At 41.7% G+C, this 68281-nt stretch overlaps 1 protein-coding gene across 1 annotated transcript; it reads left to right on the plus strand.

Moving 5' to 3' along the window:
- Nucleotides 1–28228: 28228 nt before the first annotated feature.
- On the plus strand, nucleotides 28229–50874 carry ndnf (neuron-derived neurotrophic factor). The gene is made up of 4 exons (XM_067447350.1): nucleotides 28229–28512; nucleotides 39042–39230; nucleotides 43079–43203; nucleotides 48672–50874. The coding sequence occupies exons 2-4, from the start codon at nucleotides 39043–39045 to the stop codon at nucleotides 50081–50083; spliced, it is 1725 nt and encodes a 574-aa protein (XP_067303451.1). The 5' UTR covers nucleotides 28229–28512; nucleotide 39042; the 3' UTR covers nucleotides 50084–50874.
- Nucleotides 50875–68281: the final 17407 nt, after the last annotated feature.

Consider the following 68281-nt stretch of genomic DNA (forward strand, 5'->3'; position numbering starts at 1 on the left):
TTCATATTAAACCCTACAGATTAAGAATGGCATGTCCTTAAAATTCATGTTCATGTAAAGGCAAGCGTCCCAAAACTTTTGGCAACATGACATCAGAGCACATTCTGTCAAGCATTTGACACATTTCTCATCAAGCATTCAGCAGTGATCACAGATTTTGCTCATCTCAAATTGGCTTAATGACTTTGCAGGCAATGTTTTCACACAAAGTTGCCTCACAAAACAAGATTTCTGAAGCAGCATAGCATTTTAAAGGAACTGTATGTAAGAAATGTATTTCAATGAATCCTAAAATGTGTCACTATGTGCCCTGATGTGTCACTAGACATTAAGAAATCATGTTCATTTCAAATACTTATCACTGGCAACATTAGTCCGGCCAGGATATTGTCATTTAAAAGTTGTTGTTGCAGCTCAACTGATGTTGATGTTGACATGTTGTGTATTGGCCTGAAGCTCCGCCCTCCACCTTTCGACCAATCACAAAGTCAGTAGTGTTTCTGCCTCCGGGTTGCCAGATCTGCTCTAGTTACCACAGCTGAAGATCTACAAATGTTCCTGCCGATCCTGCAGCCAATCTGACAACCTCGAATCAGGGGGAGGGGGAGGGGGAGGGGGAGGGGGATACACCGCTCTACAGTCATTTGAAAGTGATTTCAGAACCAGATTTGTCCACAATCTTACATATACTTTCTTTAATAATCTATAACAAAAAAGTAGAAAGAGCTTTGATGATAACTAAGTGAATATTTAATTATTGCAACACTATTTTATCTCTAGAATTGAAATCAAAACACCAGTCTGCTTTTTATTTTTTAGCTCAACTACAATAGAATCAAATTAACAGGATTGTGAGATATTATAGACAGCGAAGGATAGGCTACACCTGCCTTCAGAAATTGATGGTATCTCGGCAGACAGGATGTGATACGGTCAATGGATTGTACCTCAGTATGCTGGCTATGGAGGGAGCATTTTCCGCTTCTTTCGGACGCCGCTGAGATTGTTCTCCACGCGGTCAAACTAAAAACACAAACCTGGTGTTAATCATGTTGCTGAGAGTCCATCATGTTCTGATTAGCAGGTAAAAGTGGCCCATGTGTTCTCCCTCTCCTTCTAAACATCACAAATCAACAGCAGAAGAGGTTGTTGCTCAAATGCACACACTTACATTAAAAACATGCCCAAACAGTGTCACTGACATCGACAACGAACAGATCTCTAGGTTGTCCTCTGGGAAAAAATGCTGGTATGTATAGTGTACAATTTTAGAGACGAATAAAATAGTTTCAATTATTTTAACAATTGCAGTGTGTCTTGTTACTATAGCTTATGTGGCAATACAGTGTAAGTAGGCCTATACATTTATATGACAAGTGTTTAAATTTCTCTTCCCATGGGCACAGTTCCTGTTTGTTTACAATCTGTAAACTGTGTCACTGGCTACATGTAAAAGATGTTTACTCTCTTCTACAGAAGTGCAGATGTGTGTATGTTCAATTGATCGTAGTGTGTTACGCCTTTTTGCACACATCTGTTTTTGGGAGAGAAAAAAAACACACACAGAAAACACAAAGTTCTTTGGAAACAGACGGGGAGGCTACACTCTGTTCCAAACATTAGTGAACCTAATGAACTTGAGTCAGCATTTTTAAGCAAAGAACTGAGCTCCAATGCAACATCTCAGTTATTTGTTAAATACTCTGAATTGTGAATTAAATATTTACATCTGAAGCAAAGAGTAAAAGTAAAGATATTCAACATGTTCAATCGAGAAAAAATAAGCTCCGACAGACACCAGCATCAGGGAAAATACACTGATCCGACAAAACCCCGAGAAGTGTCTGTTGCCATCTGTCGGCCTAAATTTAAGACATTGATCAATAGATCCTAGAACAACATTGCTGTCTGAAAATGTTGTCCTAACCCTAACCCTATCCCTACTCCTAAACCTTCTCCCTAATATCTGATGTATCCCTAATAGCACTGATGTAGAAGCCCCTAACCCTGGTTGTAAGCCTAAACTTGACATTAACTGTAAACTTGTTCCTCAAACCTGTCCCTCACGTTCACCTTATGTCATTGTGAATGACGGAGAAAGGCTGTTATATAAAGTTGTTCACTAGAGGAAGTCACAGGATAAGACATTCTTTCCACATACTGTAGTTAGGCATCATTATAAAAGGTTCAATAGTTTCACACAATAAAACAATTTAAGGAAATTAATGTCATTTCATTCACCATCAGTTGCCAGACATGACTGAATTTTTAGACAACAGACAATATCATTTTTTTCTGTCATTCTGACCCTCTCTCACGGACATCCCAATGCCAGACGAATGAGTCTCGCACATTAACAGAAAACAGATAACTTCCACCTTGTAGGGTGGATAAGCCATTTTATTTTAACTAATAGACTTACATCTTCTGAATGTAAAGTTCAAACCTAACAGAACTTGACATACATTGCAAGTCATGTCAATCTCAGCTCAATCTCTGCTCTTGCAATATGATGCTCGATTAGCTTTTCATCCCTATGTAAATGACCAATGTGGGGCTGTAAGCTTACCACAATAAATCCTTTAGGTCTAATATTCTCCCATCCGTTTAAATGTTTTCATATATTTAGAAGTCAGTTGTCTTTTTTGTAGTCTCAGCCTCAGACATCACACCCAGAGGCCGTTGACTGAATGTCTGATGAATATGGCACACTTGTCTTGAAACCCTTCAAGAGTTTGAAGTCATCATCTGATTGGTTGAATTCTACACTCTTAGAAGAAAGGGTTCTATCGGCATTACATATTTGGAACCCCTAAAAGGTTCTATATAGAACCCTTTTTAAGTATCAAAAGTATCCTTCAGCTTTTCCACTTCAATGTATTTTGAGAATTAATCCACCAGTTGAACATAATGGTTTCCTTCAAGCTCAAACAAGTCAGAGGCTACTTTTTCGAATGGAAGATCGGGTGTTTCTGTTGGTTTGAGTGGTTTTCTCTGTAACCAGTTCTGAATGTCTGCACACTTGCTGCAGTTCTTCACCATTTGCTTGATTTCAAAACTCATGCCTGGCCAGTATAGGACTTTGCAAGCTCTCTGCTCGCTCTTCACTATTCCTAAGTGAGATTAATGGATAAGCTTCAGTATATGTTATCGCATGGAATGGGGTACAACTATATGCAGACCTTCATAGACAACACCATCTGCAACGACAAGTTGTCTAATTGAGTCCCAAAATGGCTGTACTGCATTAGGCACATCCTGCCTTTGGTCTGGCCAGCTTTGACGGAGCGTTTGTTGAAGACAGCTGAGCTCCTTGTTTGTTGAGTCCTGAAGCGCCGAATAATTCACTGACTGAAACAAAGTTGAGCATGGAGACACACTCCAAGCCTTCCATCTCTGGCTTGTTTTCTGGTAACTGAGGTCTATAGTGTGTCAGGGAGTTCCATATCCTTTCCTCGTCTGTACTAAAAGGGTTACTTCAGCGATTAGCATATAGCTTTGTATCAGTAGAAACCCTGGAGTATATTCGAATGATTGTGCTCCCTCATATCCCCCTGAGACAAGAGATTTATGCATTTTATTTCTGGAAAAAATCCTCAATCATCAATTTGCGTCATCTGAGAAATTTTGACCAGAGGCTAAAGACTACAGCCAGCAGAGGGAGCTTTTTAGGAAGCTATTTCCGCATGTTTTCAACCCTTGCATGGGGAGTGGGATCGCACTCATAGCTCAGCTCTGGCAGCCACGGGCGTTCATGTAAACATGGGTGTTTCAACTTCTCAAATTAATTCCTATGAAAGTTAAAGGGCAACTCCGGTGAGAAATGACCCTAGGGGTAGTTAACAGATGGTTGCCGAGTAGATCGTTCTCTGGGATGAGGTATACCTCTTCAATTGTGTGCATTAGGTAATTTTCCTTATTCCTTATATTTTCCTTATTTAAGTCGCTTGGGTCAATGCAGCTATAGGCTTCAGCTTGTGCCTGATAACTAGTTAAAGTCAATGTGTTATATTTTGCACAATTCTGAACCTTCTGAGTCTGCTGTCCATTTATCATCACCGTGGTCATCTGTTTGTGTGACGTTTATGCTCAGCATCTCCTCATCTTCAGATTCTGATTGCAACTGCACACTGACTGCGTTTACTGATCTTACTGCCTGTTTGGTTTATGACAGTATTTACAGAGCCTTTTGCTGGACATTTTCCTTAATTCCACTTATGTTGCGAGTCCTTGCCGCAACTTGGACAGTTTTTTAGTCAGGTTGCATGCATTTCTTTATGTTTGATTTTTCTGAGAGGTTTTCTTGTTTGCAGTTTGGTACTTTTCTCTGTTACCTTTACTGCTTGCTCTTGAGATTCTTCTTCTTTGACTATTTTAATTTGCTTCTGTGACAGTTCAAACTGCTGGGCAATTTCAATTGCTTTTGGCAGCGTCAAATCTCCCCCTTTGTCTAACAGTCTCGTGCTTTTGGGCGTGCTTTTCTCTGACACCCACTATTATCGCATCAATCAACATATTATCTGGATCGCCATACTCACAATCCATAAGTAGGAGTCTCAAATCCTTCACAAAGGGATCAAAACCTTCCGTGACTCCTTGTTTTCTTTGTTTTTTGTGGTGTCTGGCTATTCTTTTTTCCCCCTTGGCCTTATATACTTGGAGAACTTCTACAGGACTTTAGAATGCTCTATGCTCCGATAGCGGGCCATCAAAAAACAAATGTGACGTGGCTCCAAAATCTTTCGAACTCTTGGTACGGATCTGGATCTCTGATGATGTCATACTTTGCTCATTGTCTGACAGACTTCTGACACCATGTCAAGCAATGGGACTGACACAGAACAAGCCAAGTTTACTTGGAACTGCAGTGCGTATCCAAAGTAGGAGAAGTCATAGCATCGACTACGGATGCCAGAGCGACACTTAAAGAAACATTATCTATTGACACACAACGTAACTGAATGACACACAACGTAACTGAATGAATAAATTATAGATGCACGGCGGTATGTTATTGCAGGGACATCGACTTTTTTCTTTTTTCGACTTATTTTCATGTCCCTAAACATGACGCGGAACAAAAAAAACTGTGATTGGTTGCGTTACATGTCAGTCAAACGTCTCTTGGTCAGTCCTTGACCAATGAAAGCTGATGTCAGTCTGAATCTCTTTTGGAACTATCATGCATTTTTGTAAACTGTTTCACCAAACGTTGAATATAAGTGACTTGCAGGGCAGAATTTTTGGAAAAATACATGGCAGTTGTGTCACCAAATCTTCCAGTTGTTGCGTGGACCCCGATGATTGCCGTTTGTGGCTGTATGTATGCATATCCAGAAGGAAGCAAGGCGGATAGATAGATAGATTCATCTTTGCCTTTACCACACACATTTGAGCAATAACGCTTTGCATATGTATGTGTGTTTTCAGTTAATGAGTCACAGAGACCAAGAGCTTCATTCATGTTTCAGATCGTTGCTCCCTGCAGAGATCAGACATCACAGACATGCAACTGTCTGATTGGATAATGAGATCAAACTCCGCTCTGATTGGATAATGGCATGAATAAGCCTTCGCTGTGCCATCTGGATCCAATCGTGGCTTCTTCTTCCACTTTAGTTCCCGTTCTGCCTCTTTTCATTCTCTTCCTCTCAGGAGAGAGTCAGTGAAGAGTTAAGCTAATTTTAGAAACAGTCCATTGATATCAACGAAGAAAGCAATGCCTTTTTGTTAATGCATATAATCATGTCTTTAACGTATATGAGTCACAGAGAGACAGTATGTTGTTGCTTCGCAAAAGCTTTTTGTTTTATGCAAATTCGGTGCCAGTACTGATGAAAAGATTTGCGATCAGTTATTAGACAATGTGCTTAACTCGAGATACATGAAAGACCTTTACTAGAAACGGATTTTACACTGGACGAAGCTGCTATGATAGCAAGCTAAAATGAATTTGCTGGCAATCAGGCTAAATTAATTTCAAATTTCTGCCAAGTTACCACCCCCTTACAAGTAAAACGCAGAACAATGGGGAAACCGTCACATGCATTTCTTAATTCTGCTCAGGTGGGGAAGAGGAAGTCATGCTTTCGCTTTGGATTGGAGGCACAATTATTTAACACAACATGCAGAAAAGATTGGACGTTATGCGAAACTGTGCAGATCTGCACAATCAAACACATGCGAGGTCCGTGAAAATGAATTACCAGAAGCCACTGTACTGTACATTAAATATTCAGCTCGTACTCCCAGCTTTACAAGCATAGTGACTGTACTTTATCTACTTCTGACTCACATTGTGTGGTGGATTTGGTGGTTGACAGTGGGTCTTCTGCATCTTTCCTGCCCTATAGCACTTATGCATGACATTTCAGTAATGTTGGGCTTCCGCGAATCGCAGACAGGCTTGTGAAATAGTCAAAAGCCCAAAGCGAATGTTTCCCTACATGACCACTCAGTTCAGGTTCTTCATTGTGGACAAATGGGGAGGGACCTAACGTCTGCACTGCTTGTGAGGATTGAAAACAATGAAGTACTGCATCATAATGCCTTTCCTGTGCCTGCTTCTCTGTGCCAGTCTTACAGTGCACCTCTGTTAAGTCAGTTGAGTTTGGATGTGCAAAAAACTGTGACCGTCACACCTGTGCACCACAAACGTTGCCGTCTCCCACTGTTTGTATATGTAAAAAATGAAAACGGAAAATTTTCAAAAGTTTTCTGCCAGTATATTATCCAGTAATTTTATGGAAATTTCCGTTAACCCATAAAACACAAACTAACGCAATGTGTAATTCCAAATACAGGTAAAACACCTGCAAAAAAACAATACAGAAAGTGCCTTCATATTTATACACTACATTGTGCCCTATTTTTACTGACTTTTTTTTACAGTGCAGTGTAGTGCAGTACACTCCTGAGGGCCTTAAGCAAAACTTTGTGAAGGGGTCCCTGTCAAGGCATTCTTAAAGCAAACTAAAGGTTTCAGGTTTCTACAGCTAATGGAATTAAAACATCAAGGAAACAAAGTGTAAGTTATGAAAAACGTATAAATATTTAAAGAGAAACCTGCTAAATTGGCAGTAAGAACAATTAAAGGGTAAGTTCACCCCAAAATTAAAATTCTGTCATTAGTTACTTATCCTCATGTCTTTCGACACCCTTAAGACCTCCGTTCATCTTTGGAACATAAATGAGATGGGCTTTGTAACGACGTCTTTAGTGCCTTTATGGGTCTTGAGAGAGGAAATGACATTGGTGTCAATGAAGGCCTTTCTGAGCCATCGGATTTCAACAAAAATATTTTCATTTGTGTTTTGAAGATGAACGGAGGTCTTACGGGTGTCGAACGACATGAGGGTGAGGAACAATGACAGATTTTTCATTTTTGGGAGAACTAACCCTTTAAGTGACATTAAAACCAGCTAAATAAATGCTTATTTAATCTAAGGTAATGCTTTGGCACAGTATATAGATGTAAGAAAAACTATAGCACACAGCCGAGTTGACATGATAAATAAAAAAGGCACGGTTGTCTCAACCCAAATGTGGGTCAAATATGGACAAACCCAACCTGTGACGAAGAGACTGAGGCGTTCGGATCCATCTGCAGTATTTTATTAACACAGGTGAGCCAGCAGAGGAAAGCAGACATACAGTTCAAACAGCATCAAATAAGGGCAATCCGAGAAACGTAGATCAAACAGGCATAGGTCAGAGGCAGGCGGCTTAGGTTCAAAAACGATAACAAGTCCAAGTCAGAAATACAAGAGCAAACACAAGAAGTGAGCTAGAGATAGCGTGCAGGTAAATCAAGACTTCACAACTGAACAAAGAACATAGTAGTCCATATAAAGGTGAGCTGAGGGTCCACAGGTGATAATGATACAGAGATAATGAGGTTAATAGGAGCATGCAGTCCTAATACGCAGGAGAGAGGGATCTGGTGAAACCAGGAGGAGGCGCAGTTGAGCGTTCTGTGACAGAGTCTGTGACAATTCTGGGCATACTCCGCCCAGGCCAGAAAGCGACTCCAGTCCTGCTGATTCTGATGGCAGTACGTCCTCAGAAAACGAATCAAATCCTGATTGAGACGTTCGACCTGCCCGTTGGCCTGGGGATGGTAACCAGACGTTAAACTGACGTTGATATTGAGCTTGCCACACAACGCTCTCCAGACACGGGAGGTAAACTGAGGCCCACGGTCTGAGACAATGTCCTCGGGCAGACCAAAGAGCCGGAACACCTGGTTGAAAAGAGCCTCCGCTGTCTGTAAGGCCGTGGGCAGACCGGTCAGGGGTATAAAACGGCAGGACTTAGAGAAGTGATCCACCACGGAGAGGATAGTGGTAAACCCCTGGGACGGAGGGAGATCAGTCACAAAATCCACTGCGATGTGCGACCAGGGACGCTGTGGTACCGGCAGAGGTTGTAATAGTCCAGCTGGTTTGAGATGAGAGGATTTCACAGTGTTACAGACAGAGCATTGATGAATGAACTTTATGACGTCCGACCGGAGAGAAGTCCACCAAAAGCGATTGGCACCTAATTGTAGGGTGGCCGCAATACCTGGATGACCAGCGCTGGGAGTGCAGTGAACCCATTGAAGCACACGGTGGCGGAGCCCAGGCGGAACAAAGAGCCGATCAGCGGGACATTCGGGCGGAGCGGGATGACGATTAAGGGATGTGTTAATCTCCGTGATAATGTCCCATTGCACAGGGGCCACGATAAGGGTTGTGGGAATGATAGGTTCGGGCTCGGATTCCTCACCAGGACCGTCAAACTGTCGGGACAGGGCGTCAGCTTTGCCGTTCTGAGAGCCTGGCCTGTAGGTGATCTTAAAGTCGAATCTGGAGAAAAATAGAGACCAACGAGCCTGACGAGCGTTAAGGCGCTTGGCTGACCTAATATATTCTAGATTTCTGTGATCAGTGAGTACCGTAAAAGGCTGATGAGCTCCCTCCAGCCAGTGCCTCCACTCAGGGCCGGCGTTTGCTATAGGCGAGCTAGGCGGTTGCCTAGGGTGACAATTGTGTTAGGGGCGCGAGCGCGCTCTAGTGCCACCCATTACTACCCATTGAATCGGAACAAGCGAAATACAACATAATGTTCATTAAACATGATCATCATAGGGCGCCCCCTCAGCCACACGTTTTATTACTAATCAACCTGATTATTAGATTGAATTGAAGGTGATTATTGATTATTAGTTCAGGCGTTAGGTCAGGCAAGTGCTCATCTTGCGCGTTCATCAAAAATGAGGCGTCTAAACCCCGCGGATGCACAGGGGCGGAAAAAGAGAAAAAGAGAAAAAAAGAAAGGAAGAAAATCGAAAGAGAGCCCAGTATAGAGGTTAGTCTTCTTATCTCAGCCAATAAGTTGTCAAACAAAATAAAATTACTTAGTATCAATCTTATCAACTAATATTTATTGTCTAAATATTATTAATATTGTCACTAAGCTATCACTTGCTAGTTTTCTACATAATTACTATACGTATTGCAAACATAACTTCACTGACAATAATCTACAATAACCTACATGGATGTCATTTAAATATCAAAAGGCCAGTTCGTTATGAATATGGATAACGTATGCATGTTATTTATGAAAAGTACAAACGCTCTCTACGTGGGCGTCGGAAGGAAATAAATACGGCCTCTCGTTTTTTTTTTTTTTTTTTTACTGGAGCAGCCTAATGAAAGATGCCATATTATTTACATTAAACACAAATATGCTGTGTTCACCTAATTCTTTACAGAGGCTGTAGTGTAGTGGTAAGACGCATGGCATCAAGATTTGATGCAGATCGATCAGAGGTTCGATCCTGCCTTTTGCCACACTCGCTCTATTCCCTTTTCCCATCACATATCAAATTGGAAAGGCATATATTTTTAATTAAAAGTGAGAAAATGTTTGAAAAGTGGAAATAAAGCGTCGAACGTGTTTAATAATAAGTGCTTCTCGGTTAGGGGTAGGCCTAGGAAAACAGACATGTGCTGAATTAGAGACGATAAAAGTGAGTGGAGTGGGGAGGGGAGGGGTGGGGGGCGCAAAACTCCATCTCGCCTAGGGCAACCAAAGAGCTAGAGCCAGCCCTGCCTCCACTCCTCAAAGGTGGTCTTCATGGCCAGCAGTTCGTGATCCCCCACATCATAGTTGCGTTCTGCATAGGTAAGCTTGCGAGAATAAAAGGCACATGGGAACATTTTTGCAGGTTTACCACACCGCTGCGACAGGACAGCCCCCCACTCCTGTGTTAGACGCATCCACTTCCACGATGAACTCCCTCTCAGGGTCCGGGTGACAGAGAATGGGACCAGAAGTGAATCTCTCCTTGAGCTGGGCAAAAGCCGCGGTGCAATCCGCTGTCCACTTAAAATATTTTCCCCCTCCACGAAGCAGAGAGGTGAGAGGCGCTACAATGACGCTGAAGTTGCGGATAAATCTGTGGTAAAAATTGGCAAAGCCCAAAAAGCGTTGCAGCTCTTTCACCGAGGTCGGTTGGGGCCAATTCCCCACGGCTTTGACCTTGCTGTCATCCATCAGGACGCCCTCCGCACTGATGATGTAGCCCAGGAAGGAGATACGTGTCTGGTGAAACTCACACTTGGAGAGCTTAGCATAAAGGTGGTTCTCAATCAGGCGCGTGAGGACCGCCCGGACATCCTGGATATGCTCCTCGAGGGAATCAGAAAAAATCAGAATATCATCAATTTAGACAATCACTTTCTGCTGTAACGTGTTCCGGAAAACCTCATTTATAAAAGCTTGAAAAACTGACGGACTATTGGAAAGGCCGAACGACATTACCCGATATTCGTAGTGCCCAGATGTAGTAGAGAACGCAGTTTTCCACTCATCACCCCTCCGTATGCGAATCAGGTTGTATGCGTTCCTTAAGTCCAGCTTGGTGAAGTAGCGGGCAGTGCGGAGCATCTCCAGGGCTGCAGGAACTAACGGGAGAGGATAGCAATATTTCACCGTCACTTCGTTCAGGCCACGATAATCAATACAAGGCCGAAGACCCCCATCCTTCTTCTTGACAAAAAAGAATCCGGTGGAGGCCGGAGATGTAGAGGGAGTAATGAAACCTTTAGCCAGCTGTTCGTCAATGTACGCCCTCATGGTCTCCGTTTCAGGTTGTGACAGCGGGTAAACCCTTCCGCGTGGAGGCACCGCTCCCGGCAAAAGCTCAATCGCACAGTCGCCAGCCCGGTGAGCGGGAAGGTGAGAAGCCTCAGTCTCACTGAAAGCCAGAGCTAGGTCATGATATTCGGGGGGAATTTTCTGAAACTCAACTCCCTTGAGGGAAGCGCTGTGGGGTTCAGTACCTGGGACAGCGACCATGCAGTGGCTCTTACAGCCTGTGGACCACCGGGAAATCCTCCCTTCAGACCAGGAGATTTGGGGGTTATGTCTCTCCAGCCATGGGAGCCCCAAGATAACAGGATGCATGGGTGAGTGAATCGTGAATAACTGGATGGTTTCAGAATGCTGCCTCCCGACGCTAAGCGTGAGAGGTTGCGTGGTGTATTGCACCTCTCCTGACCCCAGTGGGCGTCCATCGAGCACTTCCACGGTTACCCCAGAGTCACATGCGAGGAGAGAAACATGGTGAGTTTTTGCGAAGGCAAGATCGATGAAGTTTCCAGCAGCGCCAGAATCAATCAAAGCTTTTACGTTTAGACTTTGTCCGTTAAACTTCAAAGAACTATTCACTTCAAACAATCTAGAAGTGTACTTGGAACTCACCGCAGGAGAATTCTTGAGCGCTGGGTTGACCGGACAGGTGGCTCTCAGATGTCCCGCCTCTCCGCAATACATGCAGAGATGATTACGGCGTCTCCTCTCTCGCTCCGCCATGGAGAGATGTGTGTAACCAATCTGCATGGGCTCTGGCTCCGCGTTGGGGAAAGCACCCTCGACTGAGCTGGGTCTGAGAGATGTGCGTCGGGAGCGAATCAAGTTGTCGAGGCAGATGGCGAGCTCCATCAGTTGATTCAAGGATTTCCCGTCGTCGCGGCATGCCAGCTCTCCCTGGAGATCCGGGTTCAATCCCTTGCGGTACAGGAGTTTGAGAGGTCCCTCCTCCCATCGAGTCTGGGCTGCCAGGGTCCGAAACGAGAGTGTGTAGTCCGCTGCAGTAGAGTTTCCCTGACGCAACGTGAGCAATAGTTCTCCTGGATCCTTTCCTCCCGCAGAATGTTCAAACACCTCTCTAAATTGGGTTAAAAACTCATTATAAGAGGGAAAAGAGAGCTGACCTCCATACCAGAGTGCAGGAGCCCACTCCAGAGCCCGGCCGGTGAGCAGGGAACATATGAAGGAAATGCGGCTCGCATCTGTGGTGTAGGACTGTGTCTGCTGGTCAAAATACAAGCTGCACTGCAACAGAAATCCCTTACAGGCAGAATGTGAGCCATCAAATTTCTCGGGAAGGGATAATTTAGGGTGGTTGGAACTGTTACTCAAGGCCGGTGGAACGGAAGCTGGTGCGGTAGGATTCGGAGCCTGATCTTCGGCCGCGCTCGGCGAGGAGAGGGCTCGGACAGATCTCACAAGCTCCTCTGTGAGAGAGGTTAATTTCACCAGCTGTTGTTGATGGGTAGTCAGCACCTTAGCTTGAGCGGAAACCTCGGAGGCCAGGCGAAGGAAATCTGCTGGATCCTGTTTTGGTGAAGTCTTCTGTGACGAAGAGACTGAGGCGTTCGGATCCATCTGCAGTATTTTATTAACACAGGTGAGCCAGCAGAGGAAAGCAGACATACAGTTCAAACAGCATCAAATAAGGGCAATCCGAGAAACGTAGATCAAACAGGCATAGGTCAGAGGCAGGCGGTTTAGGTTCAAAAACGATAACAAGTCCAAGTCAGAAATACAAGAGCAAACACAAGAAGTGAGCTAGAGATAGCGTGCAGGTAAATCAAGACTTCACAACTGAACAAAGAATATAGTAGTCCATATAAAGGTGAGCTGAGGGTCCACAGGTGATAATGATACAGAGATAATGAGGTTAATAGGAGCATGCAGTCCTAATACGCAGGAGAGAGGGATCTGGTGAAACCAGGAGGAGGCGCAGTTGAGCGTTCTGTGACACAACCATTGGGTTACTTTATAAAATTGTATTATTATTATTATTATTATTATTATTATTATTATTATTATTATTATTATTATTATTATTATTATATTTTTGACCCAATGGTTGGGTTTGACTATGTGGGCCCAAATCTGGGTTGAAACACCCAACTTTTTTTTTTAGAGTGAAGAAGGCTTAGACTTGTCTTTTTTTAATACTGGCTACAATAAACCATGCAAAAGAGCGTTTTGATTATTGTTGTGCACCAACACAAACCGAAAGGTACATCTTATCAGACCAGGACTGGAGTTTTTGGTTTACAACTTGCTTATGAATGGATTGCTTTGTAAAACCTAAATAAGAAATGAAATGTTACAAAAATACATACATTTTTCCCCATTCTTGGCACTTTTTTTCTGTTTCAGAAGGACACTTTTCTTTTGAAGCCGTTGCCATGTCAAGACACAAATCTAAGGCTGGTGCATGTCTGTATACCATGGCTATATTGCAGGCATACCAGGACGTCCTGTTAAAAGACTTGGATGAAGGCGAGGGACCCACACCTGAGGATGTGGCTGAGCTCCGCAGAGTGACAGATTTGTCTCTCCGGGTCACCAAGGAGACGGCCCACGCTGTGGCCCGCTCCATGTCAGCTATGGTGGCCACGGAGAGGCATTTATGGCTAAATCTGTCGGGCATCAAGGAGAAGGAGAAGGTTTTCCTCCTTAATGCTTCTCTTTCGGCTTCTGGCCTGTTCGGTGACGCTGTCAATACAGTCGTCGGCAAGTATTAGGAGGCGAAGAGGCAATATGCGGCGTTCCAGCAGTTCATCCCTCGCCGCTCCAAGTCTAAAGGGGCTGGTCCTAAAACCGCCCAGCCCCAGCTGTCATTGAGCTCCTTGTACCGGCAGATACAGAAGGAGAATGTCGCCTCTAGAGCCCCTCCCCAGTGTAGTGATTTTTACTTTTGTCCACCCAAGGACACTAAGTAAGAGAGTGATTGGTACTCACGTCACCGCTGACGTTGTGAATTTGGATCACACGTCACTTAAGGTGTGGTTATGAGTACATCAGATGACCACCTTCCCCCCTCTTAGTTTGGGACACTAGTCAAGGCCTTTTACCTTGGCTGTATGAGAACACTCCGCACAGGAGGCTGCCCAGTCATTTATAATGAATGTAAAGGGGGAAGAGTTGGTCAGCTGATTTATCTGAAAGATTGGTGAGATTTCTAACTTGTAGAGCCTTTTCTGCCTTATCAGCACAAGGAAGACACAATTGTAATAAAATAGATTTTATTAACAAAAGATAAACAGAAAAATTAACACAACTACTAAATGAATACAATGAATGATAAAGGAATAAAGTGCGTAAAATGCATAAAATACATGTGAGTAAGTTAAGTGTGGCTATAGAAGAGTTACGTTATCTTATGGAAAGATAAACTGTTGTTTCTCTGAAACTAAGGTGAAGAACCTTATTATGCATTAAACAAATAAACGACAGATTATTTGTTATTAACTAGCATCAGTTATATTACCTCTAATGTAAATTAGAAAATCATATACTGATAATATACAACAATGCCAAGGTCTCTAGAAAGAGGTTTGGCTAAGTGATATTTACGTTCCACGTGGTTGAGTAAGCAGTCCGATGATGATGACTTCTTCCAATGGTTTTGCTGGGAGACAGTGCAGTGAAGAAAGGAGCTGGAATCTGTTTCAACAGCCTTGAACACGAAGATCTGTGGAATGCTGATCTCCTGGGGCACCAAAGGGTCCTAAAATCTGGAACACGCAGATGAGGCCCTGAAGTAGGTGCAGAAGGTCCTTAATCTGGAACACGCAGACGAAGGAACCTTGAAGTGAAGGTTTGCTCTCCTGAGCTTAACCTTGTTGCAAATGTCTCTGTGTGTCTTCTGCCTCTTTGGGCCAGACACTCAGAAGTTGGTCAATCTGCTCTGGTCTCTCTAGCATGGAGACTCGGGACGTGCTGTAGTCGTCTCGCTGGACTAAAACTCTGAACGTAGTGTTGGTTGTCTCTTTCCTCACAGGCTGGAGGCTCAGAACGTTGTCGTATCTGTCACTGCCTCACCAGCTGTAGATTCAGATCCTCGGATCTTGCGTTGTCTCTCTGGTTAAACCAGAGGCTCAGAACTTGGTTGCTCTGTCACAGTCTAATCCTCGGCGGACAGACTCAGAACTTGGTGAACTGTTTGTCTCTCGGATGTGGAGACTCAGAACCTGATTGCTCTGTCACAGTCTAATCCTCGGCAGACAGACTCAGAACTTGGTGAACTGTTTGTCTCTCACGTGGAGGAGACTCAGAACCTGATTGCTCTGTCACAGTCTAATCCTCAAGGGACAGACTCAGAACTTGGTGAACTGTTTGTCTCTCACATGGAGAAGACTCAGAACAAGGAGTGTCTATTGAAAGGGTACCTTTATCCTTTTCCGAATAGGAGGAGATTGCAATTTGGCGCTTCTCCATTCCAGTGTTGCTATTGGCTGCTGGCATCAGAGAGGGCACACAGTGTGGCCCACCCTTCTTTCCCCTGTGGAACTCATTTGCATACTGTACACAGTTAGAAGTCTTTAAATGGTCTTTAAAGTTCATCAATGCATTTCTCACTTTCCAAACCACCATCAGAATACCCTTGGCGATATACTAAACACATAGACACCAAACATGATGGAAAAAGATTGAACTGTCATGTGTTCATTCATTTGTTCATTAACAGCTGAATTTGTGGAAGATGTTGCATTACAAATAGCTGTCACTGAAAATACTTATTTCTCTGAATAAGTATGAGATGGATATGTGTAGTTTACATCAGTCTTAAGGTTTCCAAACATAGTTGTGAATGGATTTGGATGGATCAGTTTTGGTCTTTCTTTGTTTCACCCACTACTGCTGAAGTCCTGAGGAATGTTTATGGCCGTCACAAATCAGGTCATTAGGGATCCATCTTTAGATGGGTGAAGGGCAGAAACTGCATGTGGACCAATGAGAAATCCTGTCCTTCCTGGGCTTGGTACTAGAGGTCTTCTTCTTGCCCTCAAAGAGGTGTCTGGATGTTGTCCAAGCATCTTTATCTGATGGGTTGGACATCTTGTTTGTGCTAGTCCAACAAGATCCAATCAAAATGGAGCAAACCTTTGTCCACTGTTATGGGCAAAGAGGGGCCCGGCCATAAACTGGGCCCTGGAATTCTGGTGTCCACTACACCAGGGAGCTTGGCAACAGAGGTGGCGTTCTCGCCCAAAGCCAGCTCAGCAGAAGGGCAACCTGAGGGCCGTCCTTCAGGCTAAGAAGGCTTTGGGGAAGTGGTCCTAGCCAGAGTAGGACCTCTGAGGGCTGTCCCCTCTGGGGAGAAGCGGCTGAGGCCATTTTCTCTGCGGAGCCCTCTGGAAATCGATGTGGTAATCCCGGCGTCTATGACGCTTCGGGCCACATCGGTTTCCAGCTACCTTGTCCGCCCCGAGGGGTTTCGGACAGGCAGCGATGGCGTGCGCACCAAAAATCTTACATGACCTCTCCCTGCCAGGCAGCCGCTTCAGGGGGTTGAGAACGGTATTCAAAAAACACCCAAGGTCAGCATCGAGAGGCTAATTCCCTTAGATTTTTTTAGGTAGATTTTTTTCTGGGCGTGGCAACACCTGTCGACTGTGTCGGCATTGGTTCTGCATACTGTAGAAAAGGGGTACAGACTGCAGTTTGGCCACAGCCCACAAAGATTCAGTGGGGTGGTCTGGACTGCAGTGGTCCTGGAGCGGGCTCGGGTTATGGAGCAGGAAGTACACGCCCTGCTGGTAAAGGAGGCCATAGAACAGGTTCCTCCACCAGAAAGGGAGTCTGGGTTCTACAGCCGGTACTTTATAGTTCCCAAAAAGGACGGAGGACTACGTCCGATTTTAGATCTGACGTATTTGAACCGGTCTCTGAGGAGGTTCAGGTTCAAGATGCTAACAATACCTATTATCATGAATCAAATTCAGTCTGAGGACTGGTTTGTCATGATAGATCTGAAAGACGCATACTTCCACATTTCTATTAGTCCTTCTTACAGGAAGTTACTGAGGTTCGCTTTCGGGGGCGAAGCATTCCAATATCGGGTTCTTCCATTCGGCCTAGCTCTCTCCCCTCGCACGTTCACCAAGTGCATGGATGGAGTTCTGGCTCCACTGAGACTCCAGGGCATCTGTATGAACTATATCAATGACTGGCTCATTTTGGCCCAGTCTCGAGAGATGGCAGTTCGGCATCGAGATGTCGTCCTTGGCCATATTCAGAGCTTGGGGTTGAGACTCAACACGAAGAAGAGTGTGTTGACGCCCTCCCAGAGGACCACCCTCCTGGGAGTGGTATGGGACTCTACGATGATGCGGGCACATATGTCCTCCATGCACATCGAGTCTACCTTTTGGCCTGCTGTACATAAGACCCCTGCAGCGGTGGCTGAAAGCCAAGGGGTTTTCCCCCGTAAGGGGAATCCATTCCATATGATCAGGGTTATGCACAGATGCCTTCGTTCCTTCGTTGGGGCGACAGTGCCTCAGTGGTTCATGTAGATTGTCTACAAACCGGAAGGTTGGTGGTTCTATCCCCGGTTCCACCTGACCAAGTGTCGAGGTGTCCATGAGCAAGACACCTAACCCCAACAGCTCCCGACGAGCTGGATGGCGCCTTACATGACAGACACCGCCGTCGGCGTATGAATGAGAGAGTGAATGGGTGAATGTGAGGCAAGATGTAAAGCGCTTTGGATGGCCATAGGGTCTGTTAAAAGCGCTATATAAATGCAGTCCATTTACCAGTTACCCTCTGTGCAGATTGGCGCATCAGCACACTTATGGTCCCAGGGGAAACTATCGTCTATCAGCGCAATGTACATTCCCAGGGACCAGAATCAGGGAGCAGATATCCTGTCGAGGCAGGGGCTGAGGCCCGGGGAATGGAGACTTCACCCAGAGGGGGTGAAGTCTATATGCGAGAGCTTTGGCCCAGTGGAAGTGGATCTTTTTGCATCTCAAGAGACGGCCCACTGTGGTTTTCCCTCACGCATCCAGCCCCGCTGGGGTTGGATGCCATGGTACATACGTGGCAGAGGCTGCCTCTGTATGCATTTCCCCGATAGCTCTGCCTCCGGGAGTTCTGGAGAGGGTCTGGCAGGATGGGATCAGTCTACTCCTAGTAGTCCCGTACTGGCGGGCCCGAGTATGGTTCTCAGACATCATAGCACTGCTGACAGGTCCTCCATGGCAGATCCCTTTGAGGAGGGACCTGCTGTGTCAGGCAGGGGGCACAATATTTTACCCCCAGCCAGAGCTGTGGAAGCTTTGGGTCTGGCCCCTGAGGGGGCTCAGTACTTAGAGGCTGGCCTGTCAGCAGGTGTAGTGGAGACCATACTCAGTTCCAGGGCTCCTTCCACAAGAAGGTTGTACGGCTTAAAGTGGAATGTATTTTCCACTTGGTGCAGGGAACGTGAGGTGGACCCAGTTAGCTGCCCAGTAGCTTCAGTGCTGGAGTTCCTCCAAGATCATTTCACTGCATGGCATACCCCGTCCACACTTAAGGTGTACGTGGCTGCCATTACGGCTTTCCACGCTCCTGTTAGTGATAGGCCTCTGGGGAGGCACCCTTTGGTCGTACGTTTCCTCCGTGGCAGGCCTGTGACTCGCCTCTGAGTTCCAACTTGGGATCTGGCGGTGGTGCTTGAAGAGCTGGCTAAGGCCCCCTTTAAACCACTCGAGTCTGCAACAGATTGAGTTCTGTCGTTTAAGGTGGCGCTGCTCCTTGTCATCACCTCGCTTAAGAGGGTGGGGCCCAACTTAACCAATGACGCCAACTTGCCTGGAGTTTGCCCCCGGCGGGGATAAGGCCATCTTGCATCCTATGCCGAGCTATGTGCCGAAGGTGCCATCTAATGTGGCACGGCCTACGGTCTTGCAGGCATTTCATCCTCCACCTCATGTGTCGGCTGAAGAGGGGAGACTTCATCCGCTCTGCCCAGTCAGAGCACTGCAAATCTATCTGTGGAAGTCTTCGCAGTGGAGAAGGTTGGACCAACTGTTAGTGTGTTTTGGGTCTCCTAAGAGGGGTCTGCCAGTGACCAAGCAGATGGTCAGTAACTGGATCGTCCAGGCTACTGCCTTGGCCTATCAGGTGCGCGGCTTGCCTTCACCTTTGGCCTTGCATTCCACTACGGCCATGGCCTCTTCTCTGGCCCTTCAAATGGGGGTCCCGCTTCAGGAGATCTGTGAGGCAGCCGGCTGGGCTACCCCACACACTTTCATTAGGTTCTATAGTCTGCATCTCCCTGCGACGCCAGGTGCTAGGGTGCTCTCGTCCTAAGTGTGCCTGGGCTCCAGTTTTACACTAGGACAGGCATGGGTCGTTGTGGTATAGTGGGTAATCGTTCCCCAAAGAGTCGTTTTATGACGCAGTGGGAGTTCCCCCGAAAACGGAACGTCTCTGGTTATGACTATAACCCTTGATCCCTGAGAAGAAACGAGACACTGCGTCCCTTTATATTTCCGGGGAATGCCGTCACTTACTACATCTTGACGTAGCACCAATCAGGATTGGTCTTAGTTTCATTAATGCTTCAGATGCGTCACGCTGTGGGCGTTCCCCAAAGAGTCGTTTTACGATGCAGTGTCTCGTTCCCTCTCAGGGAACAAGGGTTATAGTCATAACCCGAGACGATTCTTTGGTATTGGGCTAGTTTGATTGGCCATTGCATTGGGCTAGTTTTGGGCTAGGTTTGATTGGCCATTGGGCTGGTTTTGGGCATTTTTGATTGGCCATTGGGCTGGGTTTGATTGGCCATTGGGCTGGGTTTGATTGGCCATTGGGCTGGGTTTTGATTGGCCATTGGGCTAGGTTTGATTGGCCATTGGGCTGGGTTTGATTGGCCATTGGGCTGGTTTTGTTGCAAAAATCTGGCAACACTGGTGTTGGGTGTCCTCCATGACTAGGGTTGCACCAACCATTCGTATGTTATTACATAAAGTCCACACTAGAGCCTTAGTGAGTACTAGCTAGTTTGTAATTGACTCAGTACTCTATTCAGTTGCACCATTTGTTCTCAAGGCAGAACATAGCTAAAGTAATGCATTTTTGCATAATATGACGTTTACCCTCAATGATCCGATAGCAGCAGAAGTTGTGCTGAAATGCTAGCATGTTAGCATTGATTTTTAGCATGTGTTATGTGGTTGATAGGAGGTTGTTGAGGGTTGCTAGTTGATGCTAACTGCACCAAGTTCTTATAGATACGTTTCCATCAAAGTTGAGAATTAAATTTGTGGAAAAATTGTTGATATAGTTGTTAATAGGCAAAATTACATGACTTTTTTATGTGCATCTATGAATTTATTCTCCTCAACAACACATCATTTTAGGTATCATTCATGTCTGCAGCACAAACAGTTTAGGTAGTTAACAACCTCAATGCGGGTGGTAAGTAAAAGCCAGGGAGGCTGAGGTCAAAGGTCATGCATTGTGTTAGCCAGAAAAGGAAGAGGAAACTGTAAACATCCTGAACTGTTTGCTGAAGGGCTTGTTGTCATGGTGAAAGTGTCTATGAGGTTAATGACTAGAGAGAGAGAGAGAGAGAGTGTGTGTGTGTGTGTGTGTGTGTGTGTGTGTGTGTGTGTGTGTGTGTGTGTGTGTGTGTGTGTGTGTGTGTGTGTGTGTGTGTGTGTGTGTGTGTGCATGCGTGCGTGCGTGTGTGTGTGTGTTCATTCAAGACCAGCATTCCATAGCTAGAGAGAAGTGCTTCACGATAAGACTGTGTGTGTATATGTTATAACACTCTCTTCAACATGTCTCTGTTTTGTGTCTCCAGCATCTCACAAATCGATTCTGTTTGCCGTGAAATGCTTCTTCCACTTAGTGCAGAAACCTTGTCTTTCTACAGGATGCTCATATCTCCATAGGAGAGCAGATATCCCAGCCCACACTACTGTCACATGAAAGACTACACAGATTGATCTGGTTTAATAGTTATCAGTAGATATATGCATGCCTTTACATAGAGTTAATGGGATAAAGTTTCATCTTCATGGTCTGTTCAGAATCTGAAAGACACGGAGGCCTTTTAACTCTTTCCCTGCCAGCATTTTTGAAAAAAGTGCTTCTTTAAAATCATTTTGACTAAAGTTTCATGGCCTCGAAAAAATCTCTTTTTGCATGAATATCTGAATATGCAATACATCAAAATAAAGAACAGACCCTCTGCTTTAAAAAAAAAAAAAAAAGTGTTTTATTTTAGCTTTTTTATCAACATGTGAATGTTGGTATACGTTTCATAAAAAAGGCAAAAATCTATTTTTTTCCCCCCAAACACTACATCCAGATCAGATTCAGAACAATGATCAAAACACAGACGGAGTAAATGTAGTCCATCAACACCCCCAAAGTTTCACAGTCCTATAGCTCGTCCTGTGTTGACATTTCATTCAGTAATATTAGGCAGTTTTGATTTATATGCTGTTTAATGTTGACGATCACGTTTTTTTTTCATATGCATAATTACATATATCGCTTGTTTCTTCGCCTGTGTGTTTTGATCAGGAGATTCAGTACTCTTTCAGAAGTGTTGTCATAGCACCCATCGATAGAGGGGAAAGAGTTAAAAGCTCAAAAACATATTTGAAATAAGACTTCAAAGCTATAAGAAAAGTCTGTAAAATAGGGCACTGTGTACTGTGCTCTGCAGAACTCCAGTCATGTCTTAAGATGTCACAGAGACTGTCGTTTGGGATTTTTTTTTTGTCTTTTTGGCCAGTAAGCAACAACCTAGCAATGCCACTCTGACAACCAGCCACAATGTAATATGTAAATGTGAAAATATGCTTAGTTTTAATGTGTTTTTCTACAAATCCCTTGTGGAAATGAAGTAAACTTTAGTGTACTTAGAGCACTTATTACAGGCCACTTTATTAGGTACACCTCGCTAGTAGCGGGTTGGACCCTATTTTACCTTTAGAACTGATTTGATTCTCAACAGCACAGATTCAGGTGCTGGTAACATTCTTCTGAGATTATGGTCCATATTGTCATGATAGCATCATGCAGTTGCTGCAGATTTATCGACTGCTCATTCATGATGCAAATCTCCTGTCCCAGCACACCTCTGCTGCTCTATTGGCTTGAGAACTGGTGACTGTGGAGGCCATTTGAGTTTAGCGAACTCATTGTTATGTTCAAGAAAGCAATTTGAGAGTATTTTTTTTTTTTGATGTTTGAGATGTGTGTTATCCTGCAGCAAGTATCCATTAGAAGATGTGTATTCTGGGGTCATAAAGAGACATGGTCAGCAACAATACTCAGGTAGGCTGTGGCGTTTAAACAATGCTCAATTGGTACTAAGGTAACCAAAGTGTGCCAAGAAAATATTGTTCACACCATTACACCTTCAGCAGGTTGAACCGCTGATACAAGCCAAGATGGATCCATGCTTTCATGTTCTTTACACAAAATTCTGACCCGACCATCTGAATGTTGCCTTAGAATTTGAGACTCGACATCTTTCAAATCTTCCATTGTCGAGTTTTGGTGAGTCGTGTGAATTGTAGCCTTAGTTTGCTGTTCTCAGCTGACAGGAGTGTCACTGGTGTGTATTCCAGTCTGGTCATTCTCCTCTGACCTCTGGCATCAGCGAGGAATTTTTCACCCACAGAAATGATTTCGAGTTAAGACTGCTCTCGAAAGGCCAACGAGCGCTGAGAGCCCTCTGATCGACTGGATCTCACAACTCCAAAAACGTCAGATCTAATTTTCAAATAGACACTCTTTTTTATCAATTAAACACAGATTTGAGCTTTAAACAATGTCCGTCTCGCCTGAAAAACTAAATTTCGTGACACAATAACAGTAGTTTTAAATTACGCAGGGTTTCTCATCCACTATTGAAGCTTGTTGTTGCCATGTGATTGGCTGATTAGATATTTGCATCAACAAGCAGTTGAAAGGGTGAATAAAGCAGTGAGTGTATGTCTGCGTCCAAAAGCTGAAAAGGAAGGCAACAAGGCACGTTCAAATCCAATGTTAGCTTCACTTCCTGTCTCCTGAGATGCACTATATTGCCAAAGGTTTGAAACACCTGTCTTTACATGCACATTAACTTTGACATCCCATTCTTAATCCTTGGGTTTAATATGGAGATGGCCCACCCTTTGCCGCTATAACAGCTTCAACTCTTCTGAGAAGGCTTTCCACAAGGTTTAGGAGTGTGTTTATGGGAATTTTTGAATATTCTTCTAGAAGCACATCTGTGAAGTCAGGCACTGATGTTGGATGAGAAGGCCTGGCTCTCAGTCTCCGCTCTAATTAACCCTTCCATTGGATTGTCAGACAGAGAAGCGTGATTGGTTACTCCAGAGAACACGTCTCCACTGCTCTAGAGTCCAGTGGCGGGCTGCTTTACACCACTGCATTCGACACTTTGCATTGCACTTGGTGACGTAAGGCTTGGATGAGCTGTTCGGCCATTAACACCCATTCCCTTAAACTCTCTACACACTGTTCTTGAGCTAATCTGAAGGCCACATGAAGTGCACTGTGCGCCTCAGCATGCGCTGACTCCGCTCTATAATTTAAGTGGCCTACCACTTCGTGGCTGAGTTGCTGTTGTTCCCAATTGCTTCCACTTTGTTATAACACCACTAACAGTTGATTGTGGAATATTTAGTAGTGAGGGAATTTCACAAATGGACTTATTGCACAGGTGACAACCTATCACGGTACCACGCTTGAATTCACTGAGCTCCTGAGAGCGAACTATTCTTTCACAGATGTTTGTAGAAGCATATGCATGCCTAGGAGCTTAATTTTATACACCAGTGGCCATGGAAGTGATTGGAACACCTGAATTCAATAATTTGGAGGGGTGTCTCAATACTTTTGGCACTTTCATCCTGATTGAATTTTGAAGGCAGCATGTATCCTTCACTGCCTTTGATATCCCAATATTCTGTCCATTCCATTCTGCGACAGTTGAGCTAAAAAGGAAAGAAGGAATCTAAAAGTTGTGGTTGGTGGTCAGCCTGTGTGTAAATTTACGTTTTTTTAACCTAATTTTCACAGTTTTGATGTCATTTCTGGCAAGAAATTACTATTGCAGTAATCAAATATTTGCAAAGTTTTAACCAACGATCTCTCTGTTTACTTGTAGATCATTAAACTGTTACCCTGCCTCAGAAGTCTTTCCAAAATCAGAGCCTTCGTGCACAATCGCTGCCTGCAAAGTCATTGCCTCATAGATAAGACCAGCGAGAGTCACTGCCTAGCTTTCAGACACAGCCCAAATGTCATTGTTGTCCACAATAAGAGACTTGTGTACATTTGGGGTCAATCTAACCCCAGCAAAAACCTGCCCGGGTGAAAAAGTTTGCTTAATTGTATTGAATGTTCACTTGTTGTGCATTAAATCTTAAAAGTATTTTTTTTTTTAAAACTGTACTTGCAGATATATAATATTAATGGAAAAAGGCCAGTTAATTGTATTGAAAAATAACACACTTTCATGACTATAACACAGTTAAAAGGTTAGTTCACCCAAAAATGAAATTGATGTCAGTAATGATTCACCCTAATGTAGTGCCACACCCGTAAGACCTCCGTTCATCTTCAGAACACAGTTTAAGATATTTTAGATTTAGTCCGAGAGCGTATCTAAGTCTATGCACACTATACTGTCCATGTCCAGAAAGGGAATAAAAACATCATCAAGGTAGTCCATATGTGACATCAGTTAGAATCAGCGTATTGATTCATGATTTGGATCGCGTGTCAAACTGCTGAAATCACGTGACATTGGCGATCCAAATCATGAATCAATCCGCTGATTCATGACCGTTTGAATCTTTATTTGAGGTTTGAAAACAAACGGGGAAGAGAAGACAATGCTGAATAAAGTCGTAGTTTTTGTGATATTTGGACCAAAATGTATTTTCGATCCTTCAAGAGATTCTAACTAACTAACTGATGTCACATATGGACTACTCTGATGATGTTTTTATTCCCTTTCTGGACATCGACAGTATAATGTGCATATACTTAGATACGCTCTCTGACTAAATCTAAAATATCTTAAACTGTGTTCTGAAGATGAACGGAGGTCTTACGGGTGTGGAACGACACTAGGGTGATCAATTTCAATTTTGGGTGAACTAACCCTTTCAGAACACTTTAAAAATAGAAAACTAACATACTAAAACACATGTAAAGTACTTACAGTATGTGTGTGCATGTTTGTGAACAAATTCACAAAGGATTCACCAGAAAAGCTGCAAAACCACTAGATGGTGATATTGCACTGACGCTCACTAACACTAGTCTGCAGGTAATCATCTGAAGCAGAGCTCACACTCTCATTCAAAGTCAAATATTATCTTTTGAAAGCAATCTGAACACAGTTCGTTTTATCACACTGTATGAAAATGAAACAAGACAGACAAGTCACTCCAACAATGAAGGCCCTGATCTAATTTAACTAACATTAAGAGATGAGTTTTAATGCTGTCATTCCAGGTGATTGAAGCCCTCAGACCCTCGTTCGCTCATAAATGACCATTCATCGCTGAGAGCATTTGTTCAAGCTGCTGTTATCTTTCATAAATATTTACTTCCCCTGGTTAAAACCTCCCCTTCACACCTCCAATAGATGCGGGTCATCGAGACAGCAATGGAGAGAATGGCCCGCTGTAAACAACAAAAGAAAAGGAAACAAACCATGCCCACGCTTTTCAAACAAACCCAACAATTGCGTGTGTGTTGGTAATCACAAGCTATTTAAGTATGCAAATACTGCAAGTACAAAAAGAAGGATGGGAAGCATTGTGGGATGCTCCCCCCCGATGAAGTCTTCAGGAGTTGCGTGACTACCTGCAGGATGAGAGACAGATGCCCTACAGTAAACTATCATGTGTGTCTCCAGAAAGACAAACACATCAAACATGACTTCATCAGGCCTTTGGCGGTTTAGTGAGTTACTAGTGCACAGCACTTTTGAGCCACATAAGTGCTTTTAAATGTTTGAACATAATCTTAAAGGGCTTACATGAGAATTACTACACAACCTGAAAGCTAAAGCTTTATTTTGATGGTCTACTCTACTCCGTAACTCTGCAAATTATCAACAAGCAGTCATTTGAGTATTAGTAGATTTTCAGATTAATATCTGCTAACATATCCAAAATATCTGCTTTATTTTGATGGTCCCTCAACAGACATTCTAATGAAGACAAGTAACTCTGCAACTACATGTCAACTTATTAACCTGCACATATTAGCCCTAACAGTCTACTAATACTCAAATGAGAGTTAGTTGACGTATAGTTGCAAAGCTACTGATAGTCAGTAGAATGTCTAAAGTAGACCACCGAAATAAAGTGCAACCAAAAAAATAGGGGCTTTAGTTCATTTAAATTGAAAGATTCTTATATGTGTTGTCATTAGGACTGATTTAAATATGGTTTATACTCATAATTATTTTCTCATTCCTTTAGCACTTTGACCATGATATGATGCTGTAAGGCAGATCATAGGCTTTTATGCAAAAAGCCTAAATCACAACTTTTTTTTTCATGATTTTTTTTTTTTTTTCATTTTTTTTCCCTGCACAATCTGCATAACATTATTATCTTATTGCCAGGAAGCTTTTCCAACCCTGAGAGCAACCAAATTATATCACACTTTCAAAACTTTAAAAAAGTCCATATGCATTTTTAAACCAAGTTTTTTGTTGTTCATTTGAGCTCTGTCAGGTCATCCATTTATTGTGTTCATACATATTTTCAGATGTACACCTGTAAATAAACTGTATTCAGATTTACACATAAAAATATTTCAGGATTTATAAATATATTCAAAGTTATTTGAATGTATACATTTAGAGTTAGGCTATATATTTATATAATAAATATAATCTAATAAGATTTAAAGCTTTTTATTCAGATATCTATTTGGATTTAAAATTATATATTAAACACAAATAATTAATTGGTTTGAGTAGGACAAACTTAAAATAAAAAAAAAATGATTTCAGTTAAATTAACTGTTATGAGTACGTATAACTTTCATTTTCTTTTGAGTTCACAAAACTGACACATTTTAAGTCATCTGCACTGTTTCATTGTTTTGAGTTTCCTTTCATTTAAACTTAAATTGAACTGAAACTGGGCTGTTTTTCCCCCATTATGCTTTGCCATGACGCTTAAAAGGGACGTGAAATTAAGTTAAATAATGTTTTTTTGTGCAAAATTATGTTGAGTTTGAGATTTTTAGTAGAAGCAGTTCTAGTTACTTAAACTTTGAATTTCTTAACTTAAAAAAGTTGATTTAACTGATTAACTCAAATGTTTTGAGTTTTGACAACTTATTCGGGTTTACATTTTATATATAGATGTCACTATGTTTGAATATAGTATTTAGGGTCTACATCAATATGATTAAGTTTATAGCTTTATATTTAGATTTTTATACATTTGCATTTTGAACTACACATGTATACACAGTACACACTAAAAAAATACTGGGTTAAAAACAACCCAAGTTAGGTTGAAGAATGGACAAACCCAGCGGGTAGTTTTATTTAACCGAACTATTTAAAAAAAAAATTTTTTTTTAATGCTATATGGCTTTCTTAAAATGAACCCATTTTAATTTAATTAAAAATCTGAAGCTACTAGAGGCAACAATCAAAAGGTGAACATCTATTTATAAACAATGTAATACATGTTTATTATTTGAATAATATTCATTAAACGTATTAATGAATGCTTATTTCCAAGATTAGGAAAACACTTAACCGCTGGGTTTGTACATTTTCAACCCAACTTGTTTTTAACCCAGCGTTTTTGTAAATGTATTATGCAGTGTGACTTGTAAGTTATTATACAAATATTTTTTTTGCATGTTCAGTTTTTAGCTTTTATATTCAGAATTATTATATACAAGTTGATTTAAAATGTACTTTACAAAAATGTGCCTCTATATTCTCGGATTTCTAGCTCCGGGCTTTGGCGATGTGAGGCGTTTGAAGTTTGTTGACTGTGACTCTTGTAGGACAGTGTGTTTGTGCGCTGTGTCAGATGAGTGGGCTGGTCTTCAGAGAGAGAGACACTTCACAGCAGTCTGACTCTCACTTCACTCTCAGTCTCTACAGAGGAGAACAGCAGGAGAACAACTCAGGATACCCACCAGGACAAGAGACTAACTTTGGGACGAGAGAAACTCCGCTCGAGCCGCGAGCGCGCAGACGGACCCGACTGCAGGAATCTAGCAGGGACAACTTTACCACACTTTCTCCTTGTATTTCCATCTAACACAAGTTTGCGGCCGCTGGAAGACATCAAAAAGGGCCAGATATCATTCATATCAAGACACTTTCACTCTGGAGTGATTTTACCCAAAAAGAACAAGGTAAGGAACTTCACATGACATGTTTTAGACGCGAGGGTTAGGTGTTAGTTTCCCATGCAGAGCAGCGTTAAAAATCCCTATGGATCATTGTAATATTTCGAGACATTGCTCAGATGTAGGCTACCTGCCTTTGCTTTTACCGAATGCTTCCAAGCCTCATAAAAGAGTTGAAACACTTGTGCAGTCACGGGGAAACGGAGCGGGACTCCCCGCGCTCTTTGAACCTTCTGCCAGAACAAGAGCGACGGGCTTTTGCGGTCTGCGAACTCCTGGAAGTTAAAGATTTCAAACACCTCTGCATCAAGCCCCAGCTCGCAGGCTCTTTTAATGTTCGTCTGGAACTCAGATGAGGTGTGCAGTGCTCTTTAGGATGGGAGTGTTTTTTTGGACATTGTGTTGGAGACGCGGTTCCCATGCGCTCCCATCCGCCAGACGCAATTCATCACAACTCGTCCTCGCCCTCTCAATTGTGCGTCTGTTATTCAGTCTTTCATAGTGTTAAATGTTCCTGTCTCCGCTGGAGGGAAGGCATATAGGGAGATTTTCTTTTTATAACTGCTTGCTAGGAACTTATCCAAACCTTAACGCATAAAAGCACCTGCAAGATGCGAAATTTTGGCTCATATCTCCACTGCTGCACGAATGAACTGTCCTGTTCTGTTTTGACAGGAACATTATTTATTACATAAGTCTGCGTATTATTTTTTTTGGTTTACGTAGTGAGATGATCAGTAGTTCACAAATACATAGTTTATTTTTTAATATCACAGTTTTAGGTTCAGTTTACAGTTTATGAACTAATAAGGGAAAGTGTATATTTTAGATTGGAGTGCTCAATTTAAGTTTCAAGAGGTCTAGTCTATATATTTTCTTCCTGAAAATCCAAACAGCCACAATTTACATTGTGCAGGAGTCAATATGTTGCATGAAATTAAATACGTTTCAGGAATATTTATTTTAAACGTTCAAGCTGGCATGCATGCCAACATAAATTCCATTGCACCATTGTAAAAATGTTTTTTTTTTTCAGTTCACCTAAATGTTTCGAATTAATTTTAAAATAAATTCAAATGCTCTGCGTATTCATCTACGCCTAAAACAATTGCATGGATAATTGTTATGAGAATAAAAAAATATGATAAAGATGAAAAGGTACGACATTTAAATAGCACATCAGATGCCCATCTGCGCCATGCAGTGAGATTTCGGTCCCATTTGCATCCTTTTCTTTTCTTTTTGAATAAACCGTGTGGATTTTTTAATCTCTCCGGTGGGATTGCGAGGATTAGTCTCCTATCAGACACAAACAACTATGAAGTGGATTGCTGGCTACCTGATGTGGTTCCTGGTGAGAGTGATATTTTTCTCTGGGCTGGGAGACGTAATGAAAAGGCAGTCTCAGAATGAGGGAATTTGAATAACTGTATTTAGCGGCGAGGCCAAGCTGCACTGCCTCCCATCCTCTCTCGGAAAGAATGAAACAGGAACAAAAGTCTAAGAACGGGAAGGTCTGTGTTGCATAGCGTATCTAAACCCTTATTTGCATATGAAAACTCTGGCAGTGAAAGAATTCCGCCACTGTTGCAATAGCCATTTGTGTGTCCGACGGAGTGACAGTCCGATGCGGAGATACAGTCGTCCTCACGCTGGTCTTTGTGGGGTCTGACGTGACTGTGTGTCATGTCCTGTTGAGGAGAACCAGGGATTTAATCGCAGCTTTTCGAACTTTTTCTGACCCCCCTGGTCTTTCATTTCCATATCTGTTTGTCCCTGAAGCTTCTGAACTCAACATCATTTTGAGATGGTTCATTCAGTGTGTCCCATCAGCGAAACAACGCTGCTCACATGAGATTATTTTCAATCTCGGTAGGTAGATGATAAATAAACGGCCGCCGCTTCTTTATTTCCTAGCATTCCTGTCTGTGCACTTCCTTCAATATGCTCATATGGGTGGGGTGGGAAGGACAAATTGTCCCTGGAGTCTGTGAATATCTGAGAGATCTCAACTTCATCTTAGAAAGGCAGCAATGAAGTGAGCATCAGTCAGGGGCCTTCCCATTCAATGGTGTTTGTGTGGCCCCAACACCCTCAGTTCAGCTGCCGATGAACATTCCCGAACGTAGTACTAATTGGGACTCTTGAGATAATAATTTATCTGGAATGGGACATCCCACTCTGGACACTCTTTAACTTTATTAATGATCTTAAAACAGCTTGGAGACATTACACTCCATGGCTTCTCTGTGTGTAGCAGCTACGCACATTCACACCCTCTCAAATGTGCCTCAAACACACAAATATCAAAGATTTTACTCTGTTCTAGGTCCTTGCCAAAGTAAACATGCAGCGGACAGCCAAGTGTCCACAGTGGAGTGCTGGACCTCAGCTCTTTAAATCGGCCTCTAACAATTAGTCTTTGTGCCATTTGGCTGTCCAAGAGCACCAGCGCATCTCAGGAACGGCATAAAGATACAGCCAAAGGAGATGTCAAGCGCCTCATCTTTAAAGTGCTGATCTCATTTATAAGAAATCATAACATTTAAGGTGGAAAGACATATTGCACAGTCATTCACTTATCAATACAAACCAAATACCACATAATGAGGGAATTGAGATAGAGCTGACACTATTGTGTATGTCCAATTCTGCTCCTGAAGGGCCAATGTCTTGCAGGGTTCAGATCCAACCTCCCCCAACACACTTGCCTGTGGTGTATCTGAAATCACCCCCATAACCTCATTCACTATTCCCTACATCAGTGGTTTTCAGTCCTAGTCCCGGGGACCCACTGCTCTGCACATTTTGTATGTCTCTGTGTTAAATAAGGAATACATACAAAATGTGCAGAGCGGTGGGTCCCCAGGACCAGGATTGAAAACCACTGCCCTGCATTGCTCCTCTAATATAGTCCACTGAATGAGTGAATGTAAACGAGTGAGTGTATTCAGACAGGAAGTGCTGTGACAGGAATTAATTTGGTGCGACTCTCACAGTTTTCTAGTGGGTTGCTGCTGATGTATATTGGTAGTTATTGTGTTGAATTATGGGATCGAATGTAGTCTTGAAGTAAAGACCACCTAATCCGAGACCAAGTCGAGACCAAGACCAATGTGTGTTGTGACCAAGACAGGAACATGGACCAAGGCAATGCGAGACCGAGTCAAGACCAAGACCAGTTCAGCACGCCTCAAATTCATAAAGATTCACATTATTGCCTGAGAAATATAATAATAAGAAACCCTATAGAGCTGTTACCAATCAAATTAAATCATCAACAACAAAATCCATCTTTGGTGGTACAAAAGATGCATCTGAATTGGTAAATTACGAATGCAAAAATAATGCTGAGAATAATGTTTTAGTAGATTTTTTTATAGAATGTTTGTATAAGAGCAATATCATGTTTGCAGTCATGCTTAAATTTGTGAACAGCTCTCTTGCTCTTGTAATATTGCGTAGTTATATCATGTTATAAGTAGATTTTTGCAACATAATCTTGAATTTTGTGAGGATTTGTATTCATTTTGCTGACATTTCTGACACAATCACTCGTTCATTTATGAACCGGCACAATAAATAAATCATATTAGAAATAAGTTGTTGATTGCATGTGAAGCAGTAAGTTTTACATCCAATCACATTAATCAATCAACATCTGTTTAAATAAATCAGACAATGCTCTGGCAACTTAATGATATTTCAGCAGTTGTGGTCTTGACCCGTCTTGAAACAAAATTGAAACGGAGTCCTCTAAAGCCGTGTGCACACTGTGCGATTTTGGCCACGATTTGGCCGTCTGAGACAAATTTTGCGAATCCTAAAAGATTCCTCTGAGCCTAGGCTAAAATCTGATGTCTTTGATCATTAGTTTGACATGTTCACCGGCAGCCGATTAATGACCGCTGCGATCAAATTTGACCTTGGATTAAATTCTGGCAGTGTCAGAAGATTTGGCGCACAATCCTGCAGTGTGACCTGCTACGAAGACAGTCAAATATCTCGGTTTTTCAAGACAAACTATGACCAAAATGAGAGCTAGAGATTTCTTTGTAGCCGGCATGTGTGTGTGTGTGTGTGTGTCCGTTTTTAACGCGCCTTAACTATCATACAGTCTGACATTAATGACAACTGAGATCCTACAGTGTGACATGGTTTACATCGGGGATCATGTTCGTACAGTCTGACAAGCATTTGCAAAGGATTTTAAAAAACCCTTAAGTCTGAGACTGAGACAAGACCAAGACCTTCAAAAAATGGTCTTAAGACTGGTTTTTAGACCAAGACCGGTCTTGAGTACTACAACACTAATCGAATGAGAGCAGTTAAAAATATCCGCTAGGTCAGTGTTTCCTGACCCTGTTCTTGGTGTCTCACCAATAGTGCACATTTTCAAACTCTTCCTAATCATACACACCTAAATACATTCATCAGCTCATTAGTAAAAACTCCAAGACCTGAAATGGAGGGTTCAGATAAGGGAATGTGCCATGTTGGTGTGCATCCAGCTATAGGGTTGGGAAATGATTTCAGTGGAATGATTACTACAGATGGTTGTACCCTCAAACAGTGCACTGTATAAGGCTATAATGGGTGATTTTGGAACTGTTTGGAAGTTTCTAGAAATCCTAAAACCCAGACTTTGATTAGCTTGTTAATGTGTGTTTAATAAAGATTGGAGCCAACTCTCCAGGAGCAGTTTTGGACACATCTGTTGTATGATTTTACACTATAGATATATAGAATCTTCTATCGAATAGACAAATAGTGATTAAATGAATGTGGTTTTGAGTCGGGTGCAGCAGGATGCTGAGATTGTCAGAATAGATGGACCAACCACGGAATAAAACTGCCCTACAAAATCTAACATTGTCCCCATTGTGTTCTACTGTTGAGGTTGGTTTCTTTCCCCCCTTTCTTCAGCTTTCCAACTCCGGCCTGGCTCCATATGCATGACAGGGCCGTGAGGAGCCCAGGGGACGAAACTCACAGTAAATGTCTGTTCAGAGGTTTCGGGAAGCGCTGACAGAAGCTGAGGGAAACTCACCCATTCTCCAGTTTCAGGGTGTCGTGCCTCTGTTGAAACAGAATCCGAAATGTTTCCCTTATCTCTGTGGAAATGAAAACGTTTGCACCTCTGGTGGAGAAAGTTCACATATGTAAGACTGAGCTCTACAGGGAGGAGAGGCCATATGGAAGCAGCATGCGTGTGTGTTGTGTGCAGTCATACATGTTTAAAAAGCAAGTGAGTAAGAAGTGACATCCCCACACAGGTTAGTGCGGTAATGATGGCTCTCCGCTGTTTGTGGCCCGGGCCGTTGCAGTTTGATTGACAGGTGGTAGCTGCTCTGGTGCGATGTGTGTTTTCACCCTGTCAGTAGTGCTGCTTTTCATGCACCGTACATGTGCTACTCATCTGTGTGTGTGTGTATGTGTGTGTGTGTGTGTTGTTATCCCGGCTGAGCCTGTTAGTCCCTGTCTCACCTTGTTGAATTGCATGTTAACACTTCCTGTGGCAATTAATCAGACTCAGTCTATTATTTGACTGATTGGACCATTTAAAGACAGGCTGATAGAATCATCTTCTCCTAATTGTTGATCAATCAGCCAGACTTTGCTGTTGTTGCACAAAGCCTAGTCTTCCAGTCGAGATGAATGTTCATTTTATCTGATTTGGATAGACATTATTTAAAAAAGAATGACATTTCTGTCTCCAGAGAGATAATTAGAAGAGTTGTACTGAAAGGAAATTGTGTTATCCAGAGTGGAATGCAGCCAGATGTTTCTGAAACACCTGACACAAGATTCTTATAATGCATTTGTGTTGGGGAATTATCTTTAATGACTCTTTAGATCATAGAACGATAATGAAGGGGGATAAAACGAGGTAAATTACTTAAAGTCAAAGAGTAAACTGTTTAAATAGCACCATTACTTTTCGATTTGTTGTAGTTTTACTTGCCAAGTGATTAGGCGCATTCTGAGGATGATAATTCAAACATTAGAGCTTGTTCTTTTCAAAGAGTTTAAGCTGTTTAACATTACGATCTTGACTCTACGACCTTCCCAAAACACACTCTCTCCAGAAACCACTTCAAGGACCAATTCATCGCACATCTCAGATTTGTACATGGCCCATAAGTGATCCAGGACCTGAAGAAACCCGTTCTTGTCACAGAAATGTTTGGTAAAAACAAATGAATGTAGGAAGAAGAAAAAAAAGAGCAAAACAAAGTTGACACGATTGCGGCCGACTCTGCCTTCAAATTATCCTCCCCCAAATTACGATCAGACATTCTCCTCAGCTCTAATTAAACATTAGCTTTTATTTGTTCCAGATGGGGCTTTGTTTTGAAGTTTTATTTTAGAAAGAAAACCCTTTCTGCTCTGGGAAACACAACTGCATCCAAACCTGGCAGAGATGGAGAGGAAATCGGAAATCCATGTTCTTGTGTTTCTTTGCTTTCTTCTCTTGGTTATATTCGAGGAAGTGCTCTACGTCCACATCCAAAGAGATATTACATTATGATTCCTTCCCATATATCATCTGCTCGTCTGTTGATCTTACAAGCTCTTTCCAGACCCAATGACCATCTACACTTTTAGCTAATCTGTTTCAAAGTTCTGCATTTCTGCGAGTAGATGTTTCGTTAGATCTGGAGTAGAAGATATCCTTGTGTATAGCAGTTCATGACTGAGTTAAGATGGATTCCTTTAATACCAGTTGCAAAACATACCAAATTTCACATACTCCCATATACCCCAGACCACTTTTTCAACCAAACGACTGGTGTGCACCACCATTTTACCACAGCCAAATGAACCAAAATGTCAAACAGACACTAAAAGCGTCCTAAAATTATCCAAGCATAATCCTCATATAAATATTTAGATGAGCCTTTAAGAGAGAGCATCTCTTTTCTGTTTGAGAATATCCTATTACACGATCACAGCCCAAGAGGAAGCTCTTGTACTCTTGTTGTGAGAGACAGAAAGGAGGAAATGTAATGCATGATAAAAGCAGGGCTTGTGTGCAAATGCAGTTAAGTAGATTTTGTGATTGACCAAAGCGAAAAGCCCAAGTGTAAAGGGGGGGGGGGGGTGCAACTTTAAAAGAAAGGCAAGAGGAAGGCACGTAAAGAAAGAGACAATGGATGAAAGTGGTGGAGGAGAAAGAGAGAGTACTATCTGAGACTGGCAAATAAAGAGGTCAAGGAAAGCGGGAATAAAGGCACCAGGAGGGGAGGGATTCCTGGAGAGGTCATTAAGAGGACAAGCACTCACTTGCTGTTAATGACAGTGGAGTATCACTCTAATCTGCCATCATTAGCCTGATTATATCAGGGGGAATTGGCCTTTGCCTTCAGCTCCAATCAATGGCACCAAATCAATAGAAAGAGGATATCATGTGATCCGGGCAAAGCCAAATCCAGCCTAGACTGTAGATCAGAACAGCCCAGCACAGATGAACCAAGTTCAGCTCTTCCTAACTAACCCCAGTATGGTCTACTTCAGCACAGCATACATAAACCTAGTCCAGCTTAGCCTGACAGATTTGACCGGTTTTACCGACCTCAGTGAGCAGACTGAGTCTGAGCTATTCTTTATACTGATGTACACTCGTACTTAAAAAAAGGAATACTTTTATTCAGCAAGGATGCATTACATTGACCAAACGTGACAGCAAACATTTATAATGTTACAAAAGATTTCTGTTTTAAATACATTAAGGTCTGTTTTTTGTTTTCTATCCATGAAAGATTCCTAAAAAATAAGTTTCCACACAAACGTTTCCCTGGACCACAAACAAATTGCTAAATAAATAATATTTCCATTGATGTATGGTTTGTTTGGATAGAACAATATTTGGCAGGGATACAACTATTTGAAAATCTGAGGGTGCAAAAAAAATAAAAAATCTAAATATCAAGAAAATCATCCAAATTAAGTCCTTAGCAACACATATTACAACTAATAATAAATTTTTTGATATATTTTCGGGAAACATTTACAAAATATCTTCATGGAACATGATATTTACTTATTTAATACCATATGATTTTTGGCATAAAAGAAAAATCAATAATTTTGACCCATACAATGTAGTATTGTTGGCGATTGCCAAAAAATATACCCGTGCGACTTATGACTGGTTTTGTGGTCCACGATCACAAATATGAAGCAGAACAACTGTTTTGAACACTGGTAATAATCATAAATGATTCTTGAGCATCAAATCATCATCATTAGAATGATTTCTGAAGGATGCTAAAAAAATCAGCTTTGTATCACAGGAATAAAATAATACATTTTTACCATATCTCCACACATATATATATATATATATATATATATATATATATATATATATATATATATATATATATATATATATATATATATATATATATATATATATATATATATATATATATATTTAAATTGTGATAATTTGGTTAAGTTTGTTTATCAAATAAATTCAGCCTTTGCGAAAAAAAAAAAAAAACATTTTGAATGCATTATTTTCACATTTGTATGTATATAGTTTTTTATAATCTCCTCTAAAGACTTTTCTACAAGTGTAAATAAAAACAAAATCCGTAGTCCGTAGGCCACTTACAAATGGCATGAAAAGTGCACAGGACATATGCAGGCGATCGCTGAGAGAGAATCTGTGAATAGTTATAAGCAGGTGTTTAACACCAAACAGACATAGAGCCTGGACACTCTGCACAAGCATTCAAACAGTGATTAGTGAGGGTCCGTGTGTGTGTGTGTGTGTGTGTGTGTGTGTGTGTGTGTGTGTGTGTGTGTGTGTGTGTGTGTGTGTGTGTGTGTGTGTGTGTGTGTGTGTGTGTGTGTGTGTGTGTGTGTGTGTGTGTGTGTGTGTGTGTGTGTGTGTGTTTCACTGAGCACACACATACAGCAGATGTATGCATCTGTGAGTGTCTCTGAGTGCCTGGATGTTCTCATGAGCTGTCTGAATGTTGTTTGCGTGCAGTATCAACCACTGCATGCCCGTCTTTTATCCCAGCTGTGAGTTTAAAAAGCAACAGAACTTCAAAGGTGGTCAGCAAAGACATTCATTTGAATTCTTCATCTCAAATCGGCTGTAGTTTGGTTTGTTTCTTGTAGTGTGATGGTGCCATCCGGTCATTTAATTAAATAGAAAGAAGAATTTTCTTTTCTTTTAGGAAAAGGACATCATACAATGATTTAATAATGTCTCCATTATAGTTTTTAAAGGGTACATAACACACACGCCAATCTCATGTTAATCTTGAGTACCTATAGAGCAGTACTGCATCTTCATTGGAGAGAAGTGACCATACAAGGAATTCCTCCCTTTATGACATCATAGAGGGCCATACTCAGGAAAAACTTCTCGAAAATATACGAATCCTGGAGTATATTTGGCAATGTCTAACAATTATTATCATTTTTTTAAATCATATTTGGCATGACAATCCAATCTCTAACAAAGACCCCCCCCCCCCCCCCACACACACACACACACACACACACACACCACCCAAGCTGGTGGTTTAACCGTCTTTAATCTGCTCCTTCAAAGATACACTTTATATATTTATGCAGCTTTAAATACTACATGAATTAAAAAAATGGGTTTAGTTGATTTTAGTTAATCTATGGTAGTCATGCATGCACTCCTAAACTACAATTTTTTTTAATTTTTTTTTTTTGCAGATTACATAGTAATTCAGTATGTTTTCCACTTTTAGAAAAACAGAGCAAGTACTGATGACTCATCCTGCATTACACAGATTTTTGTCCAATCAAATGCTCTCTATTATGCCCCTCCCCCAAGTATAAAATCATGTTTAGTTGCTGTGATGCAACTAAAGGACCATTCCCACCAAGAAGAACTATAAATAGTTTTAATAATTGTTCTAATTCAGTGAGAATTGTCCACACCCTAACAAAACCAAAACTACGACAACGTCAAAAAGGAACAATATATTTGGAGTCACATGATGTTTCATTTACAAAGTTCGGGAGGAGCACGTTCAAGTAAGCTATCAAATAAACACGTGATAGCTATCAAAAACAACATCCTATCAGCATGAGAGGAAGACTATATATACACAGTTGACTCCCTTACATTCCTCTACAGATTTCATCATCCCTCCACCACCCCGTCTCCTCACTCTCGGCTTGTACCACAGCCAGGAATACGGGTGGTGGGTACTCTGGGATTGGGCCAAATACCGAGCTCAGAGCACCCTCTCCTCTGACAGCGCGCCAAATACGCATACCATTTATTTGATCTGAATTATTTGTAAGTGTGAACTCGTTAATTTCAGAGTATTTTTTTGGTTTTGTTCACAGCTCATGTACGGTAAAAACACTGAGTTGCATTTGGTGTTGATTGACTTGTAACATAATTATCGTTACGATTATCCTTTTTGGTGTAAAAACAGGGGAAAGAAACCTGTTCATCAGGTTTTTAAAGAATGCAATCCCATTCTCTTGTTCAATCACTGTCAATGCCTCTCTCTCTTTCTCTTTAGGATGGCGTGGATGTGTGTATATTATGGTTTGGTGTTGCTGGTCTTGGGGGTGATGGGACAGAAATTGCCCACGCGTGATGAAGGACTCTTTCAGATGCAGATCAGGGATAAAGCTCTGTTTCATGACTCCTCCGTCATGCCAGATGGAGCCGAGATCAGCGGATACCTGTTCAGGGATACACCGAAAAGGTAGGGTCATACGTCACACACATGTAACAGACATACACACACCAACTTTTACTTAGCTATTTGCATTTCTATAAAATAGAGTACAATTACTATATTACTAAAGATTTAAACAATGATAGACTTAAACCCTAGCCTGACGTGGTCATACTCAATTTTAGTCAGTATATGAGTCTGAAACTGCTCCATTGGTCTGTGATTATGGGGTGTTTCAACCAAACCAGGAAAGACCTCAATTGGATAGACAACCAATCAGAGCAATGAAACGACGCATTATGTTAGTTGTCAAACGTCAACAGAACTCAACTGCACTGTGTTGCCGTTTCCCCCCCCCCCCACGGGTTGTTTTCAATGTCCGCGGGTTAAAGCGACCTCAATTATGTGATATATAGACCCAGGAATGCAAATGTTAGCAGGCAACCTTGCCAAAATAACACACATTTTACCCCCCAAATGGCATTTTTTTCTGGAGAACCCCCCCCCTCTCACTCCTCTATGGATCAAGTCCAGACCGAACCACCCGAGCTCAAATGTTGTGGGCGGGGCTGAGTTCGACTGGCATCCAGGCTACTTTAACCCTATAATATATATATATACATAACCAAGCCATTCGTGGACTCGCTAAATTAACATTAATGTGACGTATAATAACCTTGTAAGGTGTACTATACAGCTTACATGATATTGGTAATACCTATGTAAATATCTGTCTTTTATTTATTTGACGAACAGCGGTAATTTTCTTACAAATCCACGGATGATTCGGGGTAAGCAGATCCACAGCAGCTTTGGCGTCTGTGCTCTTTTGTAATGTGTTGTCATCATTGTCCCGCGTTCTCATTGGTTTGATGGTATATGTGGGATTTTGTGTGCGAATCATTCGCCCAAGAGGAAAAAAGTGATGGTACTGGCAGATCTCGATCAATGAAAATCACATTGTATTTAATACAAAAACAACTAGACTAAATCAAATGTTATTGATCAGTTATCGGCAGTTCAATTAAATTGGCATACTTTTAAATTGAAGCCTGCCATAGTGTTTCTTATTTATCATCTCTGATTTTGATGTGTGTCCTCAGCTAACCTTACCATTTAAAGCTGAAGCATATTTTGCGAATGCCTCTTGCGCACATTTGTGACATAATGCACACCCAGCATACCTGTTTAAAAAATCACCGCTCACCACTGATATATAATATGAATATTGTGGTGCAGATATGCTATGCTGCTGCCGTAGATCAAGTACTTGCTACTGCTAATAGATACAGAGACACACTGCTGTGATCATGTAAGATCTGCTGATGCTGCATGAATAGACAAATCTTGTATCAGATGTGGTGCTGGGGAGGTGGAGGGGTTCAGAGGAACTCTCATACTGCAGGACTAGCTTACAGAAAACACTGATCCAGACTGTTTAAATGTTGAGCAAGCGATCTCATTGGCCTGAAGAGCAGCAGAGGCCAATCAGCTTGTGCTTTTGATTGCATGTAAATCAGCCTCTAGAGTTTCATGGCTAAATTATATATTTTGAATTATTTTTATTTTTTTATACATATGAATCTTAAAATAATTACCTACTAAATTGCATAATTGATTTTAATTGGGACATCCCCATATGCCCCATATTTTTAAGTTTGAACATTCTGGGATGGAAGGGTTTTGTATGATAATGTGCATTTGTGGATTATGTCTGTGTGTGGGAAGAAAAAATATGGAATCTATTATAGCCACAATGCATTATATGAGGGTAAGACATGCATTATGAATAAGACGCTGGATATGAGTGAGTGTGTGTGGAAGTACTGTGTTTTGAGTAGCAGGTGGACTCAAATGGAAGAATATCAACCATGTCCACCACGTCTATCAAACTGGACCACATGCGAGGTCTTAGCAAAAGGCTACAGGGTTATTTTTGCTGAGGATCTTGGATAAATTAATCAGAATATACATACCACAGATGGTCGCATGTCGAGCTATTTGCAATTTAAAAACGCTTTAAAGTAATAATGAATCTCCCCGTTTCCATTTGAAGTCCATGCCAGTGAATCTGTCAATGTCGTGCTCTGCAAATGAATTACAGTGTTCTCAAATAGCTGATTACATTGAAGTCTACCATACATCTGTCAGAATTATTTTGCCGAGCATGGAGTTGTAAGGTGTTTCTGCTCACAGAATAATTTTTAAGATTGCTTTAATATTATATTAGAGTTTAAAGTTTTATTTCCTATAAATGGACAATCCCAATCTAACGAGAAAACTATTTTCAAAGATGGCGATTCTGTATCAATTTGTACGATGCAAATTGTATGGAAACTATGTTGGTCCACCCCTAAATGTAATCATCAGATTGTACGAAAAACGAATGAATAATATCGTACGAATGTGTGAGTGTGAATAATATCCACCAAATGGCAAGTAGTTACGAACTGCCATGAAAGTGAAATGGATACGTTCATAAAATTAACATACAAAATGTGGTCATGGAACTAATTTTAACGGAAATGTTTAATTGCAAGATGCATTCACATACGTTTTTTTTTTTTTTTTTTTTTTTTTAAGAAAAGAGTAGCCAGTGTTCAGTCTACAATCTTCACTTAGTAGTAGACTAATATTCCACTATGAAGGTGCACTCTTAAAAGAAAAGGTTCTAGAACCTTAAAAGGTTCTATCGGCGCTGCGTATTTGGAACCCCTAAAAGGTTCACTGCAAAAAAAAAGGCTTTTCTTACTTAGTATTTTTGTCTTGTTTCTAGTCCAAACATCTAAAAATTCTTAAAAAAGAAGTATTTACTAGACAAGCAAAAGTAATTGTCTTGTTTTGGGGGAAAATAACTCAAAATTAAGAGAGTTTTTGCTTAAAATAAGCAAACTAATCTGCCAGTAGGGTAAACGAAATAATCTTAAAACAACATTATTTTACTTACCCCACTGGCAGATTGTTTAGCTTATTTTAAGCAAAAAATCTCTTAATTTTTAGTTATTTTTCCCAAAACAAGACAATAATTTTTTTTAGATGTTTAGATGTTTAGACTAGAAACAAGTCAAAAATACTAAATAAGATTGCCGTGTTCTATATAGAACCCCTTTTAAGTGCCAAAAGGGTTCTTTCTTGTCATTATAGAACCTTTTTTGCATAAAAGGTTCTTTGGAGTATACTCAACTATACTTCTATAAAGAACCTTTTAGGGGTTCCAAATACGTAGCGCCGATAGAACCTTTTCTTCTAAGAGTGTGGCATTAGAAATAGTTCACAGCTGAAATACTCTAGCTGTGTTTGGTGTGCTTTTTATAAGACATCTCCCATGTGCAATGCATTGTCAAAAGCACGCTAACTCACTGGCAACACACTGCTGAAAACGCTAACAAAGATAGCGGAAATGTGTTGAGACAGCAAAGCCAGTGTAGCAGCGTTGTGTTTGGGGAATATGGTCCTAATTCAGTAGCAGTCTCTGAAAGGCCAGCTAGTTCTAATTTCAGTACATTGTGTCTTGGGACGGGTTTTAATATATCTCAAGTACTTTTAAAGACGAAACATGACTGCAATCAGACGGGCTAAATCAGCAACACCATTATGAATAACCTTGCTAAAATGGAAGTCTTATACTTAGGGAGTTTTTTTTTCTCTCCCAAGCCCTGATATGGAAAGTATTGTTGTATGCCTTTTATGCTAAAATTAGAATATAAATGCATACAGATGGCTAGTTTTCACGCAGTCATCAAAACTGATTTAGTCCAAACAAAAAGCACATCTGCTACAACATCCAATGAGTCATGTTTCATTTCCTGCACAATTCCTGTTGTTGTGTATGAGTTCCGATGTCGAGTGCATGCTAACTTTCCTCGCTCTTGCAGGTATTATTTTGTGGTGGAAGAAGACAACACTCCTCTGTTGGTGACGGTGACACCTTGCGATGCTCCTCTCGAGTGGAGATTGACGTTGCAGGAGCTCCCAGAGGACCGCAGTGGGGAAGGATCAGGTATCCAAATTAAATCTCCCAATCGATGTTGCAACTCTGCAGTAATTTAAGACTTGTTTTCCATGTAAACTATTATTAGAAAAACTGGCCTTAGATCTGTTGAACAAGTGAATGTCTCCCATAGCCATTCAACACAGTTTAAGGATTAAAGTAGGCATTGGTATCTCCTTCCATTTATCTCCATAGGATTGAACCTGATTAGGAAGGTCATTCCTAAATTAGGAATCATTTAAATCATAGCGGATTAGGAATTCCTTTCAGCTAAAATATAAGATAAACTGAAAGGATTAAAGAAAACTTTAAAATAAGAACTACTAAGTGCAGTGATATGAAATATCTTGGCTCTGTTCCAAAAACCTATGCATAGCCTTCATATGCAGCTTTTTAATCTCCAAGGGATAGTTCACCCAAAAATGAAAATTCTGCCATTAATTACTCGCCCTCATGTTGTTCCAAACCTGTAAGGCCTTCATTCATCTTCAGAACACAAGATATATTTGATGAAATCATAGAGTATGCAGTCCCGCCATTGGGAATTACACATTTAAAGTCCATAAAGATAAAAATATAATAATAATTTAAATAATACATGTGACTCTAGTGTTTTAACCTCAATTGTATGAAGTGAGGCAAGTATAAATTTACCTCTATATTTACAACAACAACAACAAAAAAAAAAAACGCATCCAAAGTGCATTCATGGAACAACCTCCGGTCTTGAGTCAACACAACACGTATGCAAACAAATCACTCACTGTAAAAAAAATATTGTTGGTTTAACTTAAAAAAGTAAGTAACCTGGTTGCCTTAAAATTGAGCTTAATGAAATAAAAAAAAATGAGTTGATATAATGAAGGAAATTAGTTTAACATAAAAAAAGATAAATCATGAAAATAACACAATTTAGCATGTTTCACTGCATCATCACAAATAAAACACACACAATTACCCAATATGCTTAACAAAATCTTTTAATAATCTTTTAATAATGTTTGTCGATTCTCAAAAATGTTCATTGTATTAACTCAATTTTTGTATTCCAATGAACTTAAAATTTTAAGGCAACCAGGTAACTTATTTTTGAAATATTTTTTTTACAGTGGCTTGCGTTACTTCATAAAATTTAGACCAATGGAGTCATATGTAGTACTACTATGAGTACTACTTTGAGATTCTTCGGAATGAAAAGTGCATTATAAATAAAATCTATAAATAAAATCTATTATAAATAAAATCTATTATTACTATGTATTACTAATAATGTCTTTCCTATCGTTCTTGACCTTGAATGTGTAAATTGCGTTGCTCCCAATGGCGGGACTGAATACTATATGATTTCATAAAAAATATCTTTAGTTGTGTTACAATTCTGAATTAAATTTCGGGAAATTCTAAATCTGGCAAAGAAAAACAACCCACAATGCACTCTGACAAAATATGAGCATAAGGCAAGAGAAATATACGTAGAATTGCAAAAAATAGTGATTTGAGTCTCCCATACGCTTCGTTTAAGGAGGACTATTTGTATTATGAGGTTGCATTTCAGTAGGGAATAAACAGCCAGCCAGTTCACTAAGTTTTGGAACAGACTATCAGTGTTTGCAAGTTTTCAGACTGATTTAACCAAACAACAAAAAAAAGTTAAAATGAGTGTCCTATAGATGCCCCATTGGAAAGTTTTTTTTAGCAGAAATAGCAAAGCAGCACGGCTGCAGGTAAATATGTGTTTTCTGTGAAGTACCGTGGAGCGTGTCCAGTGTTGGTCAGTGTTTTCCAACGTGGTCAATCGTTAGTCCTGTTACCGTACGCTTCTGTGTCAATGTGTGTTTGTGAGCATGTGTGTATTTACGTCCAGTGTGACTGCACCTGGTGCAGTGAATGAACTGCATCTGATGTCTGCAGTCTTAAAGCTAGAGAGCAAGAAGGAAAAAGAGAGATATCTTAGATATATCAGGGTGAATCTTACAAAACCTGTCAAGAATATCCTGGTGACCCCAAAATGAAAAGACAAAAAAACAATACTGCTAATAGATACACAGACTGCATGTAATATGAAATATACATACTGTACATACATCTCGTATCAGATTTAGGCAGGTGGAGCTGGGGGAGGTGGAGGATTTCAGAGGAACAAAACATCAAAGCATCATCAAGTTATGTTTACAGAGTGTCTATTCACACCAAGTGCAAATAGCACACCTTGTTGGCGATGGCTGTTCGCATTAGCTCCACCTAAAAATGCCTGGTTGGGCAAAACACGATTAAAAAAAAAACTTTTCAACATCTTCAGTGATGCAATCAGTAAAGCGTAAAGCTTAAGGATCTTGGTTTTGACGCGATCGACCTGGGTTCGAATCAGCTTTGCAGACCTCGCTCTTATCCCTTTTCCCATTACAAATCACATCGAAAAGGCATTTACTTTCAATAAAAATTAAGAAAATGTTCAAAAAGTGGAAATAAAGAGCTTAACGTAATAATAGTAGTAATAATAATAGCATTTATTGGGTAGGGTTAGGGGTAGGTGTAGGGAGGGTTTTTATTGTCCCTTTAAGACGCATCTATTATTAAAAAAAATATTAATAATTTCTTCAAAGCAAGATTCTCGTTTGCATTCTCGCTTGCGCACTCTCACTCACTCACTCTCTCTCTCTCTCTCTCTCTCTCTCTCTCTCTCTCTCTCTCTCTCTCTCTCTCTCTCTCTCTCTCTCTCTCTCTCTCTCTCAGCTGTACTCCCACTTCTTTTGCTTTCCCTCCTGGTACTTTTCTTGGGTCTACACTCTACATCTCTCTTTTCCCATCTGGACAGTATCCTAAAAAAGAAATCAATAAAGTTCCACAAAACACCCTTGTATTTCATTCCAGACACATGGAGCAGCGTAGCTGTTTCGGTTAGAGTCTGTGAAACCTATCGTGTAGGACCGAAATGAGGCAGAAGCCGCTGTGTCAGAAGCGTGTGCGCAGAGCATGTCCATGTGTGAGCTCACATAAAGACACGAGTGTCTACGTTTGAGACGACAAGCTTCTCTGATCATCTCTGACTTCTTTGTGCAGTAATAACTCCCAGGCCCTGGGTTTCCCCTCTTTCTCTCGGTCTGTGGCCCAACACAGTTGTCCTGGCTGATGAAATGCAGAAACCCCCATCATTCACTGCTGTACCTTTGGGTTTTATTCAAAGGATTTAGATTTATCTTTACAAAGCATGTGTAATGATCGTCTTGCTTCAGCTGACGCCGTGACTTGGATGTGATTGGGAGATCCTGAAAGACAAATCAGTCACAGTTGATGATATCTGCCTTCAGACTCATTTCCTCCTCCATGCATTCACTCATTCACAATTGCAATAAATCAAATACACATACATTAGCTCTGGCGGGGCTGAACCTTAAGAAAGAACATTTCGAATAAGATATCTTAATCTCGTTTGTTTCAAGACAGCAGTGAGATCAAATGGAAAGAAATAGAAATGTTCCCCATCATGGCAATGACTGGTAGTCTGTCTGTGTTTCTGAGACCACCTATATGCCTTTCCAAGGGTCTCCTGCTTTACAAATTTTTTTCCCCTTGAGAGTTTCAGAATAGATCGCAACAATTTCTCGAAATGTGTTATCCACTTACATGGCATGTAAAGTATACACACTTCTATCAGTGGCGGCTACTGGTCTGTCAGAGAGGGGAAGCTCATTTTCAGCCAATTTTCTTATTTATTTAAAAGTAAATTCTGCCCTATATTCCTTTTCAAGAAAATGGTTTGTTACCCTGTGAATGAATGAACGATCTAAAAAAAATATTAAACTCTGTAAAACTGAAACAAGGAATGTAGTGTATAATTGTGTGAAATGTATGATGAAAATCAAGCAAATATCAAAGAAATAGGTTGCAGCAGTTTTTATTTCGACTGAACTTGAGAAATCCGCGATCGCACTGAGCGCGAATAGCTTCAGTGATTCCTAGTATAGAATCGCTGTCAGTCAAAAGGAGATGCAGACCCTCCAATCATCACGCAGAAGCTCGGAGTCCGGGCCAGCCCACTCCCCATTCACTCCCAGAGACGCTGAGCGTCCGTGGGCGGGACATAATCGCAGCGTTTATCCAATGACCGTCTAGTTTCGAAGCGCTGAAAAAAAACGTTCAAAGCAGCCCCATTGAAGTCAATGGACGCTGGGCTTCAATAGGGAAATGCACTGACCCTGCGGGAATGTATGAGAAGGAAATCGAGTCAGCCGACCTGCTATATGTAACTGATTCTGAACGAACTCGTCTTTGAGATGAACGTTTTCTAACGCATTTTTAGTCAATACAATGTTAATATAATAGTACATATTTGACCATTAATTTTGTGACATTATAAGGGAAGCCGAGCTTCCCTTGCAGTCTTAAAGAAATCGCCACTGACTTCTATCAATCCTCATATTGACTAGGAATCGAACCAAATGACCTTGCAGGTGCCACGCTCCAAATTTTTGAGCTGCACAAATGGTTAATGAATAATTGTCCCCGTTTTTCCACAATCAAGTATATCAGTAGATACATCTGAGACAAAAACATTGACATTAAAACATAATTAAGAGCTCTATTTAGTCTCCTGAGCTTCGACAGAGCAACTTCTGTTCAATACACTTTTTCTCTGGGTGATTGCAGGACTACATTATAAATTAAATGCAAACAAGGACGTGGAAGCGTTTTATTTTTTGTTGTCTTTTTTTACAGTACAGCAGTCAGAGTAAACAAATACTCATACATGTCTTTTCCCATGTTTGTGGAATATATCCACTGGGAGCCGGTCTTTGAGTGCAACTCGTGTTCATTTAGTTCTCAGGTTGACAAACATAATATTATGCTTTCTTGCCCTGCTGAATGGAGGGGGCTTTGAAAGGAACGCAAGGAAAAGCAAGGCCACAAGGCATCTCTGTGTTGCTTCGAGTTCCCGGGGAAAGTATAAAGTGAAAGTCACCCTCTGATGTGCAGGGTTGTTTGGATACAAAACACAGCCGCCAGCAGACGAGTGTCTAACTGTCCGCCACATCAGGTAGCTCCCAATGACCTCACCAGGATTAACATATTAAATGATGCTCTTTCTGTTAAGATGGAAATTGCTGCTTCTTTTTCCAGTGGTGTTAATTGGGATGTGGGGAAGAAGTGGAAAGTAAACAACGAGAATAGAAGATTTTTGGAGTGGTGAGGGAAATGTGTCATTATGCGGCAGTTAACGTTAAATGTCCTAGGCATTGATGTTCACAGAGAGCTTAAGTGTGCACATCCGTTTGTTCGACAGTTTGTGTGGCTTGTGTTTGTGTGTGGTTTAAATAAGTCAAAATGTGCCTCTCTGAATCGCACCATGCACTTGTACCCCAACGACCATGTTTTTGATGTTTGTGGTTAGTTCAGGGGGAGACTCATTTCCCCATCCTCTCTTGTGCTTGTTTCCCAAGGTCTAATTTTGTGAATCTTTGTGTCTTTTTGTGTCTTAGGTGAGCCAGAACCTCTGGAACAGCAGAAACAGCAGGTTACGGCCAATGAGGGTACCGAACTCTTTACCTACAAAGGAAATGATGTTGAGTCCTTCATCTCTACCAGCTCCCCTTCAGGCTTATACCAGCTGGAAATCATCTCCACCGAAAAGGACAGCAACTTCAAGATTTACTCAACCACAACTCCCGAGTCCGATCAGCCATACCCCGAATTGCCTTACGACCCCAGGGTTGATGTTACCGCACTGGGTCGCACGACAGTCACACTAGCCTGGAAGCCCACTCCTACTGGCTCTGTAATGGGCCAGCCGATCCAGTACTGTGTGGTTATTAACAAGGAGCACAACTTCAAGAGCTTATGTGCAGCGGAGGCCAAGATGAGCTTGGATGATGCCTTCATGATCGCTCCAAAACCCGGCCGGGATTTCAGCCCCTTTGACTTTGCTCATTTTGGTTTCGTCCCATCTGAGAATGATTTCAATAAAGATCGTTCCCTCACCACCAACAGAGCTCTGAGCAACAAGATGAGTCGCACATATATCCCCAAGCCAAAAGTGGCAGACATCCAGAAAATCTGCATCGGCAACAAGAATATTTTTACCGTGACGGACCTAAAGCCAGACACGCAATTTTACTTTGATGTGTTCGCTGTCAACACAGGCTCCAACACCAGTACTGCCTACGTGGGCACTTTTGCCCGCACCAAGGAAGAGGCCAAGCAGAAGACAGTGGAGCTCAAGGATGGGAAAGTAACCGACATCTTCATTAAGAGGAAAGGCAGCAAGTTCCTTCGCTTTGCACCGGTCTCCTCTCACCAGCGTGTCACGCTCTTTGTGCATGCCTGTCTAGATGCAGTGCAAGTTCAGGTGCGGCGTGATGGGAAGCTTGTCCTCTCTCAGAACGTGGAGGGTGTCCGTCAGTTCCAGCTCCGCGGGAAGCCCAAAGCCAAGTACCTGATTCGTCTGCGGGGGTCCCGCAAGGGTGCCTCCACCTTGAAAGTACTGGCTAGCACACGTGCCGGAGGCAAGCAACCGTTCCCTGCCCTTCCTGAGGATACCCGTATCAAGGCTTTCGATAAGTTGCGTACCTGTGCTTCCGTCACCGTGGCTTGGCTTGGCACACAGGAGCGCAACAAGTACTGTGTTTACAGACGCGAAGTTTCCGAAAGTTACGGCGAAGAGCATCGGCGCCGAGAGCAGAACCAGTGCGCTGGACCAGAGAGCCGTCGCAAATCTGAGAAAGTGCTTTGCAAGTACTTCCACAGCGCCAACCTTCAGAAAGCAGTCACTACGGAGACCATAACGGGCCTCGAGGCGGGAAAGAGCTACCTCCTAGATGTTTATGTGGTGGGACACAGCGGGCACTCAGTCAAGTACCAGAGTAAACTGGTGAAAACAAGGAAGTACTGTTAAAAAAAAACAAAAAAACAACAGAGACTCCGAAGCACAGACTCTGCACAGAAGTAAATATATTATATATATAATGAGAAAAAAGAAGTTTATTTAACTCGAAGTGATATTCTACTAAGGAGAGTTTTGCAGACTGACTACTTGCGCACAATGCTAATGCTAACGCTGCATGTGTCGCAGTTACTGAACTGCCTGTAGAGTGAGATATCAACCTCTGTATTTATGTTTACATTACCGAGTCGAGTCGAGTCAGGCGCTCTCAGGCGACCTTAGGCACCTGAAGGTTTGTTCTCAGGGGGTGCCATCGCTGTTGCAATGCAAAGAGTCCCTGTACTGCATCCTCAAAGCCATGGAAATGGGAGTTTGGAGGAGTTGCAGTTCTCTTTTCGCCACTGCATGCACCATTTGTCCGCCTTATGTCTACGTTCTACTTGTTTGTTCATTACCCCAGCCATCGCAGAGGTAGCTCCATGACTCCTTATCCGCTCTCTTGCCCTGTATTAAAACATGGTTTAGAAGACTTTTTTTAAATTATTTCATACTTCTTAATGTTTTATTTTTTTAACTGTTATGTTTTTGTTATTGACAACAATTATTAGTGATGCAAATGTGTTTTAAATCTATATGAAAGTCAACGTTGTTGAAGCGTTTCCCCACTGTCAGTTTGTGTGTGTATAATCTCAGTTTGTGAATCTGGTGTGTGTAAATGTGTCTCATCTCTGTGTCACATGTACAGATTTTCTCTGCCAATATTCGTGTACATAAAACACTAAATATAGACATCTGTAATCCCAGCGGTTCTGTGTTTCTCTGCCAGTATGATATACATGCTGGAAAATACCCACATGAATGAGGTGTATGTTCTGCTATGAAGTAAAGGATCTTTCACATGACTCATCATAGATATGCATATATTAGGGCTGTGCAATATATCGAAATTATCGAAAAATCACAAATATACATATCACAATATGCATATCGCAACGGCATGCAATATCTGATTGCTTTTAATAGGCTACTTCAACATTGTGAATAGTGTATGTTTTAGGTCGACGCATAGAGCAGATAATAGACTTGGCACAAAACTACTGTTACTTATGGGACTTGCTTGATGTTAAAAAGAGTTATTAAACGCAATGATTTGCGAAAAACAATAACTTGCAGCCTTGCGCGGTCTGACACACACACACACACCGAAACGTGAATGATTTGTGACATAAATGTTTGCTTAAACACAGCTGGTCACTTTCAGAAGTTGTAGCAATGCTTTCTTTTCCCAGAAATAATGTGAAACACAAATGGTTTCATTCTCAGTTTTAAAATATTTTTTAAAAATATAATTTAAATAGATTTTACAAACTAATCGCAATATCGTATCGCATATTGAATACCACATTATTTAACAAGATATTGAAATCGCATTTTTCTTCAATGTCGCACAGCCCTAGTATATAGATGCCACATTCGACCACTCCAGACACGTCAAGTGTCCGCCATCTTGGACTGGTTAACATGGTGCTGTTCATTACTCGCACTAACAAATCATTGAATTTTCATGGAATTTTCAGGCTACATATATATACTGAAAAAGTCTAACATTGCTAATGTGTATTTTCTCATTTAAATAGCTTACAATTATTATTATTATTATTATTTTGAAATTTAAAGTAAACATTTTAGTTTATATTTATGGTTAAATCCTTTTTTTTTTTTTTTTTTTACATGGATACAATATAAATTGGCAGCGGGACATTAAACTGAATTTATTATTTGATCAGAGTATTTTTAATAGATTAAGCATGATTTGAACTATCTTTAGCCACACCCATGAAATCAACTAAAGATAAAAGAAGATATTACATTTCTGAAGATCTCAGCAGAGGAGGATTAAACAACTCCACAAACAGCATTGCCAGCTTCGCTCTGCGCATTACTAACCAGACTGACTTTATTTCTGTCATATTGAAAATAATAGTCATTTGAAGTCACCGTGATAGAGATTAGTGTTTACTTTAGTTGGGCTCTTGACCCTTGAAATGTTAGCATTAATATTTCTCTTGCTACTTCTACTGTGTGTTTATAAAAAAACCTTTGTTATGGCAAAAGAAAAAGAGTTCAGATGATGTATGTTATCTGTAGTGACCAGATTCACTGAACCCATTCAGAGTCTAATGCTCTAGTTATAGAGGTAGTGTTATTCATTTTATAGTATCTATAATTATAGCCATGTGATTCTACAGCTCACACAACATCCAGGACAGTTGGGGTTATCAAATAACATGCAGATTAGAAAAAAAATAGTGCAAAAAACGTTTTAGTTGAAGCTTTGCATAAACAACAAGAATCAGTGTATGAATCTCAACAATGGTGACGATCAAACAAAAAAAAAAATTGTTTTGTTCCAACGTAAAATAAATAGTTTGATCAACCTTTACAAAGTGGTTGCATGAATTTAAACTTTTCAGATTAAACTAATTTAAATGATTTACTTTGAGTCAATGTCTATGTCAATCTATGACTCATAGCAATGCACTCACCGTTTCTCTGTCTCCTTCACAAACACGTGTACACAAACACGTGTACACACACACACACACACACACACACACACACACAGACACAGAGAGAGACAGAGGATAATTTGTGCTTGCTGAATGTCTTCTCACTGTCAGCTCCCTTCACAGCCTGTCAATCACTAAAGACATGGCATAATCTTGGCTGGCTTAAATTAGCCTCATTTCTGCCCTACAATAATGGAAAAGGAAGAGCATTGGGAATGGTGTGGGAATGGTTTGGGATGGCTTGAGGCAATGGTTTGGGAATGCCATGGATAGCCCTTTACAGAGAGGCTAATGAGATGTCAGCAGTGTGTGTGTGTGCGTGCGTGCATGCATGTGTGTGTGTGTGTGTGTGTGTGTGTGTGCTCACAGAAAGAGGGTCAGTTGGACAGATAATGTATTTTTAATAAAACCAAAATTCCCAAGACAATCAAAAGAAATGGTGGCCAAAGCATTCAAATGCATTTTTCTTTTCTTTTCTTTTCTTTTCTTTTCTTTCCTTTTCTTTTCTTTTCTTTTCTTTTCTTTTCTTTTCTTTTCTTTTCTTTTCTTTTCCAAACCCTAGTGAAGACCCTTGCTCACTATGTCTGCACAGCCATTTGTCTTCTAAGGTAGAGAAACTTTTATAAGTGGCTGATCTACAACACTTAGCAGCAGCAAATAGTGAAGCACATAAGAGACATCCGCACAAACTATACACCAGAGACTCAACTCACAATTAATATCGTTTTTATTTGAGCATATTTTAAGTTAGCATATTTCTGCCACAGAGGTACACAAAGGCAGATGCAAACGTTTTGGTCAGTGGATTCTTGTGCAGTCATATTGTACATTCCTTGTACATATTTATAACACCCTTTTGAGCCGCAACTGAACTTGTACTAATGGAATATAACACAAAACATGTCTATTTCAAGTGAATTAAGCTAATTGTTCAAATAAGCATTTCTGGTGCTGTGAGAAATCAAGTGTAGCATTAGTTCTGGCAGGTCATGTTAATCAAACTCTCATTAGTCTATCGCACACACTTATATATAAGGTCCATATTATCAGCAGCTTTGTCCTGTTGCTCAGGAGCTTACCCTTCTCCATCCCCAGCTCCTTCGTCAGGGTTTGGCCTTCTGACATTCCTCTTCAAATCACTCATTTCTCAAATAATGTTGTTACATTAAATGATTGTCATTAAGATAAATCAGTACATTAATAATATCTGCAATACCTTAAATTTGTTCTGTTGTGTTTACCCTAAGGAGGTTTATCGCTGCTCTCCCTGCTCTTATCCATGCCAGTCTGAGTTCTTGCCTAGAACAGACTCATACCAACCAACAGTACAGAACCACGGCAATCCAAACTGTGTGCTTTGACGATATTGTTCCTGACAGCAATAGGGTGCTCCCTCAAAATCCATAGACCCCATTTAATCCCATTAGCTCGGGATGGGTAAGGTTACAGTGGTGGTAGTTTTAGGATCCCTAAACCTACAGATAGGTTTAGGGATCAGTGTTTTGTGTAGGCAGTCAGTACTGTGATTGACAGTATCGTGATTGACATGACCAATACAATCCTAGGAATCAGCTGCAGGGCAGACTTTCCATTGGCTCATAGGAACTCTCAACTCTCAAAATCACATTATAGCTGCATCCTGAAATCTTAAAAATGCTGCCTTTGGAGATCACAAAGTATTCCAATGCATTCCAATGGATACCAAATCCAATGTTAGCTTCACTTCCTGTCTCCTGATCGAATCTGATTGATTTTTGGAAGAAAACAGATCCTAGACCAGCAGTTATGGGCAGCTTTTCCCTCTAAAAGCAATCAGTAGCAGAAGCAGCAGATGTCAGTGGTTTGAGTGAGAAAATTACACAATATTATCAAGTGTCTTTCTCAGTCCGGAAGGGGGCAAAGGGATGTCCATGGGGTCCGTGGACAAGCCTCGCCCGACAGCAACGGGCCTTTGTTGTGTGTTTTTTGAGCATTCACGCTGTAACCCAGTGCTGCCTCTCAGTTTTTCTGCCACTCAGTGGGCGTAACCGCAGTAACTCCAGCCTACTGTGACATGCGCTTTTTCATATTAAACTGTTATTCCCTTAACTAAAATGAGTTGATACAGACCTCTCTCGTCTCCTAATCGCTCTGACGCGTGGTGAAGATCTGATAGCATTTAGCTTAGCCCACTAAGCCCAGTTCATTCACTATGGTACCAAACAGAGATCAAGTTAGGAGCGATAAAACACCTCCCTCACATCTCCCCCTTCCCTTTTTTGACAGAAATGAGAGAGTGAGGGGGAGATGTGAGGGAGGATTCGAAGTACTCTCAGAAGTGTTATTCCGCCATACATTATAGTTCTCCTTTTTAATCCGCTTAAAAAAGCACCACGTTTTATTTTGTGCCACCATACTTGATCGTTCAACTATTTGTGTAACTGTATTTAAAAAGGGGTGGAGGTGTTTGGTCGCTTCTAACTTGATCTCTGTTTGGTACCATAGTGAATGAACTGGGCTTAGTGGGCTAAGCTAAATGCTATCAGATCATCACCGCGCGCCAGAGAGATTAAGAGCACGCACTGAGACGAGAGAGGTATGTATCAATTCGTTTTAGTTAAGGGAATAACATAGTTTAATATGAAAAAGCGGTCAAGTATCCCTTTAAAATTGATGTCTTTTGTGTGTACTTAGTGTAACTGATACCGGATTTTGAAGACCTGATTTTTCAATGCTTTTCTTTGATTGCTTTATTTCTCAAAGGATATGTGGTGTTCTGCTTTAGATTAAGGCCAAAACAGGTGTCTTAAAAAGCAGCATAACTCTCCTGCCTATGTTTTTGAAGAGTCTTGGCATTGGTTGCACACCGTCAAGTTGGGCAGTTCATTAGACCTTGGAAAAGAGCTTAGGTTTATCTTTTAAACTTTTGTATCTCTCCCTCCCACTCAGTCTTTACACACACACTCACTCCCTTTACCTTGTTGTATCCTCTGGAATTCTTATAAGCCACAGTTGCTGCAGTTGGCCGCCAACACTCACTCAGAGTAAGATGATAACAGCACTATCAAAACAGGTCTTCTCTCTGTAAAAGCAGTTCACAATGGTGTCGTAAAAGAGGAAAATACTCAAATAGACCGGATAAACGGTCTCGTGCTGGCTGCCTTCTCTTCAGGGACTATAAAAGGAGAGAGATGTGGTTGGTAGGGGGAAGAGTGAGAGATATAAAGCCAGAGAAAACAGTGAATGAAATAAATACAGAAGGATGAAGCCATGACTCAAGAGTGATGGGTTTCAGCTTTTAGCATTGAACTTTGTTCTTATATGATCTTCGGCAGGCATGTGTCTGTGTGCATTCATCTATGTGCATAGCTTGCGTCCCAGTTCCTTAGAGTTCAGTGACACTTTTGAAGATAGTTTGTGAAGAATGAGTCTGAAATAACTCTTTTACACACACACGCACGCATGCACGCACGCATGCACGCACGCACGCACGCACACACACACACACACACACACACACACACACACACACACACACACACACACACACACACATACATACACTTGCTCAATATCCACATACACTGGTTATGACACTTTTTCATAAGACAGAAATGCTGATACTATCAAAAGATCTTACAAACCACAGTCCTGGCAGTTCCTTTAAGGTCAGACCATCTGTACCTAAAGACCTTTCAAGGATCAAAAACTCCCTCTAAACTGTGGTCCAATGTGGTTCATCATCGTGACAAAAATCAGGGAACAACAAATAGTGCTGGTTTGGTGGATATTTCCCAAAATGCTTCCCAAGGTCTCTTTTCCTAAGTGAAGGTTCCTTAAGACTTTAAGCAGACTTGATTTCTGGGCATCGTAAATAATCTTTCAAGGTAAGTCAATGTACTGTAGCTATAACTCTTTAAAACTGAGGTTCCAATTAGATCCAGATCCAGAAAGTTTAGCACATATTTTATTGATTTACTGCCACATTTTGTGTCAGATCTGCTGCCAATGATCTCAAACACTATTGGTTCCCATGTGTCGTATGTCTAAATGAGACATGGTAAGTGGTACACGAAACTGATAATGAAATGTAAGAGCTGTGCTGGAGAGAAATAACTTGAATTTTGCGTAATCCTTGAGTTACACTGTTTTAGAAGACTTATAGTGTTTGAGGAAGTCGCCTGTCAATCGCGTCATATCTGCGCTACCCTCGGTTTTGGCTTTTATTTGGCAGGAGCGCTTTACTCTTAGCAGTGTGAAGTGAACGCACGGAGTAACGTCAAAACATCATTTTAAACACACTTAAATGTATCTAATATGATAAACAGAGCTGCATTACCTTATAATCATAACCAGAAGAGCGGGAATAGTGCGGGCGCCCGGCGACTATGTCCCGCCCCGTCATAATAAAAGTCCCGGTGCTCGCGAGCCATGTGTTTGTTTAACAATCGCTCCAGCGGCCGTGCTCAGCTCCACAACACTCGGTCCTGCTCTGCTTTACACTACAGTAACGTTAATAACCGCATCCATGAACGTGATTTCTGCCCGAGTCCTATTTTCCACCGGCTGTGAGGTGAAGACCACATGTCCCAAGATGCTGCGCTCAAACTTCGCATCATCAAACTACGCATTTGTTTTGAATAGGTGACCTCTAGTGGACGGAAAGTTGCATAGTGCACCTTTAATTCCTCAACCTCATGTTGTTCCAAACCTGTAAGACCTTTGATCATCTTCAGAAAACAAATTAAGTACACAATTAAATAACAATTGTTTTTTTTTTAATGAAATCTGAGAGCTTTCTGATCCCCTGATACCAGCAACGTCATTGTAACTTTCAATATCCAGAAAGGTAGGAAGACATGGTTAAAATAGACCATGTGACTCCAGTGGTTCAACCTTAATAGTATGAAGCGACAAGAATACTTTTTGTGCGGAAAAAAACCCTCAAGGTAACAATTTGTTCTCTTCTGTGTTAGTCTCCTACGCTTCTACGCAAGTCAAGATTTCAAACTGTCCTCCAAAAAAATATGACTCTGCCGTTTTTCTATTCCCTTATTACAACATTATAACAACATTGCAACAACAAACATACAATCAAGTGTATTTACATTTTAAAGTCATGCGTCCTCTAGCTGGGGTAAAAATAATGACAGTGTCACGTTACGTCGGACATCATGAAATGACGTATAACTGTCATTAATGCGTGTTCATTTTAATGCAATGTGTGGACTTTTAACCACCATTTGCCATATTTCTATTTAGAATATAATTTTTTTCTTAATTTACAACTACACCCACCCCATCCCTAAACCTACCCAGTGTTTTATAGAGCATACACACTTTATGAGGACGTGTTCCCAGCGATCGAACTCACAATCGCACGATCACATGTTGTTGTTGTGTAGTGCAATGCTTTACCAACAGAGCTATGCAAAACTTCAAATATTATGAATATAAAAGGGAAAAATGCTTTAAAATGAAAGTGTCCTGCTGTCAGTAGGAGCACAACTTTAGAAAACGCTTCTATGCGTCATATTTCATGATTTAAAATATTGTCAATAGAGGTGCAACTTTAGTAAACGCTCCTATGGGTCGTATTTCAAGGAAGTGACAAACGAGCTATATAGGCGTATTGGTTGGAGGACATGTTGCAAGATTTATACAGTATATATGTGATTAGAGAAAAGCTATTGGCTATTTTCAGTTCCAGTGGAAATTACGTCAACACACTGAATAATGCTGCACGTTTCAAGGCACTTCAGTGGAACTTCAAGGGTACATGTTAATACTCCAAGGTACTAAAATGGACCTTTTAATGGTAGTTGAGGTACAAATGTGTCCCTGAAAAGCTACTGCCGCAGTGAAAATCTGTTGTACCTTTAAGGGGAAATTTTTCACTTTTTTCCTGACAATATGGGTGCTTTGAAAAACCCAGAAACCAGCATGGTGACCTGAAGAGCCTAATGAAACATCAAGAACTGGTAGCACCTCAATAATTGTATGGGAATACGGTTATTTTCTGAGCCATTGAAGATATTTTTAAGAGTTTATATTAGGTATTATTGTCTCGATCTGCATAAAGGGAGAAAAAAAGAATCAAATGGAGACTGAGTTTTGTTACGCCCTCATAAAGGGTGGTCTGCTGTCTGTGTTGTCCTTCATCCGATGTCTGTTGTTAGTGGCAGTCATTTTCTCACGCTTTATCTTCACTGAAATCTCTCTGTCTCTCAGGACTATTTCTCTACCCACCCTCTCATACTCTCTCTCTATCAGCGCTTCCCATCCTGGTGGCCCTCAAGAACCAGCGGGGGCTTGACAAAGTAAAACACAGTGTATATAGTAACGTCAGCAGAGCAGGACAGGCCAGAAATAGCATTCATTAGGACATTTGGAGAGATGTTTGGAGAGAGGTTTGGATGATGGAGACACCTCAAGTTTGAAAAGATCTTTCAGTATCAAGTTTTCAGAAGTGTTTCTGAAATATGGTATAACGCAAGGGAAAATCCTCTATGAAGGCGGTTTGTGCGGACTGCCAAATTGAGGTTTGTCTGCAGAGAAAATATTTGCGCAAAGAAATAGAGACCCTGAGGAGTGAGAGAGAAAGAGAGAACACTTTTGTTCTTGGCGGTACTCAGTGGTCTTTGCTTCTGTTAGGATCTGGCACCAGCCTCGGATTGACTGGATGTGGGTTCCAGAATCAGAAAGCTAGTCAGAATTACATAAGCTCAGATAGTTCAGGGTTGAGACTCGTTCAGACTGTCAGTCCATATTTGTGCATATCTGATTGAAATCCAGTCAGATTTAGCAAGTGTAAACAGCGTAAAAAAATCACATGAATTGTGTTTTGAGACATGGATTTCGCATGGTATCATGTGACTTTTGCCACGTTAAGCATAAACGTTGAACGCTGTTATAGGGAACATGCTGGAAGTCGCTTCAGAAACAAGGATGTGTTGTTGCAAAGCTCCGGATGAGCAGACAATGACAATATAACGGAGACAAGTTTTGAAACCGGCAGGGACGACAGCACGCAATAATAATTTGTTACATTTATATAGCACTTTTCAAGGCACTCAGATATCTTTATAATAAAGGGGAGAATCTCCTAAACCATCTGCAGCATCCACCTTGATGATGCGACAGCAGCCATATTGCTCCAGAACGCTCACCACCAGCTGATAGGTGGAGGTGACACAGAGGGATGAAGCCAATCAGGAGAGGGGGATGATAAGGAGGCCAGTGGGCAAATTTGGCCACACTGTAAAAAAAAAAAGTTCAATAAGTTATGACAACATGTGCTTTTACATTGTTTTAACACATCAAAATAAGTTACGAAATTTGACTTAAACTTTTTTAAGTTATACAAGATGCAACTCATTTTTTTTAAAGTCAGTTTAACATAATCTAAATTGAAATAACTTAAACATCAAAGTCGATTGGACTTAAAAATTTCAGGCTGTGACCTTTTTTTTTACAGTTCAAGATGCCGGGTTACACACCTACTCTTTTTCCGAAGGACAAAGTGGATGAGCGGATGTGTATAATCATTGCATCTCACATCTTGTGTTTGTGGTTCTAAGTTCAAATTTTAAAAAACGTGCCTTAAGACCATGCGTTTTCCTCCATTCCACTGCACACGTCTCATGTTTTTAAAAGCAAAAGCGCATTCTGTGTGAATGAGCCCTAAGGTGTTTAGTATAGAGGATATGCATTGACGTCACTTTCCCGCCAGAGCACGCCTCCTCAGCCAGACTGGCAGATGAGCTGCTGCGTGACTGGAGTTAACAGGGGAAACTGTGAGCAAAACAAACGATTATTAGTTTAAACTAAAGGTTGGACTCAATATGGTGCGCTTACAAATGACCCAACATCCAGTGATCCATGGATATTGACATGTAGCCAGGAATCGTGTTTCCCTAGAGGGGTGCTCTTCCTAGGGGGGTCCCGGGGTATGCTCCCCCGCGATTTTTTGTGTGAAAAATAAATAATTAAATGGAACTTTCTGGGGAATTTTGTGCAAAGAAATAGAGAAATTCAGTCTTACATGATATGTGAAAAACTGCAAGGTTAAGAGCATAAACTTGTTGTATCAACAGGTAGAATATTAGGACATCTAGCATTTACATTAGGTTACTGTTAATCAGTAATCACTTTGGCTTTTACACATTGTATTACCTTGTGTGATAGTGACCCATAGCCTGACGTGGTCATACTCAATTCTAGTCAGAATATGAGTCTGAAACTGCTCCATTGGGCTGTGATTATGGGGCGTGTTTCAACCGAACTAGGAAACACATCAATTGGATAGAGCTACAACCAATCAGAGCAACGAAGGGACGCATTGTTAAATGTCAACAGAGCTCAACTGCACTGTGTTGCCAAGTCCGCGTTTTTTCCCCCGTAGGTTGTTTTCTATGTCTGCAGGTTGAAGTGACTATTATGTGATATATAGACCCATGAATGCGAATTTTAGCAGGCAATCTTGCCAAAATAACACATTTTACCCCCAAACACAACCCACAGAGTACTTACCCAACATGATCATCATTTCTGAGAGAAATAATGAAGGTGAATGCATATACAAACAAGCTCTCCGTTTAGGATTTAAACAAATATAATCCAAGCCCCTTTAATGACGTGCATGATCACGTTACTGTTGATCATCTGTCCGTCATCGTCTAAAGCCCGCCCTGACGATTTCATTGGTCCGAACAGTTTCTGTTCAGGCATAATCACTCCTCTATGGATTGAGGCCAGAACCACCGCCTGACCTAAACATTTTGTGGCGGGGCTAAGTTCGGCTGGAATCCAGACTAAGTGACCCATACAATGTGCCAAAAATAATATGCCATATGAAGTGACATATGACAGTAGCAACAGCTGAGAAGATTTTAATTATATTTAACACTTATAAGACAGGAGTACACTTTCGTGTAGTCTGGCGTAAAATGTGTCTTATACTTTCGTTTTTTGGGGCACTCTCCGTCTGCCATGGCGCTACTGTATAGATATATTACACTGAACTGATTCATTAGGTTTGGGAGAAGATATAAAAGCCCACCCACACTGACAATTGATTGGTTGACTTACCGAAACAGGCCAATCAGGATGTTGTCTGTCTTACATGCCCTTCAGGAGGCACGCGCACTAGTACACACGCAAGGTCTCTCGCTCCCGCTCCCTCTCTGCCATGCGCGCAGTGATCCATTTGCTTCTCTTTTCTGTAGCTACGGCAGTCTGTAAAAATATACCTCAGATTTCTTGTCAAATCTATTTGTACAGTCAATCTCAAAGCTCTTTCCCGTGTTAGATGTGTTTTTCGTGGCATTCACTCTAAAAACCAATGCTGCCACTCAGTGGGAGTAACCAATTGACCCTCTATAAGATACTTTCTTTCTAACAAACGTAACCAGTACTTCATATTTGTTGCATAGCAAACACATATGACATTGCATGTATTGTGTTTGATTGAAATGGTGTGGATAAATGAGACACATTTTTTTTTATTCAACACCACAAAAGTTTCTGCTTCATATAAGGTTACTTTAACATCAAAAGGAGACTTTTGCTTGAGTCTCCTCCTTCTCACACTTGTCTCCTGAGACAAAAACTCTCTCACAATGATTTCCTTTAAAGCTTTAGAAGAGAATGAGATCTCAACATCACACAGTTTGCACAATATTTTTTTTCTCCATAGCTAAAGTCTATGAATCTCACAATTGTTTCCTCTAAATTTTTAGAAGTGATCTAAAGAACATTAAAAAGTGTTTTCCAAGTCAAATGTGCAGTTTTCTTGAGAGAGAGTAAAAGTCGATGCTCAAGTGTTTGTGCGTGTGTAGGGTCAGGTCAAAGGTCACTGAGTCCTAATCGTCGCAACTCTGCTTCCTTACAGCCCTCACTGCAGGTTCACTGACAACAGGGGTTAGTGGGGTCCTGGAGGTCACTGGGGGTCAGAGGATTGAAAAAGATGGGCCACACAGAGATCACTCTCACAACTTCTGTCACTCCAAATACTCTTCAACACATGCATTCAGTAGCCGTTCATAGACTCCATGAAATGGTCAGAAAAGCGCAGTTTTCTTTCCTTTGTTGACATATTTCCTATTGAAAAGGGAAGTTGAAAACTTATCTTGGAGCTTTATAGGCCCTTTATAATAGACTTTGTGTTACATTCGCTTCAATTCATAAGCATCCAAAAGGGAGTGCGGTGCGATTAAAAACTTTTTGAATTTGAAGATCAAGGTAAATTGTACTTAAATTGTCTTCTGGGAAACATGTAAGTATCTTCTGTTGCTTCTGAAGGGTAGTACTTATATATATATATATATATATATATATATATATATAGATAGATAGATAGATAGATAGATAGATAGATAGATAGATAGATAGATAGATAGATAGATAGATAGATAGATAGATAGATAGATAGATAGATAGATAGATAGATAGATAGATAGATAGATAGATAGATAGATAGATAGATAGGTAGATAGATAGATAGATAAACAAAATAAGAAACAATTGGACTTCATAATCCTGTTCTAAAGTTTTCACAGATGCTGGAAAACTGAAGGCTTTGCAGGACCTGGAGGATTTTTCTAAAGAATGTTGGTCAGTGTAACTGCTCAGGACAAACAAGAGACTCAAGAACAACACACACACACACACAGCTGTGGATCATCAGGGAACGACACGCAGTATTGAGAATCAAGGGTTCTGTAAAGATTCAGTCCACTGTATGCAAGCTTGCGAACCCAAGTGCAGTTTTATTGACTTCAAAATGTGAACAGAAATCCCATGGACTTGACACATTAACTAAAGTCTTAACCATGAACAAACTAACCAAATGACTTAGCTTGACTTGAACAGACCTGAACAGACCTGACTGGAACAGACTTGAATAAACTACAACATCAATACTAGACAAGGACACAGGGCAAGGCAAGACAAAGATAGCCAGGCTCGTGCAGGGGGACAGGATATGGACCCTATGCCACCGATGGGCCGTGGAGCATGGGCGGATCTGGGCCGTAGAGCGCGGGCGGTTTTAGAGACCATGTCGGCTCAGTCAGTTCATGGGACCATGGCGGTGCAGACAGTTGAGGGAGTCATGGCGGCTTGGGCAGTTCAGGAGGCCACAGAGATGCAGTCTTTGTGGCCTTATTAAAGGGTTACTTCAGCGATTAGCATATGGCCTTGTATCAGTAGAAACCCTGGAGAATATTTAAATTATTGTGCTTTCCCCCCTCATATCTCCATGAGACGAGAGATTTATGCATTTTATTTCTGGAAAAATTCCTCCTATGATGCAAAATGACGATTTTTGCATCATAGGAGGAATGTTTGCCCAGAGGCTAAAGACTACAGCCAGCAGAGGGAGCTATTTCCGCATGTTTTGAATCTGCGCATGGGGGATGGGAGATTACACTCAGCTGGCAGGGAGAGCTCAGCTTGCAGACAGGATCATTTAAACGGAGCTATGGTGAACAATGTAAGTCTTTTAACTTCTCAAATTCATTTCTATGAAAGTTAAGCTTGCAAAGGCATGAACTGAAACGCGTGCCAGACTGAACTCCTGTGTGAATGTATGCCGCGAATGTAGTCGCGATTACCTCAGCTCTCATCACTCGTGCAGTTAGTGCTCAGTGCTGTGATACTCACGCGGTGACTCACTCATTATATTGAACAGACACGTTCAGTTTTTAATTGTAGTGTTTCTCCAACTCAGTCACAGTAATGAAGTTGGTGGTGTTGGGAATGGCCTCACAGGGCAGTGAAGCATTCTGGGAATTGTAGTCTTTCATCCCCATGGGACAAAAATACATTTTCTGTCTTTTCTCAGTCTAGAAGACACCAAATTCAAAAATAATTTCACATTTCTACTGCATTGATGACCCAGTTTAAATACAGATTCATCTTTCCAGCGCTGAAGTACCCCTTTAAGGTACCCACTTCCCCCACCCCACCAAAAAAATGATTGGGCGGAGCTATTGGGTCAGGGTCTAGAGCCGTCTCTGGATGCTGCTCAGGTTCTACAGCTGTCTCTGGATGCTGCTCAGGGTCTGGAGCGGTCTTTGGTGCTGCTCAGGGTCTGGAGCGGTCTTTGGATGCTGCTCAGGGTCTGGAGCTGTCTCTGGATGCTGCTCAGGGTCTGGAGCTGTCTCCCGATGCTGCTCAGGGTCTGAAGCCATCTCTGGTTGCTGCTCAGAGTCTGGAGCTGTCTCTGGATACTGCTCAGGGTCTGGAGCTATCTCTGGATGCTGCTCAGGGTCTGGAGCTGTCTCTGGATACTGCTCAGGGTCTGGAGCTATCTCTGGATGCTGCTCAGGGTCTGGAGCTGTCTCTGGATACTGCTCAGGGTCTGGAGCTGTCTCTGGATGCTGCTCATGGTCTGGAGCTGTCTCTGGATGCTGTTCAGGGTCTGGAGCTGTCTCTGGATGCTGCTCAGGGTCTGGAGCCGTCTCTGGATACTGCTCAGGGTCTGGAGCTGTCTCTGGATGCTGCTCAGGGTCTGGAGCTGTCTCTGGATGCTGTTCAGGGTCTGGAGCTGTCTCTGGATGCTGCTCATGGTCTGGAGCTGTCTCTGGATGCTGCTCAGGGTCTGGAGCCGTCTCTGGATGCTGCTCATGGTCTGGAGCTGTCTCTGGATACTGCTCAGGGTCTGGAGCTGTCTCTGGATGCTGCTCAGGGTCTGGAGCTGTCTCTGGATGCTGCTCAGGGTCTGGAGCCATCTCTGGATTCTGCTCAGTGTCTGGAGCTGTCTCTTCTCAGGATCTGGAGCCATCTCTGGATGCTGCTCAGGGTCTGGAGCCGTCTCTGGATGCTGCTCAGGGTCTGGAGCCATCTCTGGATGCTGCTCAGGGTCTGGAGCTTTCTCTGGATGCTGCTCAGGGTCTGGAGCTTTCTCTGGATGCTGCTCAGGGTCTGTAGCTGTCTCTGAATGCTGTTCAGGGTCTGTAGCTGTCTCTGGGTGCTGTTCAGGGTCTGGAGCCGTCTCTGGGTGCTGCTCAGGGTCTAGAGCCATCTCTGGATGCTGTTCAGGGTCTGGAGCTGTCTCTGGATACTGCTCAGGGTCTGGAGCCGTCTCTGGATGCTGCTCAGGGTCTGGAGCCATCTCTGGATTCTGCTCAGGGTCTGGAGCTGTCTCTGGATACTGCTCAGGGTCTGGAGCCGTCTCTGGATGCTGCTCAGGGTCTGGAGCCATCTCTGGATTCTGCTCAGGGTCTGGAGCCATCTCTGGATGCTGTTCAGGGTCTGGAGCCATCTCTGGATGCTGCTTAGGGTCTGGAGCCATCTCTGCTCAGTGTCTGGAGCCATCTATGGATGCTGCTCAGTGTCTGGAGCCGTCTCTGGATGCTGTTCAGGGTCTGGAGCCGTCTCTGGATGCTGTTCAGGGTCTGGAGCAGTCTCTGGATGCTGCTCAGGGTCTGGAGCTGTCTCTGCTCAGGATCTGGAGCTATCTCTGGATGCTGCTCAGGGTCTGGAGCCATCTCTGGATGCTGGACATTGACTGGTGGTGTCGCTAGACTCTGGACATGGACAGGCACTGTGAGACTGTGGGGCTCCTTGTCCACCAAACCTACAATACATGAGGAACCACACAACAGAAGTGCATAGTCTATGTATTCTTCCAGGGACCAGTTGATTTTCCCCCCAGGAAGCATTGAACAAAGGGGGTCTTTTAGGGCAACATAATTAAAAAAATCCTGGCTGTAAAGTTTGCAAAATTCTTGGACATAGTCCTCAATGGCCTGGTCGCCTTGACGAAATTGCAGAAGACAACAAACTGCTGGGTTCCTTGTAGAAGGTTGAGTATTCTGTAACAGTTTTTCCACTGGAGGCAAGCTTAGATGAACTCAAGTGCAGTTTATTTACAATGTGAACAGATACCAAACAAGCGATGACCTTGACTTGAAACAGACGTGACGCATAAACAAACACACCAGGACCAAGGCAAACATGAGGGCTTATGCTTCCTTCACGTGCTATCGGAAGTTTCCTACTTCCCACTTCAGAAGTCGTGATTACGAGCTTGTTGTGTTCGGGTGCATTGTTGTCGGAAAGAATGGAGAACGCTTGGTTCATACTTTTGTACGTGTTGGGAAAATTTTATTTGAACACTATAACCATTTCAGTCATTTCCCGGTCCCAGAAAATCATAGAATCACTGGCAAACACTAGCAGCACCACACGAAAGCATATTGTTTATAATCACATTCACAATAAAAGCATAATGTAGACAAGGTAAGGCTGCTGAAAGACTAAAATGGCAATAGTTTTCAGCCCTACATGATCCTTTTGTATAGCTACTTTTGCCACACTATCTAGATAGTCAGCTTGCTCACTATTCTGGAATGATGGTCAACTGTATGCAATTTTCAATGTGTTTAAAATACACAATAGGCTTCAAATTATTGTTATTATATGTATTTAAAAAAAAAAAAAAAAAAAGAAAAGAAAAATACCTTAGTCAGGACAGGACTAAATAAATGTTTGGTCTGATTGGTCAGATCGTCCAGTCTGTTGTGATTGGTCTACTCTGCTCTGATTGGTCAGATGGCCCAGTCTGTTGTGATTGGTCTACTCTTCTTCGGATTGGTCAGATGGCTCAGTCTGTTGTGATTGTTTTACTCCACTCTGATTGGGCAGATGGCTTAGTCTGTTGTGATTGGTTTACTCCGCTCTGATTGGGCAGATGGCTCAGTTTGTTGTGATTGGTCTACTCTGCTCTGATTGGTCAGATGGCTCAGTCTGCTGTGATTGGTCTACTCTGCTCTGATTGGTCAGATGGTCCAGTCTGTTGTGATTGGTCTACTCTGCTCTGATTGGTCAGATGGCTCAGTCTGCTGTGATTGGTCTACTCTGCTCTGATTGGTCAGATGGTCCAGTCTGTTGTGATTGGTCTACTCTGCTCTGATTGTTCAGATGGCTCAGTCTGTTGTGATTGGCCTACTCTGCTCTGATTGGTCAGATGGCTTAGTCTGCTGTGATTGGTCTACTCTGCTCTGATTGGTCAGATGGCTCAGTCTGTTGTGATTGGTCTACTCTGCTCTGTTTGGTCAGATGGCTCAGTCTGTTGTGATTGGTCTATTCTGCTTTGATTGGTCAGATGGTTCAGTCTGTTGGGATTGGTCTACTCTGCTCTGATTGGTCAGATGGTCCAGTCTGTTGTGATTGGTCTACTCTGCTCTGATTGGTCAGATTGTCAAGTCTGTTGTGATTGGTCTACTCTGCTCTGATTGGTCAGACGGCCCAGTCTTTTGTGATTGGTCTACTCTGCTCTGATTGGTCGGATGGCTCAGTCTGTTGTGATTGTTTTACTCCACTCTGATTGGGCAGATGGCTTAGTCTGTTGTGATTGGTTTACTCCGCTCTGATTGGGCAGATGGCTCAGTTTGTTGTGATTGGTCTACTCTGCTCTGATTGGTCAGATGGCTCAGTCTGCTGTGATTGGTCCACTCTGCTCTGATTGGTCAGATGGTCCAGTCTGTTGTGATTGGTCTACTCTGCTCTGATTGGTCAGATGGCTCAGTCTGTTGTGATTGGTCTACTCTGCTCTGATTGTTCAGATGGCTCAGTCTGTTGTGATTGGCCTACTCTGCTCTGATTGGTCAGATGGCTTAGTCTGCTGTGATTGGTCTACTCTGCTCTGATTGGT

Source organism: Pseudorasbora parva, chromosome 6, assembly GCF_024679245.1.
Source record: "Pseudorasbora parva isolate DD20220531a chromosome 6, ASM2467924v1, whole genome shotgun sequence".
NCBI lineage: Eukaryota > Metazoa > Chordata > Actinopteri > Cypriniformes > Gobionidae > Pseudorasbora > Pseudorasbora parva.

Excerpts from the sequence above, each read along its gene's own strand:
- ndnf (XM_067447350.1), top strand. The coding sequence starts at position 39,043 with ATGGCGTGGATGTGTGTATATTATGGTTTGGTGTTGCTGGTCTTGGGG. Across the intron at positions 39,231-43,078 it reads TTCAGGGATACACCGAAAAG|GTATTATTTTGTGGTGGAAG; the intron begins GTAGGGTCATAC and ends TCGCTCTTGCAG. Across the intron at positions 43,204-48,671 it reads CCGCAGTGGGGAAGGATCAG|GTGAGCCAGAACCTCTGGAA; the intron begins GTATCCAAATTA and ends TTTGTGTCTTAG.